The sequence below is a fragment of the Bos javanicus genome, chromosome 18 (genome assembly GCF_032452875.1).
Source record: "Bos javanicus breed banteng chromosome 18, ARS-OSU_banteng_1.0, whole genome shotgun sequence".
NCBI classification, from domain to species: Eukaryota; Metazoa; Chordata; class Mammalia; order Artiodactyla; family Bovidae; genus Bos; species Bos javanicus.
This window is the reverse complement of record NC_083885.1, coordinates 50286167-50357000: the sequence shown is the minus strand read 5'-3', so window position 1 is coordinate 50357000 and position 70834 is coordinate 50286167. Positions and strand designations below refer to the sequence as shown.

Sequence of the window (70834 nt, the reverse complement as noted above, 5' to 3'; positions counted from 1 at the left end):
TACTACAGAGAATGTCCTTTAATGGTTTTATTAATATTTGCTCACACACAAAGGTAGGTGGTGGATAGGTAAATAGATAATAGGTAGGTAACTTAATTAAAAGTAACAAGAAAGGAAGAAAAAGAAAGAAAACTCCTTAATTTGTTTCTTGTTAGCTGATTTCATATTTAAAAATACAAGCAAGACTAGAGTGAGATATATGAGACACTTAAGGCACAGAAATGTAAGGAATATTCAGTCCTAGGTTAACCCTGATTCAAAATGCATTCCTAGGATTATTCTGTTATCATCACTTATGAAATAATTCAGTTTTGGCCACTGACTTGAAATTCATCATATTTGAAGTGGTTATTCTCCTCAGGTCTATTTCTGTTTTGGGGTTCTTTTTTTTTTGGTGATAATCCATATCCACACTGATTCTCTAATCTGTCTTTTTCAGCTATATAATATTCTTTGAATTATTAATATTATATCTGTACATATATTTAAATATTTTCCAGGGGACATTACTCTTCCTTTTTTTTTTTTGTAACACATTTTATTTTTCTTGAGTGTATTTTAGAATTATTTTGTCAAAGGCCCAAAATATCCCACTGGGATTCTACTAGGATTAATCTAAATTTGTATTTTGATTCTGATGCTTTGCCAAATCTCCATTTTTGATAGTAATGGTTTAGTCACTAAGTCATGTCTGACTCTTGCGACCCTATGGACTGTAGCCTGCAAGGCTCCTCTGTCCATGGGATTCTCCAGGCAAGTAGACCTGAGTGGATTGCCATGCCATTCTCCAGATCTTCCCGACCCAGGACCCAGGGATCTAACAGGTGTCTCTTATGTTTCCTGCATTGGCAGACGGATTCTTTACCATGAGCACCACCTGAAGCCCATTTTTGATATGTCCTAAGCAGCAGCAGAAGCAGATAAAAGATAGTGTGTTCATTTAGTCCTTGTACCACTGGTGGCATCTTGAACTTTTTTAAAACTAGGTTTTGCATATTTTTTGCTAAATTTATTCCTAAGAAACACGGGAGAAGATTGTGGCTATTGTTTGTAGGGCCTCTTTGTCAGCTCAGCTGTGGGCTGCCATAACAAAATGCCGTAGACTGGGTGGCTTAAAAAAATAAATTTATTTTCTCACAGGTCTGGAAGCCACAAGTCTGCAATCAGGGAGCCAGCATGGTCAGGTTCTGGTGAGGTCTCTTCGTGGTTTGCATGCGGCCACTATCTTGCTGTGGATTCGCATGCAGCCTGGGGACCGTGGTCTTACTTCTTCTTCTAAGAACGCTCTCCTCTCAGGGAGACCCCACCCTAATGAGCTAATTTAAACCTAATTACCTCCCAGATCCCTTCTCAAGATACCGCCGTGGGCATTAGGACTGCAACATATAAATTTTGGGAAGATAGGCTTCAGTCCAGAGCACTCTTCTAAAGGCATTTCAAATTGTTTTACTAAGTATATCAGAAATCCACTCACCTTTTGGGGTGTGTATGTCTGTCGTAATTGAACAAATTCCCTATATTACTTTTATACCTTACAATGTTTCATTTTATTCTCTTGGATTTTCCTAATAACTGATGTTAGCAGCTGTAAATGATGATATTTTGAGTTAATTGTTTCTTATGTTAAGGTCACATGTCATGTTTTCCCTAATATCAAGGACTAGCACTTCTGGAATCACATGAAGCAATAGCACTGATAGTGAGCAATCTTGTCCAAGTCCTAACTTTAAGGAGAATATTTTTATTTTCTCTATGAAGCTGAATGCTGGCTATTGCCTATTCCAGATATTTTATGGCTACTCTACCATATATTTTTCTCAACTGTAAATCAAACTAAGGAAATGTTTTTTTCTCCATATTTTACAGTAAATTCTTTTTAAATTTTTAACCAAGATATTACACTGAGTATTCTCAATAATCTTTTCAGCTCTTTTCAAGAGGATCAAATTGTCTTCCTCCTTTGATCACTTAAAAAATAGTCGCTGTCTCAGTGTTGAATCATTCTCTGTTGTAGAAGTGGAACAAGAGAGGCTGGCAGGGTGAGCAGGTTACTTGCTCAAGGCCCGGTAGGAAGTCATGTTCTGCGGAGGTCAGGGCGGGGCTAGGCTGTAATAAATAATCTGAATATCTCAACAACTTAAAATTAAAAGGTTATTATTTTCCTGCTCATGCTACATGCCCATCCCTGACCATAACAGTCATGTAGAAATGGGGGCTAGTGGGGACTCTCTCCTGACATATGAAGAAACAGGGAAAAATGTATGACATGCATAAGTTTAGACCTCATTTCACCAGATAAAGGAAATCTCATCCAAGTTCAATGTGGCAGAGAAGTTTATGCACCAAGAGATGTACTGGGAATACTTAATGAATGAACAGTAATGAACTTGGCCACACACACAAGGCAGCTCTCTGGGCTCCTTTCCTTCCCATGAGACTGTGGGTCAACAAGATGCAGTTGAAACTCTTGCCCAACCCAGGAACATGCTGGTCCCTCTCTTGGATACTCCAGTGGACACAGCCTATGCTGAAGTCGGTCAAGGATATTCAGGGTTCCACCTAGATGGACCCATTGGTGATAGTTGACCCCGTGTGGCAGGACGATGTGAGGAGTGGTCATGAGAGTCAGAAAAATGGGTGCAAATGTGGGCAGGGTGTTATTTAAAGTCTCTATCAAGCATGATGTGGGCATGACTAGACAGTACCTCCATGGGTTGGGGTGTAGGGATTGAGTCTGGGAGGCTGACTCTGTTGCCTGCTGATGGTGGGCAGAACCAGGGTGCTGGGAGGAGGGTTGAAGTGACCAGAAGAGTGTGGACACTCAGAAGCTTAGAGCAAGCACCATGTATCCACTGGGTAGAAGTAGGTCAGTATTTGATCAGCCAAGTCCCCACCTACACCAGGGTAGGCCAGAGGTTTCAGCTCCCCTCTACCCCTCTCTGGGAAGGTCCTCTGGAGGAGGAAATGGCAACCCATGCCAGTACTTGCCCGGGTCCAGCCCTGGCTGACCCAGGGTATTCGAAGGAGAGACGGCATAGGCAACCTATTTATTTAAATATTTATCAAAGATATAAAGAGTAATAGTATGAGGATAGCTCAGTGAGGAAATTCAGTGGAGAAAAGAGGTTGAGTAGCTTGGTTTACGCGGGAGACCAATAAAACTTCAAGACAAGAAGTTTGCACCACTTACGTAGGCCGCAGGCGTCCTTCCGTTCTCCCGAAGGAGAGGAGACACTGAGGCCTCCCTGGTTGGATCTTAGAAGCCCAGGCATAATTAGTAAGCATGGTGGGTTCCGCGCTCCAGATGGAGACTCAGCCAGAGTGAGAGAGAGCGCGACATGGGGAGACCAAGTTTCGGTGAACAAGGCCCGCACTTTATTTTCCAAAGTAGTTTTTATACCATAAGTTATGCATAGAGGATAATGGGGGAAGGGGTGGAGTCATGCAAGGACAGCAGTTCCTGGTTCTAATTGAAGCCAGGCTTTCAAACTTATCATATGCAAAAGTTCAGGTGATTTACATCATGGCCTGTTAACATTTTAAGAAACATATTTCTCTAAAGGTGATTATTCCAAAGTCAGGCACCAGCCTCCAAAAAAGCATTGGACAAAGCTGCGTTCCTATAGGGCAATGGTGAGGTGGGCTCAATCAAGAAAAGAATTAACTCAAGGGTCCAAAATTACAAACATTGAGGCTACTACTTACATGTCTATACACCCATTATATCAATCAATACACTGCCAAGGACACAGTAGGTAAGGGGTATGGAGACTTAGCAGCTAACATTGGCCCAGTAAGTGAAAAACCCTTCACCAATACAATTTCTAATCAATCTTTTAACTACTCAAAAGAATCTGTGTTTAGACAGTTTAGAACATCTCCTGCCTCTCACAGTTGGGAGGCTCTGAACAATCACATGTGGCCGGAAAAACCTATTCAGGCAGGCTAGAGGATTTCCAAAGGAGTTTGTAGGTTGAAACACTGTCACACCCAGGAATTATTAACTGGAGCTGTAAGCTAACTCTTTTTCAGAGAGGTAGTGGGGGACAGCCCCCCGTAAAGTCAGAGGTGTGGGTGGAAGCACAAAGCAGAAAGTAGGCAGACTCTGGTTTTGGGGGTAGATGCTCGAGAATTTCCAGGGAGATTCCTGAGGCTCGATCCCGCCTTTGCATATGCCGAGCCTCCTTCCTCATGACCTTTGTCATGTGTGGAGCTCCTCGTGCTGGCTCCCTGCAGTGATAGAATTCCAGTTGAGCTATTCCAGATCCTGAAAGATGATGCTGTGGAAAGTGCTGCACTCAATATGCAATATGCACTCAATATGCAATATGCCGGCTCCTGGCAAGTACTCTTCCCTGGAAAATCCCATGGACGGAGGACCATGGGGTTGTGAAGAGTTGGACACAACTTAGCAACTAACCATCACCAACATAGAATTAGAAGTGCTTGACATGTAAATCTATGTAAATGAGCATGCAAATATCCTTAGATTTTCACGGTGGGCAACCAAGTGCTCTGTGGGGCTCTCCTCATTGACACTGTCTCCCTTACACCCGCAGGAAAATGCCTCTGTCTGGGTGAGAGTTTGGCCCGCTCCAGCCCTTCCTCATCTTTACCTCTTGCTGCAGAATTTCTCCTTGGGGTTTCCCAAGGCCCCTGTGAACACTGACCTTACACCAGGGGTGAATGGGCTGGGGAGACTGCCCCCTGTGTTCCAGGTCAGCTTTCTACCCTGCAGGGGAGGGGGAAGGCAGGAAGAGGCTCAGATCCCCTCTGAGTCCTTGTATGCAGCCCCTCCCTCTGTCCAGAATTAACATGTGCAGGTTCCTGACTCCTCCCTGCTCACTCTCTCCTGTGGAAAGTCCCTTCTGTGGTCTCCCCATCACCTCCAACCTGCTTAGTCACCCTCATCCCCAGATGGCCTGCACTGTTAATTGAGGATATTTCAGCGTCAAGAAATACCTGCAATATCTTAGTGTCACCACCAAACCCCCCAGCACAGTTAGGAAAACTGAGGCCCAAAAGGAGGACAACAAGATTTAGACCCAAGCTTGTCCAGAACAGCAGCATCAGTACCAGATCTCCTGCCTCCCATCCTTGTCTCCATCTGCTCCGCACACCCCTGCCCTCCTCCTCCTACCTTGAATTGACATGGCTAGTTCAGCCCTCAACTTCTATGCTGTGTATCTTCCTCCCCTCTCTGATTTTATCCTCCAAAACCAGTGAGACCAAAATAAAATTCTGTTCTTTCTGGCCAATGGCTATCTGTGCTCCCTTGCTCTCTCTCTCTCTTAGGTAAAATTCATGTATTATAAAATTAATGTTTAACCAGTTTAAACAGTTCCATGGCCTTGAGTCCAATCACTATGCTCTGCACCATCATCTTTTTCTTCCAAAACATTTTAATCACCCCAAAAGGAAACTTTGTCCCCTTATCAGGTAACTCACCACTCTTCCTTCCCTCTAGCCACTGGTGGGTTTTTTTGTCTATTCTGGAAGTTTCCTATAAATGGAATCCTACTGCACATGTATTACAAACTGTTCCGTTATAAAATACTTTATAAGAGGACTTCCCTGATGGCACAGTGGATGAGAATCTGCCTGCCAACAGAGGGGACATGGGTTTGATGCCTGGTCTGGGAAACTTCTACATGCCGCGGTGCAACTAAGCCTGTACGTCACAACTACTGAGCCTGTGTGCTACAACTACTGAAGTTCAAGGGCCCAAAGCCTGTCCACAAGAGAAGCCACCACAATGAGAAGCCCGGACACTACAAGAGAGCAGCTCCAGCTCTCCGCAACCAGAGAAAGCTCACATGCAGCAACGAAGACCCATCGAAGCCCCCAATAATTAATTAATTACATTATGAAAAATACTTTAAAGGGATGCAGTAATTTGCAGTTCAAATCACAGTTTTTCGTATACAAAATACTTTATTATTTTGAAGGCATTATTAAAATAAGTTTGTCTTTTCCAAGTACATGTCAGCATACCATGTATCTTAAAATGTCAAGCATTACAGCAAAGGTCCATCTAGTCAAAGCTATGGTTTTTCCAGTAGTCATGTATGGATGTGAGAGTTGGACCATAAAGAAGGCTGAACACTTAAGAATTGATTCTTTTGAACTGTGGTGTTGGAGAAGACTCTTGAGAGTCCCTTGGATAGCAAGGAGATCCAACCAGTCAATCTTAAAGGAAATCAGTCCTGAATATTCATTGGAAGGACTGATGCTGAAGCTGAAGCTCCAATACTTTGGCCACCTAATGCAAAGAGCAGCCAACTCATTGGAAAAGACCCTGATGCTGGGAAAGATTGAAGGCAGGAGGAGAAGGGGATGACAGGATGAGATGGTTGGATGGCATCACCAACTCGATGGACATGAGTTTGAGCAAGCTCTGGGAGATGGTGAAGGACAGGGAAGCCTGGCGTGCTACAGACCATGGATCACAAAGAGTCAGACACGACTGATCAACTGAAAAATGAACAACGAACAACAAGCACTGCCTTGTAGATATCCAACTGCGTTAAAAAATAACCAAATGCTTTACAATCTACAGTTTGCTGATTATCGAAACATCATACTTTATAATCTATGTACTTTATGGTGTAATATTTAAAATCGTTCTGCTGCTGCTGCTGCTGCTAAGTTGCTTCAGTCGTGTCTGACTCTGTGCGACCCCATAGACGGCAGCCCACCAGGCCCTGCCATCCCTGGGATTCTCCAGGCAAGAATACTGGAGTGGGTTGCCATTTCCTCCTCCAACGCATGAAAGTGAAAAGTGAAAGTGAAGTCGCTCAGTCGTGTCCGACTCTTAGCGACCCCATGGACTGCAGCCTACCAGGCTCCTCCATCCATGGCATTTTCCAGGCAAGAGTACTGGAGTGGGGTGCCATTGCCTTCTCCCTAAAATCGTTCTAGTGTTTACAAAATACTTTAAACTTTACAAAATGTTCATTCACCTCTGAAACACTTGTTGAGCCTCTGATGTGTACCAAGCATGTTCTAGACACCTGGGGTCAAATGCTTCAAAGTAGTTAAGACCATTTCTGTGGTGGTCATGTCCTTCAAAAGCTATCCCATTTCAAATTATTTGATTTTTTAAAGTATTTGTTTAATTTTTAAAAAACTTTGGCCACCCTGCGAGGCAAGTGGGATATTTTTTCCCTGACCAGGAATTGAACCCATGCCCTCCTGCAGTGGAAGTGTAGAGTTTTATCTACTGGACCACCAGGGAAGTCACAAATTATTTTATAAAGAACAAATCCTATATTAATAAACCAGTTATCACTGACAAACACACTGCTGTCTACACATTACTTTGTTATTTAGTGAGCTCAGTACTTTACAATATGCAAAAGACTTTGCCTCTTATAAATAATCTGATTATTCAAAAGCATACAGCAATTTACATCTTTCCAATTATAAAGTATTTTACAGTTTTAAGAGCACTTGATGATTACAAAACAATTCAACTTGTATGGATCACTTCACATTAAAAAAAAATTTGCCTTTAGAAAACCTATGTAATGTTTACAGAGTATATTGCAGTACACAGAATTTCTTGCTGTTTACAGAACATTTTGTACTTTTTAAAGTACTTCTAAACTTACAAAGCACTTTAACATTTACAAAGATTCTACTTATGTACATAGGATACAGCATAGATAAACACTGGGTGGTTTACAAAGTATTTCATAACAGATAGCAATATTTCTGTCTACAAAATACTTCAGCAGAGTACATTACTGCAAAGTGATTTTTCATTTTACAAAGTACATATGTCAATAATTCTTTTGTATTGCTCACAAAGAAGTTGCCATTCACAAAGGGCTTTATTTCTGAAATGGAGTGGGACTCTATGGTCATTCCCCATGATGTCCTCTGACTGCCTTTTGTCTCTGGAAAAAAACTTTCACCAAAGAATAAGTTTAATCAGAAAGTGAGAAAATGCAGAAGCAGAGAAAAGCAGTCAAACAGGACAAAACAATAATAGTTTAGTCATTAAGCAAAATCAAGGACTTAGTTCCTACTCAAGGGCTATAGATAACATTCTAAGCCATATTCTGTGAACTGTCTTACAGATATTAAAACCTGCACTGCGTGGACGAAGTTAACTACACGATGACCAGACTGCGGCCATGACTTAAACTGCCATGATTCCAAGAACAGACCTCAAGAAAATGGGAACAAACTCACCCTGGAACTGAAGATTAATTGTACTTGAAAGAATCAAGACGATGCTGGTCTGATCACTGATGACCAATTTCAAGATGACTATGAGAGGACTTCTCTGGTGGTACAGTAGGTAAGAATCCACCTGCCAGTGCTGAAGACTCCACGTGCTGTGGAGCAAGCAAGCCTGTGCGCCACAACTGCTGAGCCTGTGTGCCTAGACCCTGTGTTCCAAATTAAGAGAAGCCACCAGTGAGGGGCCCGCCCACCACAAGGAAGAGTAGCACCCACTCGCCACAACTAGAGAAAGCCGGTGCAAAGCAACGGAGACCCACACAACCAAAAATAAATAAATAAACGTAGTGTTAAAAAACCTTAAAAAAAGACTGTCAGAGCTGACTGTGTTTTTCTGCATGCAGCCCCCTCTCTCAATCTATAAAAGCTCTTGCCCACAGATTGTTGAGGGGGAGGGGGACAGGAGGTTAGCCTCCCCCTATTCCCAGTTGCCAGCATGCAAAATAAAGCCAACTTGCCTTCCAACCAACTTTACTTCTTTATTGGCTTTTGAGCAGCAAGCAGCCAGACCCCACTTTCAGTTACATTTCTACCTACAGACACATGGACACAGAACAGTAACTGGATGATAAATAGGACTTCCCTTTCGTTCAAACGGTAAAGAATCTGCCTACAGTGCAGGAGACCAGGGTTCGATCCCTGGGTCAGGAAGATCCTCTGGAGGAGAGAATGGCAATCCACTCCCTTGGAGAATCCCGTAGATAAGAGAAGCCTGGCAAGCTACAGCCTGTGCGGTCGCAAAGAGACGGATATGACTGAGCAACTAACACACACAACTTGATGACAGCAAAAATTTCCGAAACACTTAAACAGGCATGGTGCTGAGGCTGGAATTAGGCAAGCCAGCAGGGAGATGTCCCTGCCTCATTGGAACGGACACCAACTTGGGGAGAAAAGAAATAAATAAGATGCTGGCAGCCAGTGATGTGAGCTATGACAAGAAGCCCAAATGGCTAGGATAGGAAGTAAATAAGTGGGGGGAGTTCATTTGGAGCAAAGCTTTTCAGTGACCAAGAGCTGAAAAACTCTTTTCCCAAGCAACTGGACACGTATAACCTTTCTGCTGACACAGTCATCATGCTTGGCTCTTAAAATAACTTTGGGAGGTGAGCAGGTATCATAAACTAGTCTTGACTCTGGGAGATGTTATCCAGTCCATTTCAGATGTTAGAAGACTGAGAACTAAAACATGAGGTGGACATCTAATGTCTTAAAGAAGACCAATTTGGAGCTTTGGATTCAGATTCCTTACCAAAATGAGCTAGAATTAAACATCCAAGGAATGTCCATGTAGGACTTTTATTTCCACGACACTTAATGTGCTCACTAAGAAGTGGGTATTTGTGCTCATTAAGTAGTGGTATCTGGGACATGACTTTTGGTCCATTTAATTAGCCTGTGGCATAGAAATGAGTCAACTCTTTTTTTTTTTTTTTTTTGGCTGTGCCACCTAGCATGCAGGATCTTAGTTCCCCAGCTAGGAATCAAGTGGAAGTGTGGAGTCTTAACAAGTGGACCACCAGGGAAGAACCAGAAATGACTCTACTACAAATGTTCCAACTCACTAGCTTTTCTAAGGACTTCTTGGAAGGCTGCTCCTTGTCACTGAGGTTTTTTGAGACTTACCTCATCCAGAGAAGTGAAACCAGTCACCTCAGATTGGGACTTGAACCTGGCCAAAATCCAGTTGGGACTTGAACACCCACAGCAGGAACTCAAACCTGGCCAAAACCTGGTTTTCCATGCATTTGATTTCAGGACTTAATGAAGCTCAGGTTCTTTGTGTCTCAGCATAGAAGGAATTCAGCTAGAAGCAAGGTGATAGGCAAGAAGTAGATTTATTAATATAGGACACCTGTAAGAGATGCAAGCAGGAAGGTGAGGTGGCTCTACCCCAAAGATTAAGTGGGCTACAATTTAAACTCAAAGGAAAGTGGGGAGGGAAAAGGACTGCCTTCTTTGAACTGACATCAGGCTTACATCACTAGCTCCTTTTTCATGTTGGGCAGGAGAGTGTCTGACCCTCCAAGGTCAAACTAGGATTATCATAGCACTTATTCAAATCAGTAGAAGGCTGATGATATTTTTCGTTCACCTAATGGCCTGGGACATAGCTCATGCTTTTATTTATGGCTTTATAGTTAAGCAAGCCTGCTTTGTACCATGACATTCTGATAGCTTTCTAGTGTGAGTGTGTGCTTTGTCGCTTAGTCATGTCCAACTCTTTGCAACCCCGTGGACTGTATGCCTCCAAGTTCCTCTGTCCGTGGAATTTTCCAGGCAAGAATACTGGAGCAGGTTGCCATTTCCTACTCTAGGGGATCTTCCCAACCCAAGGATTGAACCTGCATCTTTTGGGTCTGCATTTTTGTGTCTGCACTAGCAGGCCGATTCTTTACCCTGTGCCACTTGGGAAGCTTTCTTGAGGATATCTTTTACTTACAGTGGTCTCCCAGAATGTCCTAGGATTGACTGGTTTGATCTCTTTGCTGTCCAAGGGAGTCTCAAGAGTCCTGCAACACCATCAGTTCAGTTCAGTTCAGTTCAGTCGCTCAGTTGTGTCTGACTCTTTGCAACCCCATGAACCGCAGCACACCAGGCCTCCCTGTCCATCACCAACTCCCGGAGTCCACCCAAACTCATGTCCATTGTGTCAATGATGCCATCCAACCATCTCATCTTCTGTCGTCCCCTTCTCCTCCTGCCCTCAATCTTTCCCAGCATCAGGGTCTTTTCAAATGAGTCAGCTCTTCGCATCAGGTGGCCAAAATATTGGAGTTTCAGCTTCAACATCAGTACCTCCAATGAACACCCAGGACTGATCTCCTTTAGGATGGACTGGTTGGATCTCCTCGCTGTCCAAGGGACTCTCAAGAGTCTTCTCCAACACCACAGTTCAAAAGCATCAATTCCTTGAAGCTCAGCTTTCTTTATATTCCAACTCTCAAATCCATACATGACCACTGGAAAAACCATAGCCTTGACTAGATGGACCTTTGTTGGCAAAGGAATGTCTCTGCTTTTTAATATGCTATCTAGGTTGGTCATAACCTTCCTTCCAAGGAGCAAGTGTCTTTTAATTTCATGGCTGCAGTCACCATCTGCAGTGATTTTGGAGCCCCAAAAATAAAGTCAGCCACTGTTTCCCCATCTATTTGCCATGAAGTGATGGGACTGGATACCATGATCTTCGTTTTCTGAATGTTGAGCTTTGAGCCAACTTTTTCAGTCTCCTCTTTCACTTTCATCAAGAGGCTCTTTAGTTCTTCTTCACTTTCTGCCATAAGGGTGGTGTCATCTGCATATCTGAGGTTATTGATATTTCTCCCGGCGATCTTGAATCCAGCTTCTGCTTCCTCCAGCCCAGTGTTTCTCATGATGTACTCTGTATATAAGTTAAATAAACAGGGTAACAATATACAGCCTTGACATACTCCTTTTCCTATTTGGAACCAGTCTGTTGTTCCATGTCCAGTTCTAACTGTTGCTTCCTGACCTGCATACAGATTTCTCAAGAGGCAGGTCAGGTGGTCTGGTATCCCTATCTCTTTCAGAATTTTCCAGTTTATTGTGATCCACACAGTCAAAGGCTTTGGCATAGTCAAGAAAGCAGAAATAGATGTTTTTCTGGAACTCTCTTGCTTTTTCAATGATCCAGCAGATGTTGGCAATTTGATCTCTGGTTCCTCTGCCTTTTCTAAAACCAGCTTGAACATCTGGAAGTTCATGGTTCACATATTGCTGAAGCCTGGCTTGGAGAATTTTGAGCATTACTTTACTAGCGTGTGAGATGAGTGCAATTGTGCGGTAGTTTGAGCATTCTTTGGTGTTATCTTTCTTTGGGATTGGAATGAAAATGGACCTTTTCCAGTCCTGAGGCCACTGCTGAGTTTTCCAAATTTGCTGCCATATTGCACGCAGCACTTCCACAGCATCATCTTTTAGGGTTTGAAATAGCTCAACTGGAACTCCATCACCTCCACCACAGTTGGAAAAAAAACTTCTCCAACACCATAGCTCTCGGTTCAGATACTGCCGAAGCCTAGCCTGGAGGATTTTGAGGATAACCTTGCTAGCATATGAACTGTGTGCAATTGCATGGCAGTTTGAACATTCAGTTCATTCAAGGACACCTGGGTTTTCTCCCAGGCTTTCTTTTAGAAGGAGACTTGGGGTAACTCTCCTAGAATCTTCTCTCTACCCCAAGCTCAGTCCTTCATGACATCCCTACTGTGAGAAGTTAAACATCTTCTCCCTCCGCCACTCCCTGGATGAGGAAGAGACATGTGAGGCAGATTCCGATTTTAGTCTCACCTCTGGAGTTGTGCTGATCACATCTACCTTCCACACAACCAAGGGGGTGGGCAGACCACCTAAGCCACCCCTCCAGTCCAATTCCTGTATGCCACAACGAAAGATCCCGCACAGGGCAAGTAAGGCCGGATGCAATAAGGTCAAATAAATAATTAAAATGTAACCGCAAACAAGTACAATTGTACAGGTTCATTCATTAAACATTTTTTTCCCAGTTTTCCTTTGCTCTTTTCCAAAAAAAAAAAACACCCCCCCCCACCATAAAGTCAACAGCTTACCAAGCCCAGGTGAGCATGCCCTCTTTGTTAAAAGACTCTTTCTGTTGAGCTGAGGTGGACTCTGAAAGAGGCTGACGACCATCCCACAAGGGTGAAGGCAATGCATGTTGTTCACCAAGAATGGATCACACCTAGGGAGTAAATCTAATAATACCATGCAGCACATTTCCTCCTCATTGGCTTAAATGTTTTTGATCCTAAATAAGTCCTTGGCTTTCCTTTTACAAACCTGAAGCCTCTGCTGAAGCTTCCCTCCCACCCCCGAAGAGAGAGAGGAAGGGAGGGAGAGAGGGCTGGGGAAGGTGAGAGGCTCAAAGATGAGAGAGAGAGCCCCTGATCCTAAGAGTCTGAGATCGAGTATGGGTCTTCTAGAACGTTCTAGAACAGGTCAGCTAAGATGGTAGCCCCTCTTCAGGGCAATACTTTGGCCACCTGATGCGAAGAGCTGACTCATTGGAAAAGACCTTGATGCTGGGAAAGATTGAAGGCAGGAGGAGAAGGGGACGACAGAGGATGAGATGGTTGGATGGCATCACCGACTCAATGGACATGAATTTGGGTAAACTCCAGGAGTTGGTGATGGACAGGGAGGCCTGGCGTGCTGTGGTTCATAGGGTCTCAAAGAGTCGGACACGACTGAGCGACTGAACTGAACTGAACTTTAGAGCAAATCGTGACAGCCGTAGAGGCGCAGAAAGGCCAGAAGGATGTGTCTGGAGCCCCGCCCTCTCATCCCACCCCCGCGCGTCCCGGGTCCCTCATCTGCCGCCAGTCGGCCTTGCAGTTGCAGCCCTTGTCCCGCAGGGGGAGCACCAGCCCCAAAGGTGACCAGCTCCGGGAGCAGAGCCGCGCGCGCTATCAACTGACGCACTCGGCCACTGGCGAGACCTGTCCGACCGGGTCACCCCACTACCACCTGAGAATCAGCTCTCTCCTGCCAATGCCAGATCTGTGGGTGGATGGCTGGGTGAATGATGAAGGGGCCAGCCTCGGCAAGGTTAGCGTTTGTTTTGTTTCCAAAAGAAACACTTTCAACAGCAGTAACCAGAACTGAGGTTATGCAATCAGAGGTCTGGCCGAGTGGGGAATGGGTGAAGGTGGTGGGGATGGAGAACGGGAGGGAGTGGGGAGGAGGGCGGAGAAAGGGAGGATGGAGAAAGAAGGGGGACGCTGCTTTCAGCCCCCCAGTTCTGGCCTCTCCCCTAGAACTCTTCCCTAGCCTGTTGTCTTTTTAGTTGTCTTTAACTGAGTATTTATTGAGTCGCCTCTCAAGGGGTGGGGACACTTCAAGGACTGAGACGGTTCAGTGGGAGCAGCACCTGCCTGGGAACAGTGACAGTCAAGAATCATTTCCCAGCCCCAAATCCACCCATGGGTCAGGCACCAGACAACCAGGACAGCCCCCATGACCCAAAGCCCAGTCCTACACTGCTGACTCTGTCCTGCCTCTCCCAGTGAAGACGCAGGTCTGCGCGTTCCTCTCATTCCTTTCTGCCTCTCGACCAGCGCTGCTGTCTTTTCCTATGGCCCTGTGCGTGGGGCCTCACGTTCCTGGGGATGTGGCCAACATTCAGTTTTTCTAGTATGGCATTGACCTCTCTGTGTTATCCCTCAGTCACCTCATCAGTTGGAATCCTGTGAGTACAAATGAGACAACCCCCAGAGGCTGGGGAATCTCGTCACAGTGCTGAGCCTGTCCATCACTCCAGGCCTGGGGGTGGGGGGACAGGAACGCCCAAGCTCAGGTGACCTGCGGGGCAGAGCGGTGAGCAGCAGGGGCTGAGCCACAGAGGTGAGTTTGATCATGACCCTGCCATCATCCAGCACTGTGAATTTGAACGAGTTTCTTAAGCTCTCTGTCCCACTTTCTCCATCCAGAAGCCTTTAAGTGAGTTAATATATGGAGCATGGGGCGTCTAGTGGCCTGTGGGGAGTGTGATACATGGGTGAGGTGTCATTACTGATCGACAGGGGTTTAGTGAGCACATATGTATTAGTCATTCAGTCACGTCCAACTCTTTGCAGCCCCATGGACTCTAGCCCACCTGGCTCTTCTGTCCATGGAATTCTCCAGGCAAGAATACTGGAGTGGGTTGCCATTCCCTTCTCCAGTGGATCTTCCCGAACCAGGGATCAAACCCAGGTCTCCTGCCTTGCAGGCAGATTCTTTACCATCTTTACCTTGCCAGGGAAGTTTAGTGAGCACATGTGACATGTTAACGTAGGCACAAGGGCTCTAGCAAATAACACGAAAATCCACGTCTCTCTCCCTCTCCTCAGGGAATTGTTAACTTCTAGACTGACTTAAAGCAGACAGCATACGGAATATACAAGAGGACCTCTGCCAGCGATAAACCAAGCAAATTAAATGAGGAAACAGGATCGTTAGTGACTGGCAGGGGCTGCTTCACACTGGGTGATCAGAGAGGGCTTCTTGGAGGAGGTGACTTCTGAGAGTTGGCCATGGGAAGCCGTGGGGAGATGTGTTCCTAGCAGAGGGAGTGGCAGAAACAATGGCCTTGAGGTGAGAACGAGCTTGACAAATTCCAGGAGCTATCAGACGTTGCCTCTGACAATGAGTCCTCCTACCCAAGGGACAGCTCTGAGAGGAGAGGGACTCACTGATTGTTGTTGTTATTGTGATTATTGGCTTTGTTTCCCATGGATCCTTCATCCTCCAGAACTGCCTGGCACATAATAGGGTTCATAATAACCATGCATGCATGCTAAGTCTCTTCCGTCATGTCCAACTCTTTGTGACCGTATGGACTGGAACCTGCCAGGTTCCTCTGTCTATGGGATTCTGCAGGCAAGAATATTGGAGTGGGTTGCCATGCCCTCCTCCTCCAGGGGATCTTCCCAACCCAGGGATTGAGCCTGCATCTTTTATGTCTCCTGCATTGGCAGGTAGGTTCTTTACCACCAGCACTACGTAGGAAACTCTCATAATAACCACGTGTGAAATAAATAAGAATTGGCGGTCCAGTGGTTAAGACTCCCTGCTTCACTGCAGGTGGCATCATTTCGATCCCTGGTCCAGGAACTAAGATCCCATGTGCCTAAAACACACACACACACACACACACACACACAGCTGTATCTTCCAGGGATCCATAATACTTGCGCATCATTTCTCCAGGTGGGCATGATGTCCACGTTGCACAATCATTTCAGGGCATCCATGGTCTCTTGCTATCAATCTATGGATTCCAGGTAAAGAACCCCCTCTTTTCTCCAAATTTGGAGGGCCCACATCCTTAGGGACTTCCAAAGTGGCGCTAGTGGTAAAGAACCCGCCTGCCAATGCAGGAGACATAAGAGATGCAGGTTTGATCCCTGGGTTGGGAAGATCCCCTGGAAGAGGGCATGGCAACCCACTCCAATAGTCTTGCCTAGAGAATTCCATGGACAGAAGAGCCTGGAAGGCTACAGTTCGTGGGGTTGCACAGAGTTGGACACGACTGAACCGACTTAGCATGCACGCCAGCCAATCCTTAGAGTCCCCAGCTATTTCTCTCTTGGGAGTGGAGGTATTGAAACAAGGGCCTGGAGCCAGGTTGCCTGGGCACTGCCTCCTGGCTACTAGCTGGTAACCCTGAGAAGTGATTTTATGCCTCTGCATGCCCTCATCTCCCTGTCCATAAAATGGAGATAATATCTGCAGTTACCACATAGGGTTGTTATGAGACCAGGTGAGAAATGTGCAAAGGATTATGAACATGCGTGGGAGATAGTACAAAGTATTAGCTGAAATCATCATCAGGGCTCATTACTGGGATTAAAAGATTAGGTGTGTCAGAGCCTGACACCCAAGACAGACTAGAAAAATACTGACTGAGCTGGCTGCTCACAAGGCTCGGTCAGGTTGCCTACCTTTTTGATTAGTTTGTATCTCTCCTCTCTGTTGCGCCTGTTTCTACCTCAGGCAGATCTGTGTCCTTCATTGGACTGTCTCTCCTTTTCTTTCTGTCTCTCTGTCCCTCTCTCAGACTCTGAATCCCAGTCCTTCTGTATTTCTCTGGCTTTCTTCTCCGAATCTGTTTCTTCCTTCTCTAGATCCCTCCTGTCCTTTCTGTCTTTACCTCTGTCTGCAACGGTCTTCGTCCCTGTCTACACATCTCTGAGTATGTGTCTCTCTCCAGCTCTAACTCCCCTCTTCTCTGTGTGTCTCTCTCCATCTCTGGCTCTGTCCTCTCCCTCTGTGTCTTGTGTCATCTTCTGATGCTTCTTTTCCTGTGTCCCTGCGTGCATGTGTGCTCAGTTGTGTCCAACTCTTTGCGACCCCATGGGCTGTAGCCCTTCAGGCTTCTCTGTCCATGGGATTCTCCAGGCAAGAATACTGGAGTGGATTGCCAAATCCTCCTCCAGGGGATCTTCCCGACCTAGGGATCGAACTCGCATCTCCTGTGGCTCCTGCACTGGCAGGTGGATACTTTACCACTGTGCTATCAAGTTTCTCTGTGTCCTAATCATTCGCTCCCACCTCCCTGCCTCATCCCCGCCCCCCACTTCTCTCTTTTCATCTCTCTGACACTTTACTCTTTCTCTCGCTCTCCTTGGCTCTTTTACTCTCTCTCATCCTCTCACTCCCTCACTGTCCCCTCTCTGCCCACTGCCCCTCTTTCTTTCTCTTGCCTTCTGTTGCTCTGAAATCGCTCTCCCTTCTTAATTAAGCGTGGGTTTTTTGTTTGTTTGTTTTTGTATTTTTGCCCAGCTAAATCCCCATCTGGCTCACTTCCTACAGGAGGGAATAAGATGGAGCTGATTATGTAACCATTCGTTATGAATTCAAAGGGCTGAGGGAGAAGGAGGTGGCTGGGAAGGAAAATTTTTTTCCTTCTCACCTTTCTTAGCCCACGCCTTTGTCCTCAACCCATCAACCTGGCCTCAGACACGCCTCTCTCAGCTCCACAGAAATCAGATTATTGGTCCCCTCACCTGGAGACAACCAGAGACTAAACAGTACACAGACTGGAGGGAGTGGAGGGTGGGGGAGACTCTGAGGCTGCAGGCGAAAGAGTTTCCCACGAAAGACAGGCAGGCACTCAGGCACTCCTCTGGCCCCTAGGAAAGGTACAAAATCACAGAAACAAGGTGTGGATGGAAATTTTGGGGAACCATCCAGTGCAGCTGGCTGAGATCAGGGACATCCATTTTCTGAGACCAGAGACCGAGACCTCTGAGGACAGAAGGAGGGAGGCCTGGCTCCTCCCCACCCCACTGGTTTGGGGCTTCAACAAGGGAGAAAATGTTTTGCTATTTATCCCCTTCCTGGGCTTCCCTGGTGGCCTAGCCAGTAAAGAATCTGCCAGCAATGCAGGAGACCTGGGTTCAATCCCTGGGTCAGAAAGATCCCATGGAGAAGGAAATGGCAACCCACTCCAGTAGTCCTGCCTGGAGAATCCCAGGGACCGAGGAGCGTGGTGGGCTACAGCCCATGAGGTTGCAAGAGTCGGACACAACTGAGCAACTAACACACTGGAGATTCTTGGCCAGCATGCTGCTGCTGAAAATTCTGGAGGTCACTGCTGCCACCCACCAGAGGAATATATCAGGCACCTTATCCTCCCAACAACTATGGTTAAGCAAACACCTCACTCACAATCATTACTTCTTGCCCCTTGTGATACACACCATCTGGCCCCATCCGTTTCCCCCCATGCCCAGTGCAGCCCAGGGAAAGGAACCCTAGGCAAGTTGCCAGTGGAAGAGACTTCCTGAGGACCAAACTGGTGCGCTAATCCTAACCCTGCCCCTTGAGAGCCCAGGGACCTTGGGCGAGTCTCAGTTTGTTCAAGTGTGTAATGGGGATGACTGCAAAGACGTGAAGATCCATGGGACTGTGAAAGTAAAAAACTTGGCACGGAGGCTTCCCTAGCAGTCCAGGGGTTAAGAATCTGCCTTGCAATGCAGGAGATGCAGGTTGGATCCCTGGTCAGGGAATTGAGATCTCACATGCCTCACAGCGACTAAGCCCATGAGCTGCAACTACTGAGGCCCTCACTGCAACTAGAGTCCACGTGCTGCAGGGAAATTTTCTGCATGGCACAACAAAGATCCCGCATGCCACAACTAAGATGCAATGTAACCAAATCAACCAATAAATAAAACAACTTAGCACAAAGCTGGCGCTGAGAAGAGGCTCAGGAACATGCCAAGTCCCACTGTTCTTTCCTGCCTCCCCTGCTGGTCCAGCACCCAGCTGACAGTCCATGCTGTTGTCTGTCCACTACCTGCCATCAGCCCCAGTCTACGCTCAGCCCTGCTCTAGCCATCAGCCCCACTTATGGCAAAATCCTCCCCAAGGACAGATTTGAAAGTGCTGAGGATAGGTTGCTAAGTGATAGTTATGACACCATACTCACAGATTTCAGTACATTTAATCCATACAACAACTTTTTGAGGGAGTTTTGGTTTTTTTTTTTTTTTAATGGCTGCACCACTTGTCTTGTGGGATCTTAATTCCCCGACCAGGGATCGAACCCAGACCCCAGCAAGAGCCAATTCCAAGACCACCAGGGAAGTCTCAGGGAGGTACTTTTATTGGTATTCTCATTTTTCAGAAATGAAAACAGAGATACAAAGAAATGAGGTGTCTTGTTCAAGATCACATGCACCAGGAAAGTTGCAGAGATGGGACTTCCTTGGCCGTCCAGTGTTTAAGATTCTGCCCTTCCAAAGTAGGGAGTGTGGGTTCAATCCCTGGTCAAAGAACTAAGATCCCATATGCCTTGTGGCACAGCAAAGAAAAGAAAGAATGTTGTAGAGGCCGGACTTGAACCTGGTTCTTCCTGACTCTACAGATCCTGGGACTCAGCTTCCAAAACTCGGACTGTTCTAAAACCTAGAAGAGTGAAAGTGTCAGTCTTTCGGTCATGTCTGAATTTTTGTGACCCCAGTGGATTGTAGCCTGCCAGGCTCCTCTGTCCATGGGATTCTCCAGGCAAGAATACTAGAGTGGATTGCCACTCCCTCCTCCAAGGGATCTTCCCAACTCAGGGATCGAACCTGGGTCTCCCGCATCGCAGACAGATTTTTTACTGTCTGAGCCATGAGGGAAGCTCTCCATGCTCTCAGAGAATAAAGTTGGAGTGTGTGGACATGAATGAGGAGGGGACTGAAGGGACAAAGTGGAGAGAATCGCCTCATGAGCTTGGCACTCAATGGTCATTCAGAGGAAGGACTAGAAGTTATATAAACTCCACAGCATGGCAAGCTCCCAAGTGAGATCCAACCCCCAGGAAATTTAATCTGAAGGTGTTTGGGTTACCGAAGAAGCTGAGTCCCAGGATCTTTGTAGCCAGGGCCCATGGCCAAGGTCAATTCCTTCTTCCTGGTTACATGGAGATCTGAGAGGGCTACACCTTCTTCCTGTTTGCCACGTGTCCATCCTGGTGACCTTTACATTCTGGAAGCACATGAACAAAATCGTCAAGATACCCCAAAGTATCTGTCTCTGCTATGTCTGGCACTGGGACCCCACTCCCCATCCCAGTCTTTCATAATGAGGAGTGCATTAGCTAGATATCAACTCTGCTCTTTGCAGAGTGTTTTCCTTTTGTTTTGTTATCAACCTCAAGTCAGTCCCTGTGGTAGACACTGTTAGTTGTTCCTTTAATTTCTTTCCTCCTTTCTTTGGTGATAGAACATTAAATCTGATCATCCAAAATGTGTATTTCTCTGGTGTCCAATGGTTAAGACTCCACCCTGTGAATGCAGAGGGTGTGTGTTTGATCCTGGTCTAGGGACTAAGATCCCATATACTGTACAGTGTGACCAAAAAAATTTTAAAAAAACCTTCTTATCTTTTAGGACTTCCCTGGTGGTCCAGTGGTTAAGACTCCAAGCTCCTAATGCAAAGGCTTGGGCTCAATGCCCTAAGATCCCATTTGCCACTTGGCCAAAGGAAAGAAATGAAAAGAAAAAAGATCCAAAATAAAGACTATATTTCCCAGACTCCCTTGCAGCTAGGCAGACACTGAGACTGGGAGCAAATAAGATCTGAGGGCAAGCCATGTCTAACCACTTCCAGGTTGTGCCTTCCATTCCAGTACAGTGTCCCATCACCCCACTGGTTGGAACACAGACCCAGCACATGAGCTGGTAAGCCATCTTCAACCATGAGGACCAGGGCAATGCACTGGGAAACCATGCCGCTAAAGCAGAAGAGATCTACGTTCTTGGTACTGGAACTGCCATATCAACCTCTGAATGCTTGCACTCAGATTGACACTTTGGAGACAAACTGTTATTTTTCTGAAGCCACTGTTGTTTTGAGGTCTCTGATACAATCAGATACAACATCCTGTCCTCTTATGACTTCCTAATTGAACACTCCTCCCAGCCAAAAGTCTATAGGAACTAACCTCACAGAGATTTGACAGTCTCAAATTCATCACCAACTGCCCATGTATCAATTTCAAAAAGCCCTCTCTCTCCATGGTGGTTCAATCAACTTTTCTTTCTTCAGTCTATCATTCAGTCATTCTTTCAACTATTCACATCCAACCAGGCAATTATTTCAAATTCTAGTTATGCACCCTTCCAAAAGCATCTATCCTTTAATCCTTTGTCCTCTGATACATTCATCCATCCCTCGTTCCTACCGTGCATCCATTTAACCATCCATTCACTCTTCCATCACTGTGTCCTCTCATCCACTTATCAATACAGTTATTTATTCATCCTTCGTTCACTAGCACATTTAACTTTTCACCCATTTGCCTTCTTCCCACTTATTTATCCATTGATCCATTCTCATCCAATGTTTCCTCTTTCTGTTTGTCCCATCTATTAATTTTTCTTTCCATCATTCTATCATGCCTCCTTCCATTCAGTCCTTACTTTCATCCATATTTACCAGTTTCAGTTCAGTTCAGTTCGGTTGCTCCGTCGTGTCCGACTCTTTGCGACCCCATGAATCGCAGCACACCAGGCCTCCCTGTCCATCACCAACACCCAGAGTTCACTCAAACTCACGTCCATCGAGTCGGTGATGCCATCCAGCCATCTCATCCTCTGTCGTCCCCTTCTCTTCCTGCCCCCAATCCCTCCCAGCATCAGAGTCTTTTCCAATGAGTCAACTCTTCACATGAGGTGGCCAAAGTACTGCAGTTTCAGCTTTAGCATCATTCCTTCCAAAGAAATCCCAGGGCTGATCTCCTTCAGAATGGACTGGTTGGACCTCCTTGCAGTCCAAGGGACTCTCAAGAGTCTTCTCCAACACCACAGTTCAAAAGCATCAATTGTTCGCCGCTCAGCCTTCTTCACAGTCCAACTCTCACATCCATACATGACCACAGGAAAAACCATAGCCTTGACTAGACGAACCTTTGTTGGCAAAGTAATGTCTCTGCTTTTGAATATGCTATCTAGGTTGGTCATAACTTTCCTTCCAAGGAGTAAGCGTCTTTTAATTTCATGGCTGCAGTCACCATCTGTAGTGATTTTGGAGCCCAGAAAAATAAAGTCTGACACTGTTTCCACTGTTTCCCCATCTATTTCCCATGAAATGTTGGGACCAGATGCCATGATCTTCATTTCTGAATGTTGAGCTTTAAGCCCACCAGTTTGGACCCTTCTAAACACCCACTTCCCCTCTATCCATGTCATCCTCATCAGGAGATTCCACACTGGTTGATGCATTTTTCACTTCCTCCTAGTATAACTTTTTCAATACCTGCTCTATTAATTTTTTTTTAGGAAACGAGAGGTTGGGATCTGGTCTCCTTGTCCAACTGAAGAAGAAAAGGGGAAAGGAGGAGAGAACAATAACTGGGCCCTTATGGGGAAAGAAAATAGCAGGAAGCCTCAGGGATGGACTTCCATGCAGTTCCAGATTTTGTTATATTTAGAATTGAGTACTTACATTTTCTGGGTGCTTACATATTATTTAAAATTTTTTGAGATTCCAGTTTTTCATTACTGTTGTATAAAAATACATTTGACTTTTGTATGTTGACATTATAGTCTGTGATCTTGCAAAATACACTTATTAGCTCCAGTTTCTTGTGTAGTTGAGGGTTTTCTACAGAGACATTCATATCATCTGTAAATAAGGATAGTTGTATTTCTTCCTTTTCAATCTATATGATTTTTTTCTTGCCTTATTGCACAAAGTAGACAACAGGTACGTGAAAAGATGCTGAGCACCACTAATCATCAGAGAAATGTGTATCAAAATCACAATGAGATATCACATTACATCTGTCAGAATGACTATCATCAAAAAGTCTACAAATAACAAATGTTAGAGGGGATGTGAAGAAAAGAGAACCCTTGTACACTGTTGGTGGGAAAACAGTGTGGAGGTTCCTAAAAAACCTGAAAAATAGAACTACTATAGGGCCCAGCAGTCCCACTCCACGGGCATGCATTGAAAGAAGATGAAAATACTCATTTGAAAAGACATATGCATCCCAGTGTTCACAGCAGCATTAGTTATAATAGCCAAGAGATGTAAGCAACCTAAGTGGCCATCAACAGATGAATGGATAAAGAAGATGTGGCATATATACACAATAGAATATTACTGAGCCTTAAAAAGAATGAAATTCTGCCATTTCAACAATATAAATGGACCTAGAAGGTATTATACTTAGTGAAGTAAGTCAAACACTCTTTGATATCACTTTTATGTGAAATCTAAACATAAAACAAATAAATAAGCATAACAAAACACAAACAGACTCACAGATACAGAGAACAGAGTAGTAGTTACCAGAGAAGGAAGAGGGTGGGGCAAAGTAGGGGTAAGGGATTAAGAAATACAAACTGCTATGTATAAAATAAAGAAACAACAAGGATATATTATACAGCACAGGGAAATATAGCTATTATTATGTAATAACTGTAAATGTAGTATAGTCTATACAAATATTGAATCACTATTGTATTTCTGAAACTAATATAATATTGTAAACCAAATACACTTTAATTTAAAAAGAGAGAAAGAAAAAGCAAACAAGAAAGAGATATGACTGGACTAAGCCACAGATAGAGGAGACCTTCAATTTAGAAAGGAGTTGGGACCTCCCTGGTGATCCAGGGGTTAAGACTCTGTGCTTCCTCAGCAGGGGCCATGGGTTGATCCTTGGTCCGATAACTAAGATCCCACATGTCATGTGGTATGGCTTAAAAAAATGTTAAAGCGAGGAGTCCCTAATGATTGCTGTGCTGTGCTTAGTCACCCAGTCATGTTTGATTCTTTGTGACCCCATGAACTGTAGTCTGCCAGGCTCCTCTGTCCTTGGGAATGCTCCAGGCAAGAATACTGGAATGGGTTGCCATGCCCTCCTCCAGGGAATCTTCCCAACGCAGGGATCAAACGCAGGTTTGATCAGCAGGCAGATTCTTTACCATCTGAGCCACCAGGGAAGCCCAAGAATACTGGAGTGGGTAGCCTATCCCTTCTCCAGGGGAACTTCCTGACCCAGGAGTCAAACCAAGGTCTCCTGCATTGCAAGCAGATTCTTTACCAGCTGAGCTACTGGGGAAGCCCCCTCTAATGATTAGCAATGCAAACATATTCACACATTTTTTTGACATGGAGCTGATAATCAAATTATCAAGCTTACCTGTATTGGAGATGATCATAATAGAATGCCAGATAATTTTGAGAGCCATAAACACATTTGTGACACTGTAACAACAGACTGTTTCCAAATAGGAAAAGGAGTTCGTCAAGGCTGTGTATTGTCACCCTGCTTATTTAACTTCTATGCAGAGTACATCATGAGAAACGCTGGACTGGAAGAAGCATAAGCTGGAATCAAGATTGCGGGGAGAAATATCAATAACCTCAGATATGCAGATGACACCACCCTTTGGCAGAAAGTGAAGAGGAACTAAAAAGCCTCTTGATGAAAGTGAAAGTGGAGAGTGAAAAAGTTGGCTTAAAGCTCAACATTCAGAAAACGAAGATCATGGCATCCAGTCCTGTCACTTCATGGGAAATAGATGGGGAAACAGTGGAAACAGTGTCAGACTTTATTTTTTTGGGCTCCAAAATCACTGTAGATGGTGACTGCAGCCATGAAATTAAAAGACGCTTACTCTTTGGAAGGAAAGTTATGACCAACCTAGATAGCATATTCAAAAGCAGAGACATTACTTTGCCAACAAAGGTTCGTCTAGTCAAGGCTATGGTTTTTCCTGTGGTCATGTATGGATGTGAGAGTTGGACTGTGAAGAAGGCTGAGCAGCGAAGAATTGATGCTTTTGAACTGTGGTGTTGGAGAAGACTCTTGAGAGTCCTTTGGACTGCAAGGAGGTCCAACCAGTCCATTCTGAAGGAGATCAGCCGTGGGATTTCTTTGGAAAGAATGATGCTAAAGCTGAAACTCCAGTACTTTGGCCACCTCATGCGAAGAATTGACTCATTGGAAAAGACTCTGATGCTGGGAGGGATTGGGGGCAGGAGGAGAAGGGGACGACAGAGGATGAGATGGCTGGATGGCATCACCGACTCGATGGACATGAGTCTGAGTGAACTCCGGGAGTTGGTGATGGACAGGGAGGCCTGGCGTGCTGGGATTCATGGGGTTGCAAAGAGTCGGACACAACTGAGCAACTGAACTGAACTGAACTGAACTGAACTAGACCTGTTCAGATCTTAATCATGTACTGTGATAAATGTAGCCTTGGAAAGGGAAGATATTTGGAGTTCTCTGGGATTAGTAGATGTGATGAAATGTTGTGGGAATATGATAATTAAGTTCCTGTGTCTATATTGAAACATGGGTCTTACAGATCTGTGAGACTGAGTAGGGGGGGTAGGTGAATGTTCAGTAGATGGAGATTCTCCTGTGTCAGGAGTATCTGTGTCAGGAGAGTCTGGGCATGGGGACCAACTATGGGAAAATACTGAGAGGAGAATAGCTGTAATTAGAGAAAGAGGGTCTCTGATCATTGATGTGTGAGGGCATATCCAGGTAATACATAGACTCAGTATTTTCCCTTCAAGAAAAGCAGGCTTAGGAATTTGAATTTCAGAGAATACAGATATAAGTTTAAATTTTAGCTGTGTCATTTTATAGCCAAGTTGTTTTTTTATTTTAATAAAGATGTCTGAACCTAAAAAACAAACAAAAAATTCTTGTAAAATTTGTTTTGTGGAGCTGAACTCCTTAACTTTTGCTTATCTGTAAAGTGTTTGCTCTCTCCATAAAATCTGAATGAAAGCCTTGCTGGGCGGAGTATTCTCGGTTGTAGGTTTTTCCTTTTCATCACTTTAAATATATCATGCCTCTCCCTTCTGTCCTGCAGGGTTTCCGCCCAAAAGTCAGCTGATAGCTTTACAAGAGTTCCTTGTAATTTGTTGCTTTTCCTTTGCTGCTTTTAATATTCTATCTTTATTTTTAATTTTTACCATTTTAATTAGAATGTGTCTTGTTGTGGTCCTATCTGGGTTAATCCTGTTTAGGACTCTCTGTGTTTCCTGGATCTGGATATCTGTTTCCTTATCCAGGTTAGGGAAATTTTCTGTCCTCAAATATGTTCTCTGCCCCTTTCTCACTCATTTCTTCTGGGACCCTTATAATGCAAGTATTAGTACACTTGATGTTGTCCTAAAGGTCTCTTAAACTGTCCTCAATTTTTAAAATTACTTTTTCTGTTCAGCTTCAGTGATTTCCACTCCTCTGTCTTCCAATTTGCTGATCTGTTCCTCTGTATCATAATCTACTGTTGACTCCTTTTAGTGAATTTTTAACTTCAGTTATTGTACTATTCAGCTCTGTTTGGCTTTTTAAATATTTCCTAATTCTGTTAAAAATGTCTAGCTTCTCACTCTGTTCATCCAGTCTTCTCTTGAGTTCTTTGACCACCTTTGTCATCATTGACATAAACACTTCATTGGTAGATTACTTATCTCCACTTCACTTAGTTCTTCTAGGATTTTATCTTGTTCCTTCATTTGGAGTATATTCCTCTCCACCTCATTTTGCCTAACATGCTGTTTTTTATTTCAAGGTACTTGGTACATTATGTTTCCCAACTTTGGAAAAGTGGTCTTTTGTGGGAGACAACCTATGCATCCCAGCAGGATACTCCCCTCTGGTCACCAGTACTGTATGATCTAGGGTGCTGGCAAGTACCATTTTGAAATCCTCCCTCTAGTATATTAGCTTCAGGACCCAGATCTGCCTCCTGCCCATCAGACTTTAGGCACCATTACTGGGACTTGCCACATGACACAAATAACTGAGTGGGGAAACAGCCCACTACCTTGAGGAATACTTTTCAGCCATTATTTCTACTAATATTTCCACTGTCCCATCATCTCTTTCTTCTTCTTCTGGTATTCCACTTATGCACGTTACGCCATTTGAAAGCAGCATAACTCTATCTTAATGTAACCACTAAGAAGATTCTTCTATCCCTATGGAAGAAAGGAGAGGATAAAGGAGGGAGGAGAGAGGAAAAAGAAAAGTAGTGGTAGGGGGAGTGAGAGGGAGAGATGAAGGAAGAAAAAAGGAAGACATTGAAGGGAGAGTCTTTGAAAGAGGGAAGTGAGGGAAAGAGAGAGAAAGGGAATATAGAGAAAACAGATGAGAGAAGAGAAGGGGCATGGAAGGAGGGTGGAAAGGTGAAGGGAGTTAGGAAAGAAAGAAGAGGAGGGAAATTTTTAAAAGATGATTCTCAAAATGATTAAAAACCTAATTCTCAAAATATGTGCTGCACATGTGTCAAGATTATTTAATTCATTAATGAGGGAGCTAGGTGTAAAGAAAGCTAGTCCATCTAGAGAAGGAAATGGCCATCCACTCCAGTATTCTTGCCTGCAAAATTCCATGGACAGAGGAACCTGGCGGGCTACTGTTCATGGGGTCACAAAGAGTTGGGCACGACTGAGCAACCAAGCAGGCATGCATATCCCACAGATACACTTACATATATGCTTTGCAAATGTTTGGCATTGTTTGCAACAGTAAAAAGTAGAAAACAAAATTGCCTACCAACAGAGAACTGGTTTAATAGACTATATATCTACACATTATAGTATGCAGAAATAGTATGCAGCTATAATGAAAAGTAAGGAAGATTTCCTTATTGAAATGGCAATATTAATATCCCCAAGATATATTATTAAATGAAAAATGCAAGGTGAAGAACAATATGTGTGTGTGTATATATAAATATAAATCTTGTAAAAATATATAATGAATTTTATGTAAGAAGGAGAATGAGAATATCCATATTTGTTTATATTTGCATAATGTCACACTGGAAGGATAAAGAGAGGATTTAAAAAAACAGTTGTCTGGGGGAACACAGGTGAAAGTGAGGCTTTTCTGTGTTTTTCTTCTTTTTTGCATTTTTAAGAGTTTTGTTTTGAACATTCTACCTATTTTAAAATAATGCTGAATAATACCCAATGTTGTGTTAGCATTTATTGATATCATAAAATTTTTCTCTATTAATTATTTTAATTAAATGTTTTATATGTTAAAAAAAAGAAAGCTAGTCCCCAAGACAAATGAAACACTAGGATTTTTATAGTCCAAAAAGGTGGGAAAGAAATACTGAGTCAACTACAAAACTGGCTAATGTCTAATTTTATTGCATTTTTTAAAATCTGGGGGGAATGTCACCTTCTCTAACAAACAGAAAAAGATAGTCACCATGAGTTAACAGTTTTGTAGAACTGTAAAATGCTTAGACCTCGATCAACTATGTAAACAAAATGACATCCTATTTCGAAATGAGATTATCTTTAAATGGACCTGTAAGAAAATGAAAAAGACCCGTAAATACTTTTTTAAAATTTCCATGTTTTGGATAATTTTTCTCGGTGGAAGGGAAGAAATTCAGAGGCCCCATTCACTGTCCTTTTCACTTTCTAATAGAAGAATGACCCCTATATCAAACTCAGTCCCTAGATTTTGGTTCCCTTAAGTTTGGAGGGGTTTTGGTTTTATTTGGTTGGTTGGTTGGTTTGATTTTGGAACTTGGAGAAACAGCTATGCACTACAGGCTGTACCTTCCTATTCCCACTAAAAACATCTAGGAGAAGATAAAATGTTGAAGGCAGGAAAAGGGGATGACAAAGGATGCAATGGTTGGATGGCACCACTGACTCAATGGACATGAGTTTGAGCAAGCTCCACAAGATGGTGAAGGACAGGCAAGACTGGCGTGCTGCAGTCCATGGGATCACAAAAAGTCAGAAATGACTGAGCGACTGAACTGAACTGAAAGGACATTCTGCCCTTCTCCCCATAGCTCCCCACTTTCTTAATGCTGATCCCCACTCTCCACTGGCAGAATCCATAGAGCACTGAAAACTTGTGTGTATTAGTCTCTCATCGTATCTGACTCTTTGCGACGCCATGGACTGTAGCCCACCAGACTCCTCTGTCCATGGGATTCTCCAGGCAAGAATAATGGAGTGGGTTGCTGTTTCCTCCATGGGATCTTTCTGACCCAGGGATTGAACCTGGATCTCCTGCATTGCAGGCAGATTCTTTACCATCTGAGGTGGCTCAGATTGAAAATTTTAAATTATAGAATTCTGGAATCCTCAAACATTACAATAACAGATTTGGAGAACCACAGAATCTTAGAAAAATGACAGCTTGGAGAAGCCATTTAGCTCAGTCTTGGAACTCAGTCTTTAGCTCACCCTTCACAGTATAAAACACCTTTTATAATGAGTCTTCTTAGACTGTGCACAAAGATCTCCCAGACTCACTTATTTTGCCTCCCTAGAAAAAACAACAACAACACAATTCTAGCTATCCTCCCTTCTGCTGAAGCCAGAAGAATACTTTCTGTCTCCAACCTGCTGAATGGGAGGACCAAACCCACAACCGTCACCATTACAGATGATTAAGAGTCTAGGGACTTCCCTGGTGGTCCAGTGGTTAAGACTCCATGTTCCCAGTGCAGGGGTTCTGGGTTTGGCCCTGGCCAGGAGACTAGATCCCACATGCTGCAACTAAAGATCCTGCAGCTCTTGTTGCAAAAAAGACCCAGTGCAGCCAAATAAATTTTTTTTAATATCTAATCCTGAATGGGTGTGCACTCGGAGGTAGTCAGAATGGAAAAAAGAGGCAAAAGATGTGAGAGTTGAAAGAAGCAGCCTAGAGCTTACTCTTACTCCATGAAAGCCGTTCTAGCAGCAGATCCAAGATGGAGAAGGTGGTGCTGTGTGAATCACTCAGTCTTCCCAGAGTTCCTACCATTGTGATCACAGAACACCTCAGCCTAGACAGCCAAGCCTTAATCCAAATCTACAGGCTTCCTAGGAGATTCAATTCCCAAGCCTGAGAATCAACACACAGGAGAAGGGCTTTTGAGTTGTGTTTAATAACAGGTGTAGGTAGACTATAATTCCCAGGAATTTTGTTTCAGGTCAGTAAAGAAGATTTACAAATATTTGGTGCAAAAAAGGATGGAAAATCATTATGTAGAGTATTACAAAGAGCAATCACTCAGTCATGTCTCTAGAGATGATGAGACTGGGGCTCAGAGGTGGTTCCTACATCTCAAACTTGGAAAATGAATACACACACACACACCAATAAAGTTCTGATAAAGTAATACAGGTAAACTTTGGTTATTATTATTTAATATTATCTTGAGTAAAAACAGTAGAACTTGTTGAATTAAACCCTTTCAATTGAGTTGTTTCTCTTATGGTTCTAAATCTTCATCTTTCTCTCTTTTTTTTTTTTAGGAGACAATCTTCAAAATGTTTATTACAAAATACAGTACAGGCTCGCCAAATGTTGCCCAATGTTCTCTAATACTGCGGGATGAAGCACTGCAGATACCTGGCAGGCGCCCATGTGAATCTAAGGACGTCTGTAATGATTTGAATCTCCTTAGAGGTACAGACGGAGAAGGTGATGGCACCCCACTCCAGTACTCTTGCCTGGAAAATCCCATGGACAGAGGAGCCTGGTGGGCTGCAGTCCATGGGGTCGCTAAGAGTTGGACACAACTGAACAACTTCACTTTCACTTTTCACTTTCATGCATTGGAGAAGGAAATGGCAACCCACTCCAGTGTTCTTGTCTGGAGAATCCCAGGGACGGGGGTGCCTAGTGGGCTGCCATCTATGGGGTCGCACAGAGTCGGACACAACTGAAGTGACTTAGCAGCAGCAGCAGAGGTATAGACGAAACCTGTAACCGGCAGTGGAATGGAGACGGACAGTCACTGCGACCGCTGGGCTCCTGCCTGCTGAGGAATGACATCGTTTTCTCCAGAGGTTGAAATCCACATCCAGGGCTGACAACCTACTGAAAGCTGGGACCCAAATTCGTACAGACACGAGGCAGAATGGAGAGAAAACTCCGGACAACCCACAGGTCTCCAGCCACTACTTCTTATTCCTGGGTTTTAGCTCTTCAGCTGCATTGGACATCTATGCGGTTAATGGAATTGCATTCCATCCTGTCCATGGCACCCTTGCCACTGTGGGATCTGATGGTAGATTCAGCTTTTGGGACAAAGATGCCAGAACAAAACTAAAGACTTCAGAACAGTTAATCAGCCAATATTGGCCTGCTGCTTCAATCTCTCTTTTTTTTACAAAAAAATAATTAATTAGGGTCTAGCAAAGAGAGAGGGGGCCTCCCTGGTGGCTCAGATGGTAAAGAATCTGCCTGCAGTGTGGAAGACCTAGGTTCCATCCTTGGATTGGGAAGATTCCCTGGAGGAGGGCATGGCAACCCACTCCAATATTCTTGCCTGGAGAATCCCCATGGACAGAGGAGCCTGGCGGGCTACAGTCCATGGGGTGGCAAAGAGTTGGACACAACTGAGTGACTAAGCACACAGAGAGAGGAGCCATCTCTGTTTTTTATCAAGGCTTTCTAAAACCATATGCTTACCCTATTCAACAGATAGGGAAACTGAGCCCAAGAGAGTTATGTGACTCACCTAATGAAGAAAAGATGGAACTCAGATTGTATGATCCCTAAGTGAAATAGCCTTAAAAATGATGTTCAACTGCTTCTCATGTCCTACCAAGACAAGCTTAACTGGAAGCTGAGCTGAGAGAGAACTGAGAGACTGGAAATACGAAGAAAGGGGAATGTCCCCAGTAGATTTCCCTGGGTGAATTCAATCCACCTTTTTACAGGTGGGAGATTATAGGTTATATAACCACCCCCCAGATAAAGCAATCTCTTCCCTCATGACATCCGTACCCGGAAAACTTGAATCCCAGGGTGTTCAGATTTCTACACAGTCGATTTCCCAGAATGTATTTAGGTAGGATCTGGTGCCCTGGGCGCAATCCTTCGACCTGGCACCATGGAGCTGGGAGGGGCCTTCACCATCTTTCTGGCGCTCTGTTTGTCTTGTCTTCTCATCCTCATCGCCTGGAAACGGATGAGCAAAGGGGGGAAGCTGCCGCCTGGTCCCACACCGATACCTTTCCTGGGGAACGTGTTGCAAGTTCGTACTGACGCCACTTTTCAGTCTTTCATGAAGGTGAGTCTGTCTACTTTCACACAGCTCGAAGCAACTAATTCTATAGACTGACAGTGTAGAAATTCCTGAATCCTATAACAAAGGCTCTTGGAAACATAACCATAGATTTCTGGAATTCCAGAATCTTAAATTCCTGGAAACACAGATTCCTAGCACATTGAAACTTAAGACCTTCAGGACTTTGGAATAACAGTACCTTCTTCTTTAAAAAGAAAAATATGTAGCATTGCACTACTTGTTAAAGATTTTTTTTAATGTGGACCATTTTTAAAGTCATTGTTGAGTTTATTATAATATTGATTCTGTTTTTCTGTTTTGGTTTTCTGGCCATAAGACATGTGGGATCCTAGTTCCCTGAACAGGGATCAAACCCCCACCCCTTGCATTGGAAGGTAAAGTCTTAACCACGGGGCCTCCAGGGCAGGGCCTGGAATAAACCAGTTACCTTCTATCCTTAGATACAAGAACTCTTGCACTCTCTTGGTCTTCAAACTTTGACTCGGTATCATGAAATCTTAGGATTCTAGAAAGTTAGCACTTCAGAGCAAGACACATGCATCTTGGAATTCCATCTCATCTAGGTCCTCCGTTTTACAGATGCAGAAACCAAGGCTTGTAGCAGCACTGGGGGATCTTGCCCAGGATCACAGAAGCCAAGACTTCTGTGTCTCTTTATCAGCAGTCTTTCCAAGCCCAGGACTAAATTTTATCTGTTATTCCCATGCTTCTTGAGATCGCCATCTCCTAAAATCCTTGACTGGTTGTTACTTGGTGCTACACTCAGCCCCCTCCTCTTACGTCTTCCTTCACTCAGCTCAAGGAGAAATACGGTCCAGTCTTCACTGTGTACATGGGGCCCCGGCCAGTGGTTGTTTTATGTGGACATGAAGCAGTGAAGGAGGCCCTGGTAGACCGAGCAGATGAGTTCAGTGGCCGTGGAGAACTGGCTTCAGTAGAGCGAAACTTCCAAGGTCATGGTAGGTAACAGTAACAAAAATAAAAGCAAAATGTAATCACAAAGTGTAATGTACTTCTATGTCCCGGGTTCTTTGATAAGTACTCTAAATGAGTTACTGCTGTGACTTCTCTGAGAGCTATTAATGTCTTCCTAATTTTGCAAACGAGGAATTTGAGAATCAGAAACGTTAGTAGTAACAGTCCGTGGTAGAATCGTTTTACTTTGAACCCAAACCGTCTGACTCTAGGGGATCGTGTGTGTTACTTGTGTTATTATTTTTGATGGATGAGTGGCACTCTTGTAATTCACTAAGCTCTCATAGCCAAGCTTACTGTTTATCTTCCTATATACCCACACAGACCCAACCCATAGGTCTCTGCATCCTCCACAGATATCTGTTTAATGTTCCCTACACATCAATCTCTAATGGCCTGGAGGCAGAATTCCAGAATTCTTGCCTGGAGAATCCATGGACAGAGGAGCCTGGCAGGCTACCGTCCATAGGATTACAAACAGTCAGACACGACTGAAGCAACTTAGCATGCATGCACATCTCACGCACTGCCCACATCATTCAATTCCAAGCAGCCTCACACCATTTTTTGATACTTTCACTCACCTACCTATCCCTATGCCTTTCCTTCCATCCATCCATTTTTCCATTGACCCATACAGCCACCAAAAATATCCATTAGACTTTCTATACAAATATCAGTATCCTTCCAACAAATTGATCTGTACATCATCTATTAATTAACTTCTCATTTACCCATATGGTCATCGTGTCATCTATCCATTCATTTTTCCTTCCATCACTCATCCACCTATTAATCATTCAGTCATCCATACATTCTTCCAACCATTTAGCCATACATCTCCAACCATCCATCCATTAGCCCTTTACCCATCCAGAAGTCTTTAATCCATCCATTTGTCAGTCATTCCAGTTACAAACACTTACTTCCATTCAGTAATCTATCAAAATCATTTCATCAAATTTCCAAACATTAATTCACTGATGCATGCACATCCGGAAACTTCTAAATACTGTTTACTACATGGTAACTCCTTTTGTGTGGGTATATTAATGTACAGGTAAGATCTCCTGTGAACACTTACAGGTACGTCTAGAGAATACAAGTAGAGCATAGAATATAGAAGAATACTCCCCATTCCAACATATTCTACATAAAATTCTATCTATGGTTGTATACTAAATTGCTTCAGTCATGTCCAACTCTTTGCGACCCTATGGACCCTAGCCCACCAGGCTCCTCTGTCCATGGGATTCTCCAGGCAAGAATACTGGAATGTGTTGCCATGCTCTCCTCTAGGGGATCTTTCTGATCCAGGGACAGAACTCTCATCTCCTGTGGCTCCTGCATTGCAGGCAGATTCTTTACCACTGGGCCACCAGGGAAGCCCATTCTGTCTATATCTCCCCCCATATTCCTAGGCATCCATCCATTATATGCATTTATCCAGTTCTAGGTCTCTAGCCTGTAAGAAACTCTCCTTAATCTCCCACAGTCATTATTAGCCTGGTTTCTTTTCCTTCATCTCAGTCTTGGGCTGTTTTGGGGAGTCCAGTAGGGAAGGAACTTTAGTTTCCCCATTAAGCCTGGAAGGTTCAAAGAGGCATCCCCAAGGGGAAAGTTTACAGCTGTCATATCCTGGCACCCTCCCAGTCCAGCACAGAGCTGGGCACAGACAAGAGGGGAGACAAGAGCCTGACACTGAAATCCTGGCAGGTGTAGCGCTGGCTAACGGAGAACGATGGAGGATTCTCCGACGCTTCTCCCTGACCATTCTTCGGGACTTCGGGATGGGAAAGAGGAGCATTGAGGAGCGGATCCAGGAGGAGGCTGGCTTCCTACTAGTGGAATTACGCAAGACCAAGGGTATGTGTGACACCAGCCGGAAGGGTACCAGGGGACTTGGGGGGGTGGGGGATAGAGAGCTCAGTCATGAGAAGATAGGCTTTAGTGGGAGAAAGATTGGGAGTGGGAAAGGATGAAGAAGATGAAGGATTTACTGAGATTTCTAGCCAGATTCCATGTTAAAATTAACATGAAAGACCCTTAGAGATCCCTTGTCCAGGGACTTGAGTCAGTGGATCTTAAGGAGTTTTTGAGCTCCTCGTATCCTGTACAGACTTTGGCAATATGAGTTTATGCCTTTTTGTGGTGGTATGTTTAAATTTATCTATCTAACTAGGTATACATTCACACATACACATACAAAAACACGTAATTTGGGTAAAAACCATATAATGCAAAAATTTGCCACTCTATTTCTGAGGGCATGAGAGGATGAAATGGTTGCATGGCATCACCGATGCAATGGACATGAATGTGGGCCAAGTCCAGGAGATGATGAGGGACAGGAAGGCCTGGTGTGCTGCAGTCCATGGGGTCCCAAAAAGTGGGACATGACTGGCGACTGAACAACAACAAACTGTTCTAAGTGTACAGTTCAGTTGTGTTACATATATTTACATTTTTGTGAAAGATTTTTAAAACTTTTTCAACTTGGGAATCTAAAACATTACACCATTACATTTTTAAAGAGATCCATGATGCACCCAGAAATAAGATCTGGAATGTCTGGGGTCTAATGAAAAAAGACACAGAGGCTGAGAAATACAGAGATGAATAGATTATATACAGAAACAGAGACATATTTCACTACATTAGACTCCTCCCTTGGGCTCCATGAATGCAAAATGGTCTGCATAAAGACTCTGTACACTCAGGAACCCCTAGAAATTATTTGCAAAGCTAACTGTGATTATATACATTGCTTTAGGGAAATTGTCCCCATACCCACTGGCTTGACCAGCATCTCGTTTTATAGATGGTGCAGCTGAGGCCAGAGGAAGAATTTTATTTTAAATAGTGCAGATGGAATCATTGGTAGAGATAGACCGAATCTAGCCATTCTTTTCTATTTTTTAATGCGCCCCTTACCTCCACTTCTTTCCAAAATTTGTGACTCTCCAGGACAGTTAGCTTCTTTTTTTTCTTCTTTTTTGAATATTTTTGGCTGCACTGGTTCTTCATTTCTGTGCAGGCTGTCTGTAGTTGCAGCGAGCAGGGATCACTCTTCGTTGTGGTGTGCAGGCTTCTCATCGCAGAGCACAGGCTCTTGACGAGCGAGCGGGCTTCAGTAGTTGCAGCGCACAGGATCAGTGGTTGCAGCTCTCAGGCTCTAGAGCACTCAGGCTCAGTAGTTGTGGTGCTCTGGCTTACTGGCTCCTCAGCACATGGAATCTTCCCAGACCAGGGATCGAACCTGTGTCCCCTGCATTGGCAGGCAGATTCTTATCCACTGTACCACAAGGGAAGTCCCAGTACAATTAACTTCTAATAACAAAAAATAAGGATTCAGCTCCACCAGCATCTCTCACATGTTTATTACATGTCAGGCACTGTGCTAAGTATTTTACATGGATAATTAACATTGAATTTTCATGAACCAATGAGGTGGCTATTTTTTTAATCTTCACATATTTTTATGTATTTATTTGGCTGCACCGGGTCTTAGCTGAAGCACACAAGATCTTTAGTGGCAGCATGTGGGATCCAGTTTCCAAACCAGGAATTAAACTCAGGCCCCCTGCACTGGGAGCGTGGAGTCTCAGCCACTGGGCCACCAGGGAAGTCCCTCAGGTGCTTATTAAACCAACCTGATGTCACATTCCATGTTCCTACTCATGGCCTCCAACTTCCATTATTCAGGGGCTCGCATCGAACCTACTTTCTTCCTGAGCCGCACTGTCTCCAACGTCATCAGTTCCGTCGTCTTTGGAAGCCGCTTTGACTATGAGGACCAGCAGTTCCTGAAGTTGCTGCAAATGATCAACCAGAGTTTCATAGAAATGAGCACATCCTGGGCCCAGGTGCCCATCAGTCACCTCTCTGTCCACCCCTCAACCTCTGTTAACTAAGCCCCTGCCTTTTCCTCACTAACTCCTCCCCACAATCTTGGGAGGCAAGAATCAAGATGCCCTGGGTCTCCAAGAAGCAAATAGCCTCATGCAATTCTCAGACCCCGTGCTGGATGCTAAGCCCAGCTGTTGGATTCCAGATTCAGCCCAGGCTGGCCTCTGGTACCCATTGCTAACAAACATCCTTTGCTTATTCCCCACAGTTATATGACATGTATTCTGGAATCATGCAATATTTGCCAGGAAGACACAATCGCATCTACTACTTGATAGAGGAGCTCAAGGACTTCATTGCCTCCAAGGTCAAGATCAACGAAGCATCGCTTGACCCCCAGAACCCTCGGGACTTCATTGATTGCTTCCTCATCAAGATGCACCAGGTACCTCTTCCTGTGCCCCCAGTCCTTTCCTCTCATCTCCCCAATCCTTAGCGCCTACAACTTTAGACTCATCTGTAAACATATTGATGACAGTATGTCAAGGGCCAAACATTGTTTCACCAGGTTGGCTTTTATTTATAGATGAGATATAGAAACTGTTAAGGTATAAACTCTTACACTGTCAAACTTTGAAGCTAAAACTTCTAAGAACATAGAAACTTAAAATCGTACACCTTTCTAATCCGATACACCAGAGACTTGCATATACAGAAAAGTAGAATGCATTTTTAGAGTCTTAGAATTTACCGAGCTGAAACATTTAAAGTCTAAGCTTTGGAGTTTAAACTTTAAAATTAAAAGTTTAATGACTTCCCAGCTTCCAATGCAGGGGGTGTTGTTTCTACCCCTGGTTGGGGAACTAAGATTCCATATGCCACGTGGTGTGGCTAAGAAATCGATTTTCACCTTTTTCTAAAGTGTACATGGAACCTTCTCCAGGATAGATCACATCCTGGGCCATAAATCTAGCCTTGGTAAATTTTAAAAAATTGAAATCATTCCAAGCATCTTTTTTGACCACAATGCAGTAAGATTAGATCTCAATTACAGGAGAAAAACTATTAAAAATTCAAACATATGGAGGCTGAACAACACGCTGCTGAATAATCAACAAATCACAAAAGAAATCAAAATATGCATAGAAATGAATGAAAATGAAAACACAACAACCCAAAACCTATGGGACACTGTAAAAGCAGTGCTAAGGGGAAGGTTCATAGCAATACAGGCTTACCTCAAGAAACAAGAAAAAAGTCAAATAAATAACCTAAGTCTACATCTAAAGCAACTAGAAAAGGAAGAAATGAAGAACCCCAGGTTAGTAGAAGGAAAGAAATCATAAAAATTAGGGCAGAAATAAATGCAAAAGAAACAAAAGAGACCATAGCAAAAATCAACAAAGCTAAAAGCTGGTTCTTTGAGAAGTTAAATAAAATTGTCAAACCATTAGCCAGACTCATCAAGAAACAAAGGGAGAAAAATCAAATCAACAAAATTAGAAATGAAAATGGAGAGATCACAACAGACAGCACAGAAATACAAAGGATCATAAGAGACTACTATCAGCAATTATATGCTAATAAAATGGACAACTCGGAAGAAATGGACAAATTCTTAGAAAAGTACAACTTTCCAAAACTGAACCAGGAAGAAATGGAAAATCTTAACAGACACATCACAAGCACGGAAATTGAAACTGTAATCAGAAATCTTTCAGCAAACAAAAGCCCAGGACCAGATGGCTTCAAGGATGAATTCTACCAAAAATATAGAGAAGAGTTAACACCTATCCCACTCAAACTCTTCCAGAAAATTGCAGAGGAAGGTAAACTTCCAAACTCATTCTATGAGGCCACCATCACCCTAATACAAAAACCTGACAAAGATGCTACAAAAAAAGAAAACTACAGGCCAATATCACTGATGAACATAGATGCAAAAATCCTTAACAAAATTCTAGCAAACAGAATCCAACAACATATTAAAAAGATCATACATCATGACCAAGTGGGTTTTATCCCAGGGATGCAAGGATTTTTCAATATCCGCAGATCAATCAATGTAATACACCACATTAACAAATTGAAAAATAAAAACCATATGATTATCTTAATAGATGCAGAGAAAGCCTTTGACAAAATTCAACATCCATTTATGATAAAAACCCTCCAGAAAGCAGGAATAGAAGGAACATGTTATGTTATGTTAAGTCGCTTCAGTCATGTCTGACTCTGTGTGACCCCATAGACGGCAGCCCACCAGGCTCCACCGTCCCTGGGATTCTCCAGGCAAGAATACTGGAGTGGATTGCCATTTCCTTCTCCAATGCATGAAAGAGAAAAGTGAAAGTGAAGTCGCTCAGTCAAGTCCGACTCTTATCAACCCCATGGACTGCAGCCCACCAGGCTCCTCCGTCCATGGATTTTCCAGGCAAGAGTACTGGAGTGGGGTGCCATTGCCTTCTGCATAGAAGGAACATACCTCAACATAATAAAAGCTATATATGACAAACCCACAGAAAACATCCTCAATGGTGAAAAAAATTTTTTTTCAAAAATTTTTAAATAAAGTCTTAGAGACATGGCAATTTAGAAGCTTAGTAACTCTGCATCATGGATTCTTAGGATTTTATAAAGTTACAAATTTCTATTTTTCTACTGTAGAACCTCTGTACTCAGCAGGTTTTTTGTTTTTTGTTTTGGACAGATATTTGATTGAAATCTGACCTTTATTTATTTTTTATTCATTGGTTTGGCTGTGTTGGGTCTTAATTGCAGCATGTGCATGAGAGATCAGTAGCTCCAAGGCACTTGGGATCTTACTTCCCCGACCAGGGATCAAACCTGCAACCCCTGAATTGCAAGGCAGATTCCTCACCACTGGACCACCAGGGAAGTCCTTCAGCAGTTTGAAATCATGTACCCTAATGTCTTAGAACTTTCAAATCTGACAAGGCAATCTCCACTTCCCTCTCCCTCATTCTCCCCATTGTTCACTACATTCCAACTATCCTGACAGCTACACTGGCCTCCTCTTTGTCGTTCCTCACCAGACACACCTCTGGCTCAGGACCTTTGCTCTGACTGTTTCCTCTCCCAGATACTCACCTGGGTCACCCATCTGTTGTGTTTTCACAAAGCCCTACCTTATACACAGGGAGAAAACGAGATGAAGGCAGAAGATGGTGAGTCTATTTATCATCTCTCTCATTTTCAGGATAAAAACAACCCCCACACAGAATTCAACCTCAAGAATTTGGTCCTGACAACCCTCAATCTCTTTTTCGCTGGCACTGAGACAGTGAGCTCTACACTCCGCTATGGATTGCTGCTCATGATGAAGCATCCTGAGGTGGAAGGTGAGTGTCCACCTGAGCCGCTTACCTGGCAGACCTCATTCCCCACAGGAAAGAAGACACCATCCTGAAACTTTAGAATCCCACAGCTTTCAACTCTTCACACTTTAGAACCTCAGGATATGGAATCTTAGAATCTCCGGCTTGGAAAGTCATTTAATTTCATCTTCTGCTTGGTGCCTGTCATGGTGTCTTATCCAATACTTTGGCCACCTGATGCAAAGACCCTGATGCTGGGAAAGATAGAAGGCAAAAGGAGAAGGGGGCGGCAGAGGATGAGATGGTTATAGATAGCATCACTGACACAACGGACACAACTCTGAGCAAACTCTGGGAGACGGTGAAGGACAGGGAAGCCTGGCGTGTTATAGTCCATGAGGTCGCAAAGAATCAGACACGACTTAGTGACTGAATTACAACAAGATAGTTTCTTATGTGGTGAGTTATGAGAAACTTAGTAGCTTAAAGCCACAATAATCTATTACTTACAGTTCTGGACTTCAGAAGTTCAAATAGGCTTTCACTGGGTCAAACCAGGGTTGATCTGACTCCTTGCCTTTTCCAACCTTTAGAAATGTATTTCTTGCATTCCTGGGCTCCATTTCCAAAGCCAGCACTATTACATCTTCAAATCTCTCTTTATATCCATTGTCACATCTCCTTCTCTGATTCTGACCTTTCTGCCTCCTTCTTATACAAACACTTGTGGTTACTTTTAGAGCCAATATGGATTATTCAGAATAATCTCCCCATCTCAAAACCCTTAAGTTAATTATATCTGCCAGGAGTCCTTGGTCATGTAAGGTAACATCCCCAGGTTCCAGGGATTAGGAGGTAGTATCTTTGATGGCCACTATTTGGCCAACTGTAGTGGCAGGATCAAATAGAATCCATCCCCAGTTAACTGTAATCTGGTCTGGTTGGGTAACTCCAGTAATGAGAACTCATTTACTACCAAAGGAAAATTCCCAGTTTTGGCCCCTCTCCCTTCTAATGTGGCTTCCCCAGTGAATCAGCGGTAAAGAATCTGCCTGCAATGCAGGAGATGCGAGTTGGATCCCTGAGTCAGGAAGATCCCCTGGAGGAGGGAATGGCAACCCACCTTAGTATTCTTGCCTGGAGAATCCCATGGACAGAGGAGCCTGGCAGACTATATATAGTCCACAGGGTCACAAAGAGTTGGACACAAGTGAGGACCTGAGCACACCTTCTAATGTAATTCAAAACAAACAGATTTCTCTTGTTACAGAAAATGGGAGAGACTAACATTTCCATTCAGACTCATCTAGTTTCTCCTTCATTGTCTGAGTTGTCTTTTACTAATCTAAATCATCCAATATCTAATGGACACCTCAATTACTTGCATACTGGATTACATGTGCAATTTACAACTGCATGGGCTTTATGCATTGTTGTTGTTGTTCAGTCACTAAGTCGTGTCTGACTCTTTGCAACCCCATGGACTGCAGCACACCAGGTTTCTCTGTCCTTCAGTATCTCCAGATATGTCTTTCCAGAGTTTGCTCAAACTCACCATTGAGTCAGTGATGCAATCCAACCATCTCATCCTCTGTTGCCCCCTTCTCCTGCCTTCAATCTTTCCCAGCATCAGGGTCTTTTCCAATGAATCGGCTCTTTGCATCAGGTGGCCAAAGTATCAGAGCTTCAGCTTCAGCATCAGTTCTTCCAGTGAATATGCAGGGTTGGTCTCCTTTAGGAATGACTGGTTTGATCTTCTTGCTGTCCAAGGGACTCTCAAGAGTCTTCAGCACCACAATTCAAAAGCATCAATTCTTTGGCACTAAGCCTTCTTTATGGTCCAACTCTCACATCCGTACATGACTACTGGAAAGAGTGTTTATCAGCCCCACCAATGTATCAGGAATTAAGAATAAAGAGACAGTCCAAATACATATGGAGCTGAAGACACAAACCTATGACCCAATCCTGGCCTCCAGAAATACCTCCTGCATCTTTGTCTGCTGTGTGTTCTGTTTTTTTCCAGCCAAGATCCATGAAGAGATTGACCAGGTGATTGGACCACACCGGATCCCAAGTGTTGATGACCGGGCCAAAATGCCCTACACAGATGCCGTGATCCATGAGATCCAGAGACTCACAGACATCGTGCCCATGGGCGTCCCCCATAATGTCATCCGGGACACTCATTTCCGAGGCTACCTTCTGCCCAAGGTGGAGCTGCACCTCCGTTCTCATCCCTCCCTCCTCCTGTACTCCACTGTACCCCACTCCTCCTGGGTCCCTACCATTCTCCATACTCCAACGCTGATTTCTCCTAACTGAGCCCATCTTCACCCCAGGGCACCGACGTCTTTCCTCTTCTTGGCTCTGTCCTCAAAGACCCCAAGTACTTTCGCTACCCAGATGCCTTCTATCCACAACACTTCCTGGACGAGCAGGGCCACTTCAAGAAGAATGAAGCCTTTGTGCCTTTTTCCTCTGGTAGGTGTCTATGGTCTGAGTCCCCCATACCCCCACCAGCTCTGCAGAAACACGCTAGGTATGTCCCCCAATCATTGGTCTGTATTTGACATTCAGGTTTGAATGGGAAGCTGGGTGCTATTTCATAGACTCATACAATACTAGAATCCCAGAATTCCAGAATGATGGAATATCAGGACCATGGACTCTGATAATAAGAAAAGTAATTGCACTAAAGAGAGGCCAGCATACTTTTTGTAAGGGCCAAAATATAAAATATTTTAGGTTTTGCTGGTCTTTGTCTGAACTATGCAGCCTACACCATTGTGCTGTGAAAGCACCCACAGACATTCATAAACAATGATGCTGATACTGAGTCGTGTCCGACTCTGCAACCCCATGAGCTGTTGCCCACCAGGCTCATCTGTCTGTGGAATTTTCCAGGCCAGAATACTGGAATGGGTTGCCGTTTCCTCCTCCAGGGGATCTTTCCGTCCCAGGGATTGAACCCATGTCGCCTGTGTCGCAGGCAGTTTCTTTACCTGCTGAGGCATCCTGGAGAATTCCCTGGTGATCCAGTTGTTAGGACTCCAAGCTTCCACAGCATGGGGCCAGGTTCAATCCCTGGTGGGGGATAGAAGATCCTGAAAGCCGCATAGCATGGCAAAAAAAAAAACAATAAAAAGAAAAAAGCATGTCTGTGATGGATGCAAAATTTTAAAAACTATGCACATCAATACTTGAATTTTAATTTTCACATGTCACAAAATATTATTTTTCTCCTGATTTTTTAACCACTTAAAAATGTTAAAAGATTCTTATTTTGCAGACAGTATAAAACAGGTAGCAGGAAAGATTTACCCAATAAACAGCAGCTTGGTTAACTCATAACACAATATCTTTGAAAAATCGTATTTTAAGTGTAAGCTATATTGAACCTGGTGTCAGTGCAACACACTCCACCACTTAAAACACCATCAGTGGGGTCATGAATGAGTTACTTCAGCTCCCAGTCTGTAAAATGGAGATTGATCTCTCCAAAGCATTGGAAGAGTGATTGACAAACAGCCAGCATTTTTTTTAAAAAAATCTGTATTGGAGTATAGTTGATTTACAAGGTAGTGTTAGTATTTGCTGTACAGCAAAGTGAATCAGTTACACATATATATACATTCACTTCTTATTTTTTGTAGATCCAGCACTATTTAAGTGTGAGCTTTTGTTTTCCCTCACTAGTGTCTGGCACCTTGCAGGCACTTCCTAAATCTTTAAAAGAACCAGAAATGAAAAGACTTTAAATGCCTGGATCCTTTTACAACCGTTCTGTCTTAGAATCTGTTGGAATTTGCGCCATCAGAGAAGTAGCTTCCACGTGTTGAGTCCCCTATACGTGGAAGATTCTAGCAAAGCATTAACTGTAGAAACCCACTGCATCTTTATAACCTTAAAAAGTGGGTGTTATCATGACCCCAGAGATGCAGAGGAGGCAGCTGAGGCTAAGCGGTGGTGAGACCCGAATCCTCTCCATGCTTCTGCTAACCCGTGCGGGTCTGCTTCTCCCCACTATTCCCCCACCCACTTTATCCCCTCTCTGTGCCCACAGGAAAGCGCATCTGCCTGGGGGAGGCCATGGCCCGCATGGAACTCTTCCTCTACTTCACCTCCATCCTTCAGAACTTCTCCCTACGCTCTCTGGTGCCACCTGCTGACATCGACATCACGCCCAAGGTCTCAGGCTTTGGCAACATCCCTCCGACCTACGAGCTCTGCTTTATGGTCCGCTGAGCGCCTCCTATTGGACGTGGAAGGAACCGTCGGAGAACAGAGCTCTGCCCAAGTGTCCAGGCGCACCCAACCTCTTCATCCCCCTTCAGTTCTCACAACAATCCTAAGAGAAAACACCATTACACTGTCATGGGACACAGGTCAGCAGGGGTCACCCCAAAATATGGAGCTGTGTATCTTCTACATCCAGCAGAAAGGCAATGCCCTGGCCAAGACTTTGGCAAAAGCTTGCAGATTTTAAGTTCATTTGTTCACCTCCACCTAGGTTTCTATCTGTACCAAATTCTTATTGTGGACCTCCATGTCTTTATGCTGTTCCGTTGACCTTTCCCCGGTAATGACCAAAGGTAGATAATGAAGAATAAACATAATAAAAGTTTTAAATGGTGTGGTGCATTAGAAAAGCAAAGTAGGGATTTCCCTGGTAGTCCAATGGCTAAGACTCTGAGCTCCCAGTGCAGGGGAGCTGGGTTCAATCTCTGACCAGGAAACTAAATCCCACAAGCTACAACTAAGAGCTTGCATGCCGCAACTAAGACCTGGTGCAGCCAAATAAATAATTCTCAAAAAAAGGGAAAAAAGAAAAAAAAATTCCAGAATTGGAATTTTAAATCGGTGGCATGGGTGGTTTCACAAGGCCATAAGGAGCAAGCTGTTCAGGTATCTGGGGAGGGAATGTTCCTGGCAGAACAATTAAAAAAGGCGAGACCCGTAAGGCAAAAGACTGGGTGTGTGCTGATGAACCCACAAGCAGACAGGTATGGCTGGAGTAGAGGAGGAATGGAGAGCATAGGAGTGAGTGAAATGAGGGCATAGGGTTAAAAGGCCAGATTATGTGGGGCCTTGGTGAGGACTTGAGTGCAATGGAGGTCTTTGGGAAGGTTGGGGAACATAGGATGGCATGTATTGACATGTTTTAAATGGCTTGTGCTAGCTGTTATTCAATGAATAAACTGAGGGAGGGAGTAAGGGCCAGAGCAAGGACCAACTAGGAAGCTACGACAAGCAGCAATGTTGACTCAGACACAGTAGAACCAGTGGAGGTAGGGAGAAAATGACAGATTTGGAATTTCTTACGATGCACCAGACTGCAGGGGCTTCCCAGATGGCTCAGTGATAAAGAATCCACCTACCAACACAGGAGACACAAGAGACACAGATTCAATCCCTGGGTCAGGAAGATGCCCTGGAGGAGGGCACGGCAACCCACTCCAGTGTTCTTGCCTGGAGAATCCCATGGACAGAGGAGCCTGGAGGGCTACAGTCCATGGGGTTGCAAAGAGTCAGACACGACTGAGAGATTAAACAACAAAAACGTGAGAGTGCGTTTGCTGCTGTATTGAAGGTAGGGCATGAGAGAAAGAGGGGGTTCGAGTATCACTCTACGGATAACAGCTCATCCTTTACAACTTCCTTCTCACCATGACACCCCCCGCCAGAGACTCCCAAGTCCCCTAACAGCCAAGGTTCCTATTTTTAATCAACATCAAATGTCATTGGCTATTTTAAGTAGAAAAGTCTGCTGGCTACTGGAAGATGATTGGTTCGCTCACAAAATCTATGTGAATTCTGGAAAGCCAGGCTAAGAATATGAGTAGCAAAAAAAAAAACAAAACAGCTGGGTCAAGAGAACATCACCCAAAGGAATGGCCAGAATCATCTGGCGAGGGGCTGCTGCTGCCATTGCCACCCACCCAGCCCCCCGGCACTGAACTGCCTTGGAACTCTTGACCCACTGAAATCACTGTGGACAACTTCCTAATTGTGTCTGTGTTTCTGTGTCACTTCCTCCAGCAAGAGTCAAAGTTCCCAGCAGGATGATCCAGTTAGCCAAGCCACAGTCAGGATGTGGCAAGGAAGAATTCATAGCACCCATTCAGCTGCTGTGGTGGGAGGCAAAGACTTTCCTCTGATAAAGAGGCATCCAATAGGGGGTTTTCTCAAAACTGGAAGAGAGTTTTGAGACAGGGTATAGGCTTCCCAGGTGGCACCAGTGGTAAAGAACCCATCTGCCAATGCAGGAGACAAAAGAGACACGGGTTCGATTCCTGGGTCAGGAGGATCCCCTGGAGGAGGGCACGGCAACCCGCTCCAGTATTCTTGCCTGGGAAATCCCATGGACAGAGGAGCCTGGAGGGCTACAGTCCATGGGGTTGCAAAGAGTCAGACACGACTGAAGCGACTTAGCACGCATGCACACACATGCCAGAGAACAAAGGCCGCGACAGACAGGAGGTAAACTGAGTCCTCTGGGAAAACAGAGGTTTAGACACAGCTGCATCATTTTATTGGAGGGCAATGTGTGTGAAAGACAAAAGAGGAAGAAAGTAGAATGGGTCAGGAAAAGTCTTCAGACCAGGATATAGATCTGACATCTATGAAAGGAAAGATGGGAGGAAGAAGAGCTGGGCAGTAAGAGACTAAAACCATCAGTTACTGGAAGGGTAACTTTGCTCCACGTTGCTCCGAAACAAGGTGGATCCTGAAGGTGCTGCAGCTGGAGGCAGTCAGCTCACTGCACTCCTTGCAGCTAAATGGCAAGTTCTTTCTTGAAGGGACATCTTAATGGCTCATCTCCATGACTGCAACAGACATAGACACACAAACACACATCATTAAAGCGTTGGTACATCTTTGATGAACACAGAACTTCAAAGCTACAAATACCCTTATAAGTGTACGAGCCAGTGGTCATCTAACATTTTTAGTTGTGAAAAATCTTGCTCAACTTATCTTATGTACAAGTTTAATACATGAAGCAGGGCAGAGAATTGCTGGACTTTCTCTGGGAAGAACTCAAGACCCTCAAGAGAGCCTTCATTTATCGGTGAGGAGAGTCAAATTAGAAACTTCCTAGAAATTGCAAGGGCTATTCATTCAACATTCAACACACATCCCTGTTCTAAATAGGCCCCTGTAGAAGGACCTGATTACATAATGATGACAAGGTTACATTCACTCAGTGACCACACGGGGCTCACAGTCCAGTGAGACAGACTGACTTATTTCGGGACAATAACAGCCAGAGTGGCCAGGACTCTGATGAAAGGACAGGATAGTGTCAAAGGCTATGATATAAGAAGAGAAGCCCAAGGGTTTGGGGTGACACCAGGTAGTATGAATAAGGTTTGAGAGGGGACGTCCCTGGCAATCCAGTAGTTAGGTCACGCTTCCAATGCAGGGGGCGAGGGTTCCATCCCTGGTCAGGGAACTAAGATCCCATACGCCAGACGGTATCAGTTCAGTTCAGTCACGAATGGCAAACCACTTCAGTATTCTTGTCTTGCCTTGAGAACCCCATGAGCAGTGTGAAAAGGCCAAGCGGTACGGCTAAAATTAAAAAAAAAGGATTGGAGAATTGATGTATCTTTTTATTTCCTTGGAGTAAATTCTTCTCAGAAACTAGGTGAATCAATTGTCTTTATATGTCACTGGTAGGAAGAATCAATCAGGATATATGAGTCAGAGCAAACATTTTCTTTGCTAGTTTTTTTTTGGAGGGGGGGTCTGAGAAGTTTTTTTTTTTCTTCTTTTATAATTTATTTTTGGTTGTGCTGGGTCTTCAATGCTATGAGTGGGCTTTCTCTAGTTGCCCCGAGCAGGAACCACTCTTCATCGAGGTGCGTGGGCTTCTCCCTGCAGTGGCCTGTTTCGTCCCAGAGCACAGCCTCTAGGCACACAGGCTTGCAGTTGCACCTTGTGGGCTCAGCAGCTGCAGCTTGAGGGTGCTAGAGCTTGGGCTCAGTAGTTGTGGCGTGTGGGCTTAGTTGCCCTGTGGCCTGTGAAATCTTTCCAGACCAGGGATGGAAACTTCATCCCCTGCTTTGGCAGGCAGATTCTTATCCACTGTACCACTTCCCTAGTCCTGAAAGGTTTTACTGAGATATTCACAGGTCATAAAAATCCACCCACTTAAAGTGTACAATTAAATGTTCTTTGATACATTCATAGATAGATGCAATCATCACCACAGTTGATTTTAGAACATTTTCATCACCTCAAATATAAGGAACTCCCTGCTGGTCCACTGGTTAATACTCTGTGCTTCCACTGCAGGGGGTACAGATTCGATCCCTAGTCTGGAAACTTAAGATCCCACATGCCTGCCTCACAATGTGGCAAAATAATAATAAACTTCATACCTCCTAGATGTCTCTCCCCTATTCTGTCACCCCACTTCCCATCCTAAGCAACAATTAATCTACTTTCTATCTCTGCTGCTGCTGCTGCTGCTACTAAGTTGCTTCAGTCGTGTCTGACTCTGTGCGACCCCATAGACAGCAGCCCACCAGGCTCCCCCATCCCTGGGATTCTCCAGGCAAGAGTACTGGAGTGGGGTGCCATCACCTTCTCCAACTTTCTATCTCTACAGGTTCTCTATTCTTGACTTTCATGTAAATGGAATCATACAATCATGTGATAGTTTGTGTGACTGGCTTCTTTTGCCTAGTGTAATGTTTTCAAGTTTCCTGCTAGTGATAGCATGGAACAGTACTTTATTCCTTTTTGTGGCTGAATAAAATTCAATTGTATGGATATACCATATTTTTCTTATCCATTTTTCTGTTAATGGATGTATTAACTTGCTAAGCCTGGTAGCTTCCTAGTGTAAACAGAGTTGGTCCCTCAGCTGTGTCCAACTCTTTTGACCCCATGGACTGTAGCCCACCTGTCTCCTCTGTTCATGGAATTCTCCAGGGAAGAATAGTGGAGCAGGTGGTCATTCCTTCTTCAGAGGATCTTCCCGACTCAGGGCTTGAACCCAGGTCTCCTGCATTGCAGGCATATTCTTTACTGTCTGAGCCACCAGGGAAGCCCAAGGAACCAATGGAAAAGCTTCCTAGGTACCAAGTCAAAGTATCAAAAACTGGGTGGCTTAAAAAAGAAACCCAGAAACTTTGGCCATGGCTCATGACTTGAAGTAACCTCCACTGGCCTTAAAAGTCAAACATTCTGGGGGCTCATCTTCCTGCTGCTGGACTTCCTAGTTGGGGAGTTTGAGGTTTGGAACCCCTTGGTCCTTGGTAAGCATCTCTACAACTGTAATTATCCTCCTGTTTGTGGGTTGCCCACCTGGGGGTATAGGTCTTGACTACACTACATTTCTGCCTGTCCTACCCACCTCATTGTGGTTCCTTCTTTATACTTGTAGCTGAAGATCTTTTCTGCTAGTCTTCAGGCCTTTCTTATCAATTGTTGCTCTGTAAATAGTTGTAATTTTGGTGTGTCTGTAGAAGAAGGTATGCTCAGGGTCTTCCTGCTCTGCCATCCTGGCCACTTCAGCAGGTGTTCTATGAACAGTTGGTTAATAAATGAACCATTTGTCCAAATTTTCTCTCCATTTCCCAGTCCTACACCAAATAGTCTTTCAAGAGCACAGCTCTCTTTCTTAATACTCTCTCCAATGCAAGTTACTCATTCAACCACTTTCAAAGAGTCTCAGGATCAGAATTATAGTCAATACCTCTTGTATCTCAACACCATTTTGACATCCTTGAGCATAAGACATAACCGGTGTTTTTTTAAGTTTTGTCTGCTAAACTCCAAAATTAGGGTCATGCTAGGGTTGTTCTCCATCAATTGCCTTTTCTCTTGAGTATGGTTATATATATATATATTTTTTTTTTTTTTTGACAGTGGAGTGCAGTTTATTACACCGGTGGGCCCAAGGCGAGTCTCCTCTCAGCCAAGGACCCCGACCAGCATTTGTGAAAATCTTTTATACCCCATGTGTACGTGTCTGAACCCACCACTCCAAATTCCTTGAGACTTACATAAACCAAGGAAAATACAATCCCAATAACCCCATCATTCACGTGCTATGTGCTCATGTGTTCAAACAGTCAAACAATTAGCCAATAATCAATACATCCGAGGTTACACTCCGATAGATACAGAAAAATTTATGGCCTGTCTGGAGAAAGGGGTGATTAGTGTATGTTTTCTCTTAGGCGATGAGTAACCTAGATATGATCTTCAAGGTTCCCCAGTCTGGGAGGGGTCTTATCCTTCTGTTGTTGTTTTCATAGGCACTAAACACAGAGTTCAGAGTCCATTGGAAAGGTGGCCGAGCATGATCAGCATGAACAAGCCTAAATGGAGTCCAGGCCCTATGAATTCCTTCTTCATTCCCCCCTCTTGATGCTCTTAACTCATATTATGAGCATCATTCATAGGGATATATTGCACCCTGGCTCTCCAACCGCCAATTTGGGAGAATGACATCAACCTTCGAGTTACTAAGTTCATGGTGCTGCTAAGTCGCTTCGGTCATGTCCGACTCTGTGCGACCCCATAGACGGAAGCCCACCAGGCTCCCCCGTCCCTGGGATTCTCCAGGCAAGAACACTGGAGTGGGTTGCCATTTCCTTCTCCGAGTATGGTTATATTTTCCTGTATCTTCATATACCTCGTAATTTTGGATTTTATCCTGAATGCTGCAAGTGATACATTGTAGAGACTCTGGGTTCTGTGATGTTCTGTTGAAGAATATTGATTTGTTTCATTTTCAGGGAGCAGTTACCTTGGCTGAGTTCAAATGTTCAGCTCTGAATCTTATTTCAGTTCTTTTAGTCTTAGCTGACACCACTTGGAATTTTCCAGCACATAAACAGTTCAAAAAGCAGTCAGAAATTCGGACAGTGTTTATACATAGAATTTGGGGCTCCCCCTCTCTGTCTCTCTCCTCTTTCAATATTTTGCCATCACTACCATCAGATGTTATAATTACCCTAAACTCTGTTCCTTGGTCCTTCAAGTCAGAAAAATACCAATGTTTCTATCTGGGTTTTATCTGCCTCCATGGCACTTTCCAGGGCACCTGCTTTCAGGCCCATAAGTGTGTGTGTGTGTGTGTGTGTGTGTGTGTGTGTGTGTGTGTGTATATATATATATACAAAAAAAAAAAAAAAAAAACACATGAAATTATCTTCCTCTGGCCCCCTTCAGTATCTGCCTGCTTTATTCACTATCCAGAAATTTCAGGGAATTGGGTTTTTTAAGCATTTTATTTTGAATTTATAGTTGTTATTTTCAGGATGCTTGATCTTATGTGTGTGCTCAGTCACTCAGTCATGCCAAACCAGGCAGCCCGCTGGGCTCCTCTGTCCATGGAATTCTCCAGGCATGGATACTGGAGTGGGTTGCCATTTTCTTCTCCAGAGGATCTTTCCAACCCAGGCATTAAACCCACCTCTCTTGTGTCTCCCGCATTGGCAGGTAGGTTCTTTACCGCTAGCGTCACCTGGGAAGCCCTGTTTGACCCCATAGAAGCTATTCAACCATTACCAGAATCAGAAACTCCTCAGAGCACTTCCAAAGTATGACCACTCAATCCACTTGTAAATTTTGTTTTTCTTTTTTCAAGTCTGCCTCCTTCATCCCTGTTGTCATCTGGCAAACTTTTCCCCTCTCTCTACTCCAAGACCTGCCATTCTTTTGGGAAGGAGGCATTTCGGTGGCCATAGGTGTGAGCTGTCCAAACAAACAAAAAAAACCTTGACTTTCTTTGACCTTCTCTTTCACTGCATTCCAACCAACACTCCTGTTCAACCCACCCTAATTCCTATCATCACTGAAATCTGAAACACAAACATTTCACTCCCTGACCAAAGCCTCTTATTCTCCAGGCTCACTTACCATTTCACTGCCCATGACTTGGATGGTAACAACTGGTTGACCAACTCTTTGGTTAATGTTCCAAAGACTGCAAACTTGATAGAACATTAAGTATCCTTCCTATCAAGATACCTTTTAAACATATTTTTTAATATATTTTTCAACCTTAGGGGAAGTTTTTTAAAATGACAGGCTATCAGGGGCAGTTTTTTGATCATTCATAAGGAAAAAAAGGTAGGATTTGGCAGTCTAGAGTGGTGGTGAAGAGTATGAAATTTATAATCACACAAGACCATGTCCAGATCTATCTTTATTGGCGATAACACCCAAAGCAATTCACTTCCAACTCTGGGTCTTAGTTAGCTCATTTGCAAAACGGGAATGACAAAACCAACACCATAGGCTTGGTATGAGGACTGTAATAAGATTAGACTCATTAAAAATTTCATACATTAAGATGATAAGTTCAATGAATGATATCATTATCACAGTACTAATATATAAAGTTTAAAACAAGAGGGCTCACTTAAGCTTCTTTTGGGGGAACTCCCTGGCGGTCCAGTGCTTAGGATTTCGTGCTTTCACTGCTGAGGGTGCAGTTTTGATCCCTGGTCAGGGAACTAAAATCCCATAGGCCACGTGGAGCAGCCCCAAAAGAGAAGAAAAAACAAAACAAGACTCTCATTTGGAACTCGTTAGAAGCAGTGGTTTCTCAATCCTGTGACTGTCCCAAGTGCCGCTGAACTGTTTGCTTTAAAGGGTTCATTTTATGTTCTGCATATTTCACTTCAACTTTAAAAAAAGACTCCCTTGTGGGCATGAGCCAGGTTTTTCCTAAGAGTTTTGGGTCAGGCTAGCAGGTAGAGGATGGAAAGTTGATGGATACGGTTGGGAGAAAGAGCAAGAGGGGTGTTGCTGTGAAATACATCTGTTTTGCTCCATCTATCTCATACGTCCAAGACCTGGCTTGGACCACCCAGCTCTCGCTTGGACCACCTGGCTCTCTTCCCTTATTGTGAACTCATCCCACGAGACCCAGTTTAAATGACACCTCCCCTATCAAGCCTTCCCAATCCTCAAACCTAAGTGGCAATTTATTACTAAAAATTACTAACTAATCCTAATGGCATCATTGAGGACTTTAATTTATCCAGGTCTGCTCTGCCACTAGTCTAAGAAATCCCTAAGCACAGGGACTATGCCATGGTTCACCATTCCAAAGTTGAGCTCGTTTTTCTTTTGCCTCAGACCTGTTCTTGACCTGTCTCCCCAAACCAATAAATAACACTACCATCTCTCCCCCACACTAGATTCTTCCCTCAGCCTCACCCCAGTACAGCCAACACAGAATCAAGGAAGAAATAGTTCTTCCTTCTGTATCTTTTTCCATCCCATTCCTCTCTCTCCATCCTCATAGTCCTGTCCTCTCTCACCTGGTTGCCTGTATGAGTCACTTCCTCATCTCCTGGCTTGTAGTCTCATCTCCAAAAATTTGAAAAATCTTTCTAAAACACAAATCTGACTATTTTGTTCCTCTGCTTAAAAGCCTCTGTGACCCCCTGTAGCTTCAGGACAGAGTCCAAACTTCTCACCCCCGCACCCCATCCCCAGATTCGACTCCTGCTCATGGCTCCAGACTCATCAGTGAACATGGCCCCGGATCTCTGTGCTCTTAACAGCTCTCATCCACACTTCATAGGCCTCTGGCCTTTATACAAGCTGACTCTGCCAGCAACTCTCCCCTCCCCACTCTCCCTATCCTCCCATTGAAAAGTCCCTACTGAGGCCTCTAGTAGCTAATCCAGAACCTACAAGGTTGAATCAAATGCCATTTCTGGACTCTGACAGACACCTCTGCCTCCTTCGTCCAAGCCCCAACTCCTCTGCCTGTGTTTCCATCTTGACCTTGACCCCTCTGCCTGAGTCCCCCTGTCGTGGCCTTGACCCCTCTAGCTGTTCCTCCTCCTCCCAGCACTATCCATTCTGGGCTGTCAGTGTCTAGCGACTGATCTGTCTCCCCCTCTGGAGAAAAAGCTCCATGAAGGCAGGTCCCGGGGCTGTCTTGGCCGCCCCTGTGCCCTGAGCATCACCCAGCATAGGCTGGCATGAAGCAGTGGGTTCTGTGAACACCGGTCAAATGCCTCTATTAAAAGGCTTATTAGGAGCCTGGGGATAATACCGTGGGAAGGAGAATTTCCTGAGAAGCTGATCCAATGGGAGTAACCTACCTCAGAATGATCTCAGGACACACACCTGTCCTATGGAGGCTTTTTCTACCCAATTTGATCCTTGAAAACTGAAGGAAGTAATATCCTGAAAAATAAGGGAAATGTTTGTTTGTTTCTTAAGAAGAGAAATGGAGCTGGGCCAGGGCTCTTGGAATCCAAACACAGGGAAGCACAAGCAGAGCTGACATTTCCATGTTTGCAATGTGGCTCACATGCTTACGTACACCAGAATACACACACACACAAATCCATACACTCATGTATGGTCATGAGTTCTACAAGCACAGATGGGCACACATAGTCACACATCAAGCTGGACCCAGAGACACACATGTAAATATCCTCTATCAGACATATCCCAAAGCAGGCACTCATGTTACCCACAGACAGATGCAGAGACCGGCGTGCATTCAGCCATACTGGCAATAGACACGTGCACACCCCGTCATGCACTCACACACATAAACACGTATGGATACTCACTTATGCACAAACACACACTCCACAAAGATGCATAAAGTAATACATCAATGTGGACACATGGAAACATACATGCACACACACGCACAGACACCTCAAGAGTGCACCCGTAAGTCCACACACATTCAGATGTATAAATAAGGAGGCATCAGAAAAGCTTCATCGAACATTCTACAATGTATCTGACCAGTCCTCATTTAAATTACCAAGGGCATCAAAAACAAAGAAACCAGAAATGTCTGAGAAACTTACAACCGAAAAGAGCTGAAGGAGACATGATAATCAAATAAAATGTGGTATCCTAGAGGAGAAAAGGGGCATTAGGTAAAGGAAGGAAATCTGAATAAAGCATGGACTGTAATAATAATAATGTATTGGTTTATACTTTTAATATGAAACATACTAACCAGAGTTCCCAGGTGGCTCAGTGATAAAGAATCCGCCTGCCTTGCAGGAGACGCAGGTTAGATCCCTGGGTTGGGAAGATCCCCTGGAGAAGGAAATGGCAACCCACTCCAGTACTCTGGCCTGGGAAATCCCATGGACAGAGGAACCTGGAGGGCTACATTTCATGGGGTCACAAAAAGAGTTGGACATGACTTAGCAACTAAACAGCAACAACCATACTAACCATACTAATGTAAAATATTCAATAATTGGAGAAACTGTGTATTGGGGGAAGGTGTAACATGGGAATGCTCAATTTTTCTGTGATATAAAATTCTTTAAAATAGTCTAACTTTTTTTCAGTGCTCTTTTATCTTTTTATATAATACAAAACTTTACCAACCACTCAATACTTTTACCAAAAGAGGATGGAAATGGCCTGGCCTTGACTTACAGAATTCTTTCCATTGTAGTACAATGTAACTAATTAACCTCACCTACCATCTAGACTGAGGATCCCAACTGCCTGCATCTCAGAGGTACAAAATAAAAGTCTATTAATTCAACTAAAAGATATGTCTCTAAATAAATAAAGAAGGAGAAAAATGACTGAGGCATCTAGGAAAACCCACTGGGCAAAAATGACACAAATATAAACAGATCCAGAAGCACACAAGAAGGTTGAAGGGCAGGCTGACCTGCAGGGGAGGAGAGAGAGCAAGACACACAGAAAGTCAGACACGGGGGGACAAAGACAAAGCACAACGCTGGGCAAAGCCCTGGGCAGAGTTCCACACCTGTCCAGAGAGTCTAATCCTGGCCCACTGCCTAACCACCATCCCTCCAGGAGGTGCCTAAGAGATCCACTTCCTAGCACAGCTCTAGGAGGTACAGTTTTCCTTTGTTTGTTTTTAAGAAGAGACGTCTTTATTTTATCTTATTTTTTTGGTGGTGCCGGATCTTAGCTGCTGCGCGGGCTTTCTCTAGTTGGGGTGCGCGGGGGCCACTGTTCGCGGCAGTGCACGGGCTTCTCATTATGGCGGCTTCTCATTACGGCGGCCTCTCTTGCCGCAGAGCCCTGGCTCTAGGCACGCGGGCTTCCGTAGCTGTCGCTCTCAGGCTCGAGAGCGCAGGCTCAGTAGTTGTGGCACCGGCTTGGTTGCCCTGCAGCGGGTGAGACCTTCTTAGACCCCAGGGATCGACCCTGTGGCTCCTGCATTGGCAGGCGGATTCTTTACCCCTGAGCCACCAGGGACGTCCAGGGAATACAGTTCTGCTGTCCGGAGGAAGAAATGGGGAGGGAGCTTCCCGCAAAACTTTCTCTTTCTCCTTTTCCAAAGGAAAAACTTTCGAGACTTTGTGCTGGACAATGTAAAATACAGAGGAATGCTTACAGAAGCTCTTATCTGTGGCCTTCATTGCATGGATTAATGGTAAGAACGGATAATATTGACTGAGTGCTTACTGCCGTACAGCTCAAACCTACTGCAGCCATGCATTAACCTACTGATTCCTTACCAAAAGAGACTAAGAGGTGGGTACCATCATTGGCCCTATAAGGTCCAGAGAGGTGAGGTTATCTGTTCAAAGTGACCCAACCACAGAGGGGATTCCAATCTATGCCTTCATCTTGCTCTTAACCACTGTTCCATTGTCCTGACAGGGACACTGAGACCCAGCAAGGAGAAAGGATTTTCCAGGGTTCACCACTAGCTACTCTTTAAACTGTTTGTTGTTGTTGTTTTTAACTTTTTTCAGTGCTTTTTATTTTTTTATATTATACAAAACTTTACCAACCACTCAATATTTTACCAAAAGAGGATGGAAATGGCCTGGCCTCACCTTACAGACTTCTTTTCCATTGTAGTAAAATGGAACTAATTAACCTCACTTTCCATCTGGACTGACAATCCCAACTGTCTGCATCTCAGATATACAAAAATAAAGTCTATTAATTGATTACGGGCTACTACTCTAGAAGCCCATATCCAGGCCACCACAGGCTAGCACATGTCCTGCCTGCCTCCGGGAGATACAACACGTGATGATGCACAGTAACCTCTTGCTCCATGTTCCAGAGCCAACATCAAAGTCAAATTCACTTGACCTCACTGTCCCCCAAGTGCTTCTCCTCCCCACCCAGCTCACAGCAGCCTGTTTGAACACTCAGTGAGTGCCCTCGCTGGTGCCAATCTCATTGAAAAACAGACTCCCCAAATTTCTGCCTCCCTCCTTGTCATGGAGTAAGGGGGAAGAGGCGGACGCAGGCATGGGGCCAGCCCAGGTGCAGCTGGCAATCAGGATTAGGGAGACTGATACCTGCCAAGCCGGAGCTAATCCTCTTGTCCTCCTCTTCCCCCTCCAAAACCAACAAACAACTTTCATCTCTTTGCTTTGTTCTCTGCCCTTTGTCCCCTCCCCGAAGGACTCAGAGCTCAGCAGCCTAGAATGATCTAGCAAGATGCCAGCGCCAGGAGTACCAGCCTAACGCACCTGCTCTTGTCCAAGGTTAGAGGTGGCACCTGAGCAGGGTTGTCCGACTGTCAGAGCCTGTCTGGGATCCATCCGGGGCCCCCTCTCAGGCCCACAGAGGATCCATCTCAGCACCCACGGGATGTTCTTATCAGAACCCACTGGGACCAACCTCTGGATCTCTACGGTGACACCCTTACGCTGTCCTGAAGGTAGCCCCTGTGCCTACCCGCAGAGCCCTCTTGATACCACAAGTGGCTCTATTACTGTTTTCCTGGCATCAGGTTCAATGTCAACTTGTGTTTAATCCTAGTGTCTACCCGGGGGCAGGCTCAGTGCCAACAGGATACCCTACCTCCCCAGGGCTACCTGATGCCAAAAGCAGAACCTAATGTAATCCCTGTGTCCAAGGCTGATGCCAACGTCAACACTCACCTGCCTCCAGCCTTGACTCTCACGTGGCCCCAAGGGTGGGCCAGGCTAGTCCATGGAAGGAGAACCAGGAGAGAGTTCCAGTTCCAGCTCCCTCACCTACTACCTGTGTGACCTCCAGCAAGTGGCTTTATAGAGTCCCAGGCTTCTCAACTGCCAAGTGAAGACAATAATGAACCAGCCCTGCTGTTATAGAGAGTCAATAAGATCATGAGGAAGTGGGCGTAATCGTCACAGTACTGTGATGGGCTTAAGTGTCATTATGAAGGAAAAGTGTCAGTGAAGGGGGCACATGGGACCACTCCTCCTTTTTCTTCCCCCACCTTCAGAATCCCAGGATTTCTCTCTGTTCCTGACACTGGAGTTTACCCAAATCTCTCCTGACATAGTCTCCTCTGCCTGCTAACAGCCCTGACACCAGGAATCACCTCTAAAGGGGACTTCACACACCCTCCAGTACAACCTTCTCTTCCAAATACTCCCTTTGCACTGGTGCGTGTGTGCTAAGTCCCTTCAGTTGTGTCCAACTCTGTGTGACCCTATGGACTGTAGCCCTCCAGGCTCCTCTGTCCATGGGATTCTCCAGTCAAGAATACTGGAGTGGGTTGCCATGCCCTCCAGGGGGTCGAATCTGCATCTCTTACATCTCCTACATTGGCAGGCGGGTTCTTTACCACTGGCACCTTCTGGGAAGTTCAGTTCAGTTCAGTTCAGTCACTCAGTTGTGTCCGACTCTTTGCAACCCCGTGAATCGCAGCACACCAGGCCTCCCTGTCCATCACCAACTCCCGGAGTTCACTCAAACTCATGTCCATCGAGTCGGTGATGCCATCCAGCCATCTCATCCTCTGTCATGCCCTTCTCTTCCTGCCCCCAATCCCTCCCAGCATCAGTCTTTTCCAATGAGTCAACTCTTAACATGAGGTGGCCAAAGTACTGGAGTTTCAGCTTTAGCATCATTCCTTCCAAAGAACACCCAGGGCTGATCTCCTTCAGAATGGACTGGTTGGATCTCCTTGCAGTCCAAGGGACTCTCAAGAGTCTTCTCCAACACCACAGTTCAAAAGCATCAATTCTTCAGTGCTCAGCTCTCTTCACAGTCCAACTCTCGAATCCGAAGTGGGGAAACCCAATTCCAGAAAGAGGAAATAAGTGCCAAGCAGGAGACAGAGGGGTCACATGCGTGCCTCTTGCCCACTCTCTCTCTTCTGTCCTCATTATACTCACATGTAAAATTCGAAACATTAACAATAATAGAAATGATATAGTCAACACAGTGGACTTCCCTAAGGATCTGGGTAGGGAACCAGTGGGATGCTGTGTGAATTCTAACCCCTGAAACATTTGGGATTTTTTTTGTGTGGTATCAGATTGATGGTTATTACTACTTCTCAAGCCCCAGCCAGTTCCTCTACCGGTTGAGATTGTGAGTTACTATTCTCCAGTTCTGTTGGAAGTTCCACAGATGCACAGCTCTGGTCTTCACCTCTTGCCCAACCACAGATGGTCAGTTCTATGACCCCCACTGTGACCTCGCTTTGAGGTTCCGATGAAGCTTCTGGCCATCGAGAGTGAGCAACATGTCCAAAATAAAAGCAAGTCAACATCTGGGATCAGATGCTGAGTCCAGATCCAGCTGGACTCTGCTCTCAGGAACCCCACACCCACAGCAGGGGTCCTTTCTCACCTCAAGACCCTCGAATCCATTCCCTGGAATTCCCCCCACCACCATGAGACCCTTCAACCTACATCCCTCCTCACCAAAAGAACCCCAAATCCATATCCTGTCCATTCTAATACCCTTACATCCAGATCTGTGATTTTCACTTTCCCAAGACCTCCAAATCCCTTCTCACTCTGAGGGGCTTCCCTGGTGGCTCAGAGGTTAAAGCATCTGCCTCCAATGTGGGAGACCCGGGTTCGATCCCTGGGTCGGGAAGATCCCCTGGAGAAGGAAATGGTAACCCACTCCAGTATTCTTGCCTGGGAGAATCCCAGGGACGGAGAAGCCTGGTAGGCGAGTCCACAGGGTCGCAAAGAGTTGGACACAACTGAACGACTTCACCTTCACCTTCTCACTCTGAGATCCCAAGTCCAAAGCTCAGGGGCTCCCCAAAATCTTCAGTTCTGGAATGTATCTACTGTCTCCTCCAAAGTCCAGAGCCATACAGCAGTCTCTTCCCACAGACCACAAATTCCACCTTGGGGCCCTCTCCTTGTTAACCTGACCTGAGGTCCCCCCACTCCTTCCTGGTTGGCTGGGTCCCAAGCTAGGCAGGGAGAATAGTGAGGCGTGTATATGAGAGGTAAAACAAGACAATTATATAATCAGGACCAAAGTCTGTCCTGCTTTCCCTGGTAGTATAAAAGCCAACCATCTCAGACATCACCACCTGGCCATCAATCCCAGTTGCCACCATGCTGGCCTCAGGGCTGCTCCTCGTGGCTTTGCTGGCCTGTCTGACTATCATGGTCTTGATGTCTGTCTGGCGGCAAAGGAACCTCAAAGGGAAATTGCCTCCAGGGCCCACTCCTCTGCCCTTCATCGGGAACTACCTGCAGCTGAACACCGAGCAGATGTACAACTCCCTCATGAAGGTATCATGGGGCAGAGATGGGTGGAATGGGATGAAGGGGGGCGGCCTGTCCAGTTCGTCTGCGGCTTTATGGCAGGGGGTGGGCAATGTTGGGCAAGAATCTTAGGAAAGAAGAAGGGAATTTTAAAGATCCAATACCAGGGTCCTGGGGCTTCCCTGGTGGCCCAAAGATAAAGAACCCATCTGCCAATACAGGAGACCCGGGTTTGATCCCTGCACTGGGAAGATGCCCCAGAGAAGGGAATAGCAACCCACTCCAGTATTCTTGCATGGGAAATCCCATGGACATAGAAGCCTGGCAGGCTACAGTCCATAGGGTCACAAAGAGACAGACATGACTGAGCAACTCAACAACAACAATCGGGGTCCTAGCCAGGAAAGACACCTTGAGATGTCCAGCTCCTTGATAGTCAGAACTTGTGAGGAAATGCATCCCAGTATGTGAGGTCTGGGTGCAGGGCCAGTTCAGAATAGGGGCTACTCCCACTAACTAACTCCCACTCATCTCTATCAGATCAGCGAGCACTACGGCCCTGTGTTCACGGTCCACCTGGGGACCCGGCAGATTGTGGTGCTGTGTGGCTATGATGCTGTGAAGGAGGCTCTGGTGGACCAGGCTGAAGAATTCAGTGGGCGAGGCGAGCAGGCTACCTTTGACTGGCTCTTCAAAGGCTATGGTGAGGGAGACTGAGGGGAAGGGAGCATGGTCAGACAGACTTCGGGGTCCCCAGCTTTTTTCTCCTGACTGCCTCTGCTATTCCTGTCTCCACTCCTGTGCATTGCTGCCTGCCCCTGCCCTATCTTGTCTTAGCTTCTGCATCTCTGTTTCTCCCTGCTTCTCTCTGCTCCTGTTCCCTTTCACTCGATATCTCTTCTTTCTCTGCATCTCTTAGAGCCTCTTGGGATTTCTGCTTTGGAACCCTGGTCCTCTATCTCCATATGCCTTTTGGTTTTTTTTTCTTTTCAGCTTCTGGGCTTCCCCCGGTTTCTCTCTCCTTCTCTCTCTCTTTCATCTTCCTTTGTCTTAGAATCTCCCATTATCTCTGCCTCAAAATCTCCATGCCTCCATCTCTTAGTAACAGTCTCTCTTTCCCCCCAGGGCCTCTCCGTTTCTTTCTCCCTGTTTTTCTCTCGTCTCTTTGTGTGTGTCTGTTAGTCGCTCAGTTGTGTCCAACTCTTTGTGACCCCATGGACTGTACCCAGCTGGGATCCTCTGTCCATGGGATTCTCCAGGCAAGAATACTGGAGTGGGTTGCCATTTCCTCCTCCAGGGATCTTCCCAACCCAGGGATCGAAACCAGGTCATCTGCATTGCAGGTAGATTCTTTACCATCTGAGCCACCAGGGAAGTCCTTTAGAATTTGCTATGGTTATGTCTAACTCCCAGATCTCCATGCATCTTACTTCCCCTCCTTCCGTCCTCTGTCTCCTCTTCCCCTGAGTGTCTCTGTGTCTCTTGGCATATCTGTCTTGCCTCATTCTTTCCGATTCTGTTCTTTGCACTAGGTCTCTCTTTCTGCATTTCTCTGACTCTGCGTTGTTTGTCTCAGTCTGTCTCTTTACCCCACTTCCCTCCCTCTCCCCTTGCTCTCGCCCACCCTCTATCCCTCCGTCCCCTCTGCACCCTACTCTGGCTCTCTACCCTCCTTTTTCCCCCCTTGCTCTCTCTGTCCACCCCTTCTCTCTCTAGGGAGCCCGAGAGCCCGGGAGCCCGGAGCTGGTCTGGGCCCTGCCTCGCTCTGCCCTCATCCAACTCCCCCGCTGCCTCCTCAGGCGTGGCGTTCAGCAACGGGGAGCGCGCCAAGCAGCTCCGGCGCTTCTCCATTACAACTCTGCGGGACTTCGGCGTGGGCAAGCGCGGCATCGAAGAGCGCATCCAGGAGGAGGCGGGCTTCCTCATCGAGGCCTTCCGGGACACTCGCGGTGAGCCTGTGGGACCCTGGAGTGTGCGAGGAGGAGGGAAACACCCGACGCGGCCACAGCGTTCTGGCCCGGGAAGGAGGGGCCACGCTGGGGGAAGGGTTTAGGGTCCGGCGCTGGAAGTTTAGTTCAGCACTGCCGTGCCCTCCTGCACTTCTCAGACCGCATCAGACCGCGAGCTGCCTCTCCGCTAAATCCCTGTCTCTCCCCAACCCCCTCCGCTCTCATCCCCCCAGGCGCCTTCATCGATCCCACCTTCTTCCTGAGCCGAACGGTCTCCAATGTCATCAGCTCCATTGTCTTCGGGGACCGCTTTGACTACGAGGACAAAGAGTTCTTGTCACTACTGCGAATGATGCTGGGAAGCTTCCAGTTCACCGCTACGTCTACCGGGCAGGTAACCCGAGTCGACCTGGCTCTACCCTGCCCCTACGGCAACCTGCAGATTCCCCCGCCCCCGCACCCCCCCCCCCACACACAAACATGAGACAGGTGCCCCAAACTCCCATCCTCCCCCAGACAGGGTCCCCTCAAAACCAGACCACCACTCTTGGACAACTCAACAGTGGCACCAGAGCCCAATACTCATTCTCCAAGGACACCTGGATATCTCAAAAGATGCACCCTCCACCAAAAAAGAAGAAAGAAGAAAAAAAACCCTGAAGAAAAGATACATGTCCTCAACCCAGCTTTCTTACAAGACAGGTGTCCTCATCCCAGCTTATCTTACTGTACAACAAGTGGTCCCTTTTTAGACACTCCATCTCAAAAAAGGGGAGGGGACCTCTTGGTAGTCCAGTGGTTCCGACTCTGCACTTCCAATGCAGGAGGCATGGGTTCGATCCCTGGTTGGGGAACTAAGATCCCACATGCTGCTTGGCGTGGCAAAAAAAAGAAAAGATATTTTCTTTCCATCTGAATTTCTTAACACCTGGCAAGTGGTCACCTCAGCCTACTTCCTGACTACCTGGACACCTGGTGCTTCAAAATTCAGCCCACCAAAATCATTGGCTATCCACACAGATGTCCCAAACCAGCCCACTGGAATCTCCAGAGACTGCCTCCTCCCCAGTTCACTTAAACAGCTGAACATGTAGACAGGTACCCCAACCAAGACCCCTAAATGCATAAACACCTAGGTAGATTGTTCCCCACACACCCAAATAAGTGTCCCCTGATCCAACTCATTTCCAGCACCTCCAGAAGTGCCCTCCATTGGCCCATTTGAATCTCTGAACACCTGAACAGGTATCTCCCCACCTTAACACCTGCACCCCAACTCCACTTTAGTACCTCAACACTTGCACAGAAACCCCAACCCAGACCCCCTAAACATCTGGGCAGTTGTGTCCAACTGAGACCACACCAATGCCTAAACACTTAGACAGGTGACCAACCCCTATACAAGTCCCGCCTAAATAGCTAAACACCTGGACAGGTGTCTCCCAACCCAACCTCACCTGAATATATGAACCCCGGGTGTGTTTCTCCAATCCAACATCATCTGAATATCTGAATATGCATCCCAGTCCATCTCCCTGTAATCCTTGGACAGGGGCCCTCACACATAACTCATTGTGAAAACACATGCCCATCCAGCCTCATCAAAATATGTAAACATCTGGGCAGGTGCCTGTAACCCAGTACCTGCCTTGCCCTGAGACAGGGCCCACTCCCACCAGGTCCTGCACACTGACAGCCATCCTTCCCTCCCCTTCTCCCCTCCCCATCCTCAGCTCTACGAGATGTTCTACTCAGTGATGAAATATCTGCCAGGGCCACAGCAACAGGCCTTTAAGGAGCTGCAGGGACTGGAGGACTTCATAGCCAAGAAGGTGGAACAAAACCAGCGCACGCTGGACCCCAACTCCCCACGGGACTTCATCGACTCCTTCCTCATCCGCATGCAGGAGGTACACCCTCACAGCCAGGATGAAGAGGTCCAGAGCCAGGCAGAGGGAAATCAAGCTGGGGGTGGAGGAGAACAGAGGCCCATTGAAATCACCCCTCCCCCAACCTAATAATAACTCACCGACTCTATGGACAGTTTGAGTAAGCTCCAGGAGTTGGCAATGGACAGGGAAGTCTTGCATGTGGCCATCCATGCGGTCGCAGAGTTGGACACGACTGAGCCACTGAACTGAACTGAACTAACCTAATAATCTTCACAATCCCAGTGATAATTAACCATCACTCTTCCACTACTGGAGTTCCCAGGTGGCACCAGTGGCAAAGAACCCACCTGCCAATGCAAGAGACATAAGAGATGCGAGTTTCATCCCTGGGTCGGGAAGATCCACTAGAGGAGAACATGGCAACCTACTCCAGTATTCTTGCCTGGAGAATCCCATGGACAGAGGAGCCTGGTGGGCTACAGCCCATGGAGTCACAAAGAGACAGACACCACTGAAGTGACTTAGCACGCAGGCCCCAGGGGTTAGGACTCTGCATTCTCAGTGCCAAGGGCCCAGGGTTTAATCCCTGGTCAGGGAAGATCCTGCAAGTCACATGGCACAGCCCCCCCAAAAAAGGAGGGGTTTAATTTGAAAAGGTAATAAAATAGAGTGTTGTTACTTGCTCAGTCGTGTCTGACAGTTTGCGACCCCATGGACGGTAGCCCACCAAGCTCCTCAGTTCATGCACGGGATTCTCCAGGCAGGAATACTTGAGTGGATAACAATTCCTTTCTCCAGGGGATCTTCCTGATCCAGGGATTGAACCCGAGTCTCGTGCATTGCAGGCAGATTCTGTCTGAGCCACCAGGGAAGCCCCTATAAAATAAAGAGACAGGTCCAAAGGGAAAACCCCCAGAAGGGCCCTGAGAGCATAGGGCTTCACGAAGCCCTCCATCCATGCAGGAGAAGGAGAATCCCAACACGGAGTTCTACAGGAAGAACCTGGTGATGACAACACTGAACCTCTTCTTTGCGGGCACCGAGACGGTCAGCACGACCATGCGGTATGGCTTCCTGCTGCTCATGAAGCACCCAGATGTGGAGGGTAAGGCTGGAGAGGGTGGGGAAGCGGGCACCACGGACCCCTCCCCCAAATTCCTCTGAACCTGCTGCAATGGTCCCATCTCTCACAGGTCCATGGACCCTCAGACACGCTCTGCTCTCTAAAGACTAGGTGATGTTTGGCTGATAAGCACCAGCCAAGTCTCACCAGCTGTTAAAATATTGAAAATATCTGCACTGATTGGTATATAGTTCCTGCGGCTGACCCAACCAAGTGCCCACCGCCCCCTCCTCCAGATATTCCCCAGGACTCTTCCTTTGCACCTCCCCTGTGATTTCCATAGGACCAGGTGAACAAGGTGGGCTTCCCTGGTGGCTCAGTGGTAAAGAACCTGCCTGCCAGTGCAGGAGATGCAGGTTCAATCTCTGGATCAGGAAGATCCCCTGGAGAAGGAAATGGCAACCCACTCCAGTATTTCTGCCTGGGAAATCCCGTGGACAGAGGAGCCCAGCAGGCTACAGTCCATGGGGTCACAAACAGTCAGACACGACTGAAGCAACTAAACAACAACAAAGAGAACAAGACCCTGCACCAACAGTGTCTACAGCCGACGTCGGATCTGAGTGGTCTGCATCCACATCACACATGGATGTCATGCATGTTGTACATATTTGGATTTTCATTCCTGCCCCGAGTCCCCTCAAGAGCTAAATACGTTCTCCCCCCTCCCCTAGCCAAAATCCATGAGGAGATTGACCGCGTGATCGGCAAGAACCGTCAGCCCAAGTTTGAGGACCGAGCCAAGATGCCCTACACAGAGGCTGTGATCCACGAGATCCAGAGATTCGGAGACATGATCCCCATGGGCTTGGCTCGCAGAGTCACCAAGGATACCAAGTTTCGAGACTTCCTGCTCCCCAAGGTGCTGCCCCACTCAGCCCGCTCCCTGTGACCCTAAACCCCATTCCCCTTAGAACCTTCCCAGCCCATGACCCACGGGACCCACTCCCCTAATCAAAGACTTTCCCCACTACCGTGTCCCTGCCACCTTCCCCCTTGGAGACTCCTGAATTCCAGACCTCCCCAAGACCTCTTACCTCAAGGAATATGAACCCTATGTGCCTCCCAAATTCCTGTCTCAAGGGAAATGAACCTCATTTCCCCTAGACCTTCAAGGACATGATCTCATGTCCCCCAAGCATCCTGCCTAGAGGGACACAAACCCCACATCTCCCAAAATTCCTTTCTCAGGGAACATGACCTTCCCACCCCCTCAACCTCCTGCCATGGGAGGCATTAACTATGTGTCCCTGAAACCATCTGCTCCAGGAGACACAGAACCCGTGCTCTTCAAACTTCCCTTCTCAGGGGACATAAGCCCCATGTCAGCCAAACTTCCTGTCTCCGAGGACATGAATCTCGTGTACCCCAAAGCACCTCCTTCAGAGGACCCCAACTCCCATGCCTTCCCTTGTCCTGACCTAGGACACCCAAATTCCCCCTCTGCCCACAATGTGCTTTCGTCATACCCATCCCCTACTCCACCTTATCAAAGTCCCCTCCCTCCTCTCAACCAGGGCACCGAAGTGTTCCCTATGCTGGGCTCTGTGCTGAGAGACCCCAAGTTCTTCTCCAACCCCCGAGATTTCAATCCCCAGCACTTCCTGGACGAGAAGGGGCAATTTAAGAAGAGTGATGCTTTTGTGCCCTTCTCCATCGGTAAGAGACACTGCCAACTCAACACCCACAGGGGCCTCCTTTATCTCTAAGGCTTAACCTAGCTTCTTTCTCCAGCTTGGAAGTCCTTCTTACCATATACCCTGGGGCCAATCAGCAATCCCCATAACTACCAAGAGCCCTGGCCAAAGCGAAAGAAAAGGAATGATCGTACCCCTTTCGAAGATGGGGAAAATCAAGGCCCAGAGTGAGAGATTTAAGTCCAAGGTCATTTAAATCCTTCAGATTCTTAGGAAGGCAATGACAGCAGTAGCCATATTTGAGTGTGTATTTAAGGGCAAGGGGTATCCAAAGTTCCAATTGCTACAGTCTGGGCTCATCCCACCAAAAGTTCTAGGGAAACAGGCTCAGAGAGGAGTAGCAACTTCTCTGCAAGTCTCTCCAGCCTCGATATTCCAGCCCTTCTTCCCTGAGAGGACGCAGCTGGGGGTCGGTAGTGGGGGTCGGGCAACAGTGAGAACAGGCCTCACCTCCGCGCCTCCCACTCTGGTCCTTCAGGAAAGCGGTACTGTTTCGGAGAAGGCCTCGCCAGAATGGAGCTCTTCCTCTTCTTCACCACCATCATGCAGAACTTCCGCTTCAAGTCCCCACAATCGCCCCAGGACATCAACGTGTCCCCCAAACTCGTGGGCTTTGCCACTATCCCTCCAAACTACACCATGAGCTTCCTGCCCCGTTGAATCAGGGCTGTGCCCGGGTGGGGCTGGTGGGAGGAGCAAATAGGGGAGGGAAGGGCCTGGGCGGGGGTTAAGAGGGAGGGGCGGGGCTAAGGATGGGGAAAGGAGGGGTATGGGGAGCGGAGGGGAGGGGCTAGGGGCGGGGGTAGGGAAGGGGCGGGGCTGTGGATGGGGAATGGTGGAGGGTGGGGAGGAAAGGGCAAGGTGGACAGGAGAGAAAGAAACAGAACGACTCTTTGTTCAGCTTGCTAGAGATGAGATGAGAGGGAAACTATTATACTTTGAATAGTAACTATAGCAGATATTATTTATTAAGCAAGTATTCTGTGTCAGTTCTATGCTTAAAGTATCTTAAACTCACCTCACTTAATGCTCACAAACCTACCGTGATAGGGAACAGTATCTATGCCCATTTTACAGATAACAAAGATGAGGCCCAGAAAGTTTACATCTATCTGAGGTCCCACAGAACACAAGTCAGTCAGTACTCAGCAAGTACATGAGTACAGATGGCCATACTTAACCCACAGTCCTTGGATAGCATCCCCTCCTCAAGTGAAAACACAGCAACTTACTATATTATTACACAACCTGAACTGCTCTGTCCAGGGGACTTTTCCAGAGTCCTGATAGGCAGCTCACCTGGCTTCACTACGCACTTGCCTATGCTCTTCCCAACTCGGGCACACTTTGGATGACAGAGAGTATTTTGTGCCTACCACCAGATAAGGCTACTGTGTCCGACGGGAGTCAGACTGTTGTTGGTGTTGTTTTTCTGGATGTGCTAGGTCTTCACTGCTGCACGCAGGCTTTTCTCTAGTTGCAGCAAGCAGGGGCTACTCTTCATTGCAGAGCTTGGACTTCTCATTTTGGTGGCTTCTCTTGTAGCGGAGCACGGGCTCTAGGGGCACGGGTTTCAGTAGTTGTGATGCACTGGTTTAGTTGCCCCATAGCAAATGTGATCTTCCCGGACCAGGCATGGAACCTGTATCTCCTGCATTGCAAGACAGATTCTTAGCTACTGGACTACCAGGGAAGCCCTAGAAGTAAAACTCCTTAATAAAATGGATGGGGAAGAGAAGCTCTTTCGGAGAAATGCCAGAAGTTTGGTAGTGGCGCAGCCATGTCTCTGTGTGTGTATGTGTGTGGATGCACACGGGCAAGTATATGATCGCCTGTTCTCCAGAGTATATGCAGGAAGTCATATTTCTTATGGGTTTCTGAAGGTGGGGCTCTCTCTGATGGATCTGAAATCTGTGGTGTGTCTCTGAATCACCTGCTTACTCTCAGATAAGTTTGTGTATGTCCCCTTGGAAGTGGCATCCTTCATCACTGCACAGCCTGAAAATTCATAACACATCTGTTGCCCTAACGGTCTGGGAGTGAGCAACGAGAATGAAGACAGAACACGAAATCTGGTGCAATGGGTCAGGGGACCTGCAGCCTCTGTGGGACTGAGGTGCAGAGTCCACTTTGAATCCAGCTTTTATTCCTAATCGCAGACTACAAGACTTTCTCAGATCTTATCTTTCTCAAGACACGTGCTGTGTTAATCACGTACTCGTAAATGTCATGGACTACACTGACATAATCCAGATCTCCTTGTCTTTACCCCAGGCCGTTCCCTTCTGGGCTAGTCTCAGGAACAATCAGCAAGTGCACAGGCAGCGTTCATATCTGACGCCAAACTGGTGTTCCAAGGTCCATGCTTTCATGATCCCAGTCATACTCCCTTCTGGGTCGGGCCTTGGGGTTTGTAACAAGGTGATTATTCTTAAGAAAAACACGCAGTATAATCATTAACACAGTTTCTTAATATATGCTGTTTTTCCAGGTGTTATTTCTGTGGAATTTCGCTAGGTTGTGAAAGTACAGTATTAGAAATTCCCACTACACACATCAGCTTTAGATCTTTGTATTAGACCACTGGTTAGTTCTAACCTTAGATCTAAATACTACACAAGTGTTGCCTCCACAAAACTTGCCACACTTGAAGGACTAGTGATTTGAGATCGAGTGAGAGGAAATCTGGTCCTTTGAACCCTGCAAGTTTCCTAACAGGCTGATTCTCAGGATTTTCAATTTCCATTGTCTGTGTTTGATCACTTGGGTTCCATGAATTGGCTGCTTCATACCCACTGGGAGGAGCTAAGAATCCACAGTGTCACATTCTTTATTATTACAAGCACGCTATTAAACAATTCAGTGAAGTGAAAAGTGAAAGTGTTAGTCATGTCCAATTCTGTGCAACCCCATAGACTGTAACCCGCCAGGCTCCTCTGTCCATGGGATATCCTAGGCAAGAATACTGGAATGGGTTGCCATTTCCTTCTCCAGGGGATCTTCCTGACCCAGGGATCAAACCCAGGTCTCCTGCCTTGCAAGCAGATTGTTTACCACTTGAACCACGAGGGAAGTCCCTAACAATCCAGAGTCAGAATCAAACCTTATCCATCCATATACGTGGTCACTTTAAGAGGCTTCCAGAAACCACACCTGGGAGAAATCTCAGAATCGTGGCTTAACTAAACTATTGAATCTTGGAACTGCAGAATCCACAATCGTAATCATGGGATCTCAGGTTCCCACAACCTTAGACTCAGAACGTTTGAA

At 45.5% G+C, this 70834-nt stretch overlaps 2 protein-coding genes and 1 long non-coding RNA gene across 6 annotated transcripts; 2 read left to right on the top strand and 1 right to left on the bottom strand.

Moving 5' to 3' along the window:
• Positions 1-32515: 32515 nt before the first annotated feature.
• LOC133230629 (uncharacterized) lies at positions 32516-60591 on the bottom strand. 4 transcript variants are annotated; one of them, XR_009730905.1, is made up of 8 exons: positions 55449-60591; positions 54562-54646; positions 45794-47298; positions 44693-44819; positions 43474-43575; positions 40518-40722; positions 36216-37096; positions 32516-33251 (listed from the first exon to the last, which is right to left on the bottom strand). It is a non-coding gene; the product is annotated as an uncharacterized LOC133230629 (long non-coding RNA). The 4 variants fall into 4 exon arrangements; XR_009730906.1 differs by having other exon boundaries at positions 44693-47298; positions 55449-55531; positions 58336-60591; XR_009730903.1 differs by having other exon boundaries at positions 44693-47298.
• On the top strand, positions 40719-43244 carry LOC133230628 (putative inactive cytochrome P450 2G1). The gene is made up of 2 exons (XM_061388353.1): positions 40719-42682; positions 42811-43244. The coding sequence occupies exons 1-2, from the start codon at positions 42404-42406 to the stop codon at positions 43039-43041; spliced, it is 510 nt and encodes a 169-aa protein (XP_061244337.1). The 5' UTR covers positions 40719-42403; the 3' UTR covers positions 43042-43244.
• A 100-nt stretch (positions 60592-60691) lies between the features above and the next one.
• LOC133230627 (cytochrome P450 2A13) lies at positions 60692-70444 on the top strand. Its single transcript, XM_061388352.1, has 9 exons — positions 60692-60930; positions 61444-61606; positions 62703-62852; positions 63086-63246; positions 64586-64762; positions 65708-65849; positions 66542-66729; positions 67385-67526; positions 68043-70444. The coding sequence occupies exons 1-9, from the start codon at positions 60751-60753 to the stop codon at positions 68222-68224; spliced, it is 1485 nt and encodes a 494-aa protein (XP_061244336.1). The 5' UTR covers positions 60692-60750; the 3' UTR covers positions 68225-70444.
• The last annotated feature ends 390 nt before the right edge of the window (positions 70445-70834 follow it).

What these genes read in the sequence shown, in the direction of transcription:
- LOC133230627 (XM_061388352.1), top strand. Translation starts at nt 60,751, where the DNA reads ATGCTGGCCTCAGGGCTGCTCCTCGTGGCTTTGCTGGCCTGTCTGACT. An exon ending in GGCCTTCCGGGACACTCGCG is followed by an intron (nt 62,853 to 63,085) that starts GTGAGCCTGTGG and finishes TCATCCCCCCAG; the next exon opens with GCGCCTTCATCGATCCCACC. An exon ending in GAAGCACCCAGATGTGGAGG is followed by an intron (nt 65,850 to 66,541) that starts GTAAGGCTGGAG and finishes CCCCTCCCCTAG; the next exon opens with CCAAAATCCATGAGGAGATT.
- LOC133230628 (XM_061388353.1), top strand. Translation starts at nt 42,404, where the DNA reads ATGGAGCTGAAGACACAAACCTATGACCCAATCCTGGCCTCCAGAAAT. An exon ending in GAGGCTACCTTCTGCCCAAG is followed by an intron (nt 42,683 to 42,810) that starts GTGGAGCTGCAC and finishes TCTTCACCCCAG; the next exon opens with GGCACCGACGTCTTTCCTCT.